The 72,089-nt window shown below is 42.5% G+C and overlaps 1 protein-coding gene and 1 pseudogene across 1 annotated transcript; one reads left to right on the top strand and one right to left on the bottom strand.

Annotated features, from left to right (window-relative positions):
• Nucleotides 1–40,634: 40,634 nt before the first annotated feature.
• Nucleotides 40,635–40,753, bottom strand: LOC134943086 (5S ribosomal RNA; annotated as a pseudogene).
• Nucleotides 40,754–55,218: 14,465 nt separating this feature from the next.
• Nucleotides 55,219–56,385, top strand: LOC135052892 (vomeronasal type-2 receptor 26-like). The gene is made up of 2 exons (XM_063957452.1): nucleotides 55,219–55,351; nucleotides 55,478–56,385. Exons 1-2 carry the CDS (start codon nucleotides 55,219–55,221, stop codon nucleotides 56,383–56,385), a joined length of 1,041 nt encoding a protein of 346 aa, XP_063813522.1.
• Nucleotides 56,386–72,089: the final 15,704 nt, after the last annotated feature.

The raw sequence follows: 72,089 nt of genomic DNA, 5'->3' as shown, positions 1-72,089 counted from the left end.
TCGACATGAGTTTTTTTAACTTTTTTCTTTTGGGGAACTTTTCCATACTTTACGAACCACGTGGACTACGATTGGAATGGTAATCTGTGCAGAGCGAAGCGGTAGCGGAGCGAAGGCACCATGCCCGAAGCATGGCGAGCAAAGCGAGCCATGCGAGGGGACGCGGTGCACTAATTGGGGTTCCCAGTCACTTTACGCAAAAAATTACACCAAAAAAGTAAAAAAACTCATGTCGACCTTTTCATGTGTCGACCTTTAATGTGTCAACCATTTCCTTTGTCGACCATGTGTACATGTCGACCGTGTCAATGTCGACCAATAGTGGTCGACCTAATGATTGTCGACCATAACATGGTCGACCATTCATACCGGTACCCTCCTGGTTATAGAGGAATCCACCTGTGAGGTCAATGTGACTAGAGAGAAGCTACGTAATTTTGAGGAACAGCACTTGCAAACGCTCACTGATGATATAATGACCAACTGGTTGGATAAACTTAAAAACCAGGTGGAGACTTATAGGCTTGAGCTGCTGAAATGCAAAAAGGACAAATTATATAAAGTTCAAGCAGCACCGAGTGTACACCTGGCTCTCCAAACCGGCGGGGGCACCAGCCAGAGGGAATACCATGAGGTCCTTTAAACGGAGGACACAGCGACAACAATACAGCACGTCTGCTAGTGAAATGGAGGAAACAGCATTTTCTGATTCTGCAGTCTCTACTCAGGGTGTTCCTTTAGGGGCAGTGACCCGAGCCCCGGCATCTGGAAAAAGAAGAAACCTTCCAGACGGGGGGGGGGGCCAGTCCAGGCAGCAGGCGGGGAGGAAGACCTCCCAGGGCGCCACGGACTTGATCTTTAATTTATCACGGACTACCCTGACAGAGGCTGAACTGGCCGTCCTCAGTAGAGGTTTGTCTTATGTCCCTACTAAAACCCCGGACACTTTTCAATGGAAGGTTGAAGCGTTTAAATTAAATAGGACTTTGAAACTCAAGGAACACTTTGGGTAAAACACAGATCATACACAGAGGGGGGTCTCCATTCCTCAAGTAAAACGGTTAACCTCTGGTTCCAAGTTTGATCCTGTCTCGCACAACGCCTCGATCAAGACATTTACACGGATGCTGGAACACTTGCAAGATCATCAGCCCCCCCCCAGGTTCACAGAAATATGTTCCGTGAGGAATACAGCGCCCTGAAGGATCTAAGTGTCAGACAAAACATCAATATAAGGGGCGCGGACAAAGGGGGAGCGATTGTTATTCTAGATACCAGTGATTATATCGCGGATTGTGATCGGTTGTTAGCAGATTGTCTTACTTATAGAGTATTGGATGGGGATCCAACTGCCAAATGTAAGATGGAATTAGATCATATGTTAACACAGGCTAGGACAGGGGGCTTAATTACAAATTAAATTTAGAACAGATTGGTGTGCCCATACCCGGTAGTCCCTGTCTTCTATTCAATCCCCAAGATTCACAAAGATCCGCAGCACCCCCCTGGCCGGCCTATCATCTCGGCCAGGGGGTCGCTGTGTGAATCTATTGCAGTTTATTTGGATTTTTTCCTACAACCATGCATCCAAGCCACCTTCTCTCATTTAAAAGATTCCAGTATGCTGTTGAGACAATTCGCACAGTTGGGGCCACTACAGGTAGGCACGGTGCTAGCCACACTCGATGTAACAAGCCTTTACACTTGTATACTGCACCGAGCTGGGCTGGCAGCCGTGAGACATCTCATAATGAATAATCCTTTATATGAGGGCCCCGACGTTGATTTGTTTATCAGCCTTTTGGAATATACGTTAACTCACAATTATTTTCTTTTTAACGGCAAGTTCTACATACAGAACAGCGGCTGTGCAATGGGGTCGGCGGTGGCCCCATCGCTGGCCAATGCCTATATGTGGGAAGTGGAGCGACAGGTGTTTTTTGAAGACAAAGAGATAGCTGGTCAGATTAAGCTATACAATCGGTACATAGATGACCTCCTGCTTTTCTGGATTGGCAAAGAGGAGGTTTTGTCTAGGTTGGTTGAAACACATAACCGGTCCATATGTTCAGTCAAATTTACCCTTAACAATCATTTGTCTGAAATCTGCTTTTGGACATTAAAATCATGTTGCGAGAGGGACAGATTCAGACGACAGTGTATACCAAGCCGACTGACCGCAATACGCTGCTTAGACATGATAGTTTCCATCCGCCCATATTAATTCAAGGTTTACCTTATTCCCAGTACCTCCGGGTGTACAGAATCACCAGTGCCCCTGAGGATCTGGAAGTGCAACTCGAAGCCATGACTGAAAAGTTTCTACAAAGGGGGTATCCCCCTGGGTTATTGAAAAAGGCATGTGCAAGAGCTAGATAGAAGAACAGACAGGAGCTACTCCAGGTGAAGATACGCACAGACCAGTCTACTAAGGTGGCTTGGGTCAATCAATTTAATACTGCCAGTAAGACAACTTGTAAAAAAGTTAAACAAATGTAGCCCATTATAACCTCTGATCCCAATTTACAAGTGTTAAAAAATAGCAGAATCATGCCGTGCGCAAATATAAAAGATCTAACATCCATCCATGACCTCTTCATATCTAACAACTTCATTCTGCTGGCTATAACAGAAACCTGGCTCACACAATCTGACACAGCCTCCCCTGCAGAACTGGCACATAGTGGTCTCCACTTTACACACACCTCCAGGTCTGGTAACCATAAAGGAGGAGGAGTTGAACTTTAACTTTCCCAATCTTTTGCATACACTGTTCTACCACAGGTTCCATCACTCACATTTACATCATTTGAAGTACATTCCCTTATGGTTTACTCTCTTTTCTCTCTGCATGTTGCAGCTTTCTATCACCCACCTGGGCATCCCAAACAATTTATGGAAGATTTTTCTGCCTGGCTACCTCACTTCCTATCCTCTGACATCTCCACCATTATCATGGGTGATTTCAATATTGCTATTGATTGTCCAAAATCTGCTGCTCGTGCCTACAAACTACTCTCTCTATCCTCCTCTCTTGGCCTCTCCAATGGACTGACTCCTCTACTTATCAGGAGGGCCACTGCCTTGAACTATTATTCACCAGACTATGCTCTGTCTCTGAACTCACTAAAACTCCTTTTCCCTTCTCAGATCACAACCTTATCACCTGCATACTCTTCTCCGTTAATTCAAACTCTGTGTTGCTGAAGTCCTCCAATCCACCTCAAACCCACAGAAATATTAACACAATTAATCTTCAAGAACTGTCCACTTAACTCCAACAAATGCTTTCACCTATTTATGCTTTCATCTCTCCTGAGATGGCTGTATCACACCTGAACAAGACTCTAGAACTAGCCCTGCCTCTCTACTACCTCTCCTCTTGATCCTTTACCATCACAAATAAGTAAAGCTCTGTCTTTGGTGCTCATCCCTACCTTAAATAACATCTGTAATCTCTATCTCTCTCTACTGGTATTTTTCCTTCACTATTCAAGCATGCAGTGATTGCTCCCATTTTGAATAAACAAAATTCTGACCCTAACGCTCTCTCAAACTACCGCCCTATGTTTTAGCTCCCTTGTCTTTCTAAGCTACTTGAGAAACATACCTACACTCGACTCACACACTTTCTTAACTCACACACTTTATAGGACCCACTTCAGTCAGGCTTCCTTTAATAACACTCCACAGAGACAGCACTGACTAAAGTGTTTAATGATTTGGTCACTACGAAGTCTAAAGGCCATTACTCACTACTTATTCTTCTAGAGCTATCTGCTGCATTTGACATTGTTGACCACTCTCTTCTCATACAAACACTAGAATTCCTAGGTCTTCAGGACACAGCCCTTTCTTGGTTCCTAACCTACCTATCTAATCACTCCTTCAGTGTTTGCTTCTCTGAATCTACCTCAACTTTGCTACCTCTTTCAGTTGGAGTATCGCAAGGCTCAGTCTTGGGTCCTCTGCTTTTATCTATCTATACCTCATCTCTTGGTAAACTAATCAGCTCTTTTGGATTTCAGTATCATCTGTAGTCAGATGATTCTCAAATCTACCTATTGTCCCCTGATTTGTCCCTATCTGTACTGGACCGTGTAACTGAATGCCTTTCTGCCATTTCATCTTGGATGACATCTCACCACCATAAAATTAATATTTCAAAGACAGCGTTAATTATATTTCCACCGGCCAATAGTAGGTACCAACCTGATATCTCTAACACGGTTGAAAACTCGACAATCTACCCTACCCCACAAGCTCACTACCTAGGTGTCATCCTTGACTCTGATCTGTCCTTTGTTCCCCACATGCATCTAAAAAACATATCCAAATTACGACCATAGCTTACACAAGACACTGCTAAAACTCTAATCCACGCTCTCATTATCTCCCCCATTGATTATTGCAATAATCTCCTAACTGGTCTTCCCAAAAAGAGACTCTCACCACTACAATCCATTCTGAATGCAGCGGCGAGGCTTATCTTCCTCTCTTGATGTCCATCGTCTGCATATCCACTCTGTCAGTCCTTCCATTGGTTACCTGGATTCTACCGTATTCAATATAAAATACTTTTACTCACACACAAGGTCATTAACCAAACTACAAAAACGTTTATCTCAAAATATCTCCCAAACCGACCTCTTTGCTCTTCACAAGACCTGCATCTCTCATCTACACTAATTACTCGCTCCCACTTGCAGGACTTTCATCGGGTTGCACCCACTCTGTGGAATGCCCTACCATGCACAATAAGACTCTCCTCTAGTCTCCAAACCTTCAAGCGTTCCACACATATCCTCACATGTCTTCTCATTCTTCACTTTCCCTTCCTCTCGACCAAGGTTCATTATTGCTGTATGACCATATCATACTGCCCACCAAGAACCTTTGCAATCTGGCAGACAACTATGCACCTATCCTTGTGTATACATGCCTATTTCCTTAAAAAGTTGTAAGCTTGCTAGCAGGGCCTTCCTACCTCTACGAATGTTTGTTATTACTAGAGATGAGCGGGTTCGGTTCACCTATTTTACATGGTTCCGAGGCAGACTCGGATCTTCCCGCCTTGCTCGGTTAACCCGAGCGTGCCCGAACGTCATCATCCCGCTGTCGTATTCTCGCGAGATTCGTATTCTATATAAGGAGCCTCGCGTCGCTGCCATTTTCATTCGTGCATTGGAGATGATAGGAAAAGGATGTGCAGCGTTCTCTCAGTTGTGTTCAGTGTGCTGCAAATATCTGTGCTCAGTGTGCTGCAAATATCTGTGCTCAGTGTGCTGAAAATATCTATGTTCTCTGCCTGAAATACGCTCCATATCTGTGCTCTGTGTGCTGCAAATATCTGTGCTCAGTGTGCTTAATTGTGGGGACTGGGGACCACCAGTATTATATAGTAGGAGGACAGTGCAGAGTTTTGCTGACCAGTGACCACCAGTTTTATACGTTCTCTGTATGAAAAATGCTCCATATCTGTGCTGCATTGTAGTATAAAGTAGGAGTACAGTGCAGAAATTTTCTGACCAGTGACCACCAGTATTATATCAGTACGGTACAGTAGTCCACTGCTTTACCTACCACTGTGTCGTCAAGTATACTATCCATCCATACCTGTGGTGCATTTTAGTTGTGCACAGTATATAAAGTAGGAGTACAGTGCATAATTTTGCTGACCACCAGTATATAATATATAGCAGTACGGTAAAGTAGTCCACTGTTCTACCTACCTCTGGGTTATCAAGTATACTATACATCCATACCTGTGGTGCATTTTAGTTGTGCGCAGTATATATAGTAGGAGCACAGTGCATAATTTTGCTGACCATCAGTATATAATATATAGCAGTACGGTACAGTAGTCCACTGCTCTACCTACCTCTGTGTCGTCAAGTATACTATCCATCCATACCTGTGGTGCATTTTAGTTGTGCGCAGTATATATAATAGGAGTACAGTGCATAATTTTGCTGACCACCAGTATATAAAAAATAGCAGTACGGTACAGTAGTCCACTGCTCTACCTACCTCTGTGTCATCAAGTATACTATCTATCCATACCTGTGGTGCATTTTAGTTGTGCGCAGTATATATAGTAGTAGTACAGTGCATAATTTTACTGACCACCAGTATATAATATATAGCAGCACGGTACAGTAGGCCACTGCTTTACCTACCTCTGTGTCATCAAGTGTACTATCCATCCATACCTGTGGTGCATTTTAGTTGTGGGCAGTATATATAGTAGGAGTACAGGGCATAATTTTGCTGAATACCAGTATATAATATATAGCAGTATGGTACAGTAGGCCACTGCTCTACCGACCTCTGTGTCGTCAAGTATACTATCCATCCATACCTGTGGTGCATTTTAGTTGTGCACAGTTTATATAGTAGGAGAACAGTGCATAATTTTTCTGACCACCAGTATATAATATATAGCAGTACGGTACAGTAGGCCACTGCTCTACCTACCTCTGTGTCGTCAAGTATACTATCCATCCATACCTGTGGTGCATTATAGTTGTGCACGGTATATATAGTAGGAGGACAGTGCAGAATTTTGCTGACCACCAGTATATAATATATAGCAGTACGGTACAGTAGGCCACTGCTCTACCTACCTCTGTGTCGTCAAGTACACTATCCATCCATACCTGTGGTGCATTTTAGTTGTGCGCAGTATATATAGTAGGAGTACAGTGCATGATTTTGCTGACCACCAGTATATAATATATAGCAGTACGGTACAGTAGGCTACTGCTCTACCTACCTCTGTGTCGTCAAGTATACATCCATACCTGTGGTGCATTTTAGTTGTGCGCAGTATTTATAGTAGGAGGACAGTGCATAGGCTGACCACCAGTATATAATATATAGCAGTATGGTACAGTAGGCCATTGCTATTGATATATTACTGGCATATAATTCCACACATTAAAAAATGGAGAACAAAAATGTGGAGGGTAAAATAGGGAAAGATCAAGATCCACTTCCACCTCGTGCTGAAGCTGCTGCCACTAGTCATGGCCGAGACGATGAAATGCCATCAACATAGTCTGCCAAGGCCGATGCCCAATGTCACAGTAGAGAGCATGTAAAGTCCAAAAAACAAAAGTTCAGTAAAATGACCCAAAAATCAAAATTAAAAGCGTCTGATGAGAAGCGTAAACTTGCCAATATGCCATTTACGACACGGAGTGGCAAGGAACGGCTGAGGCCCTGTTCTATGTTCATGGCTAGTGGTTCAGCTTCACATGAGGATGGAAGCACTCATCCTCTCGCTAGAAAAATGAAAAGACTTAAGCTGGCAAAAGCACAGCAAAGAACTGTGCGTTCTTCTAAATCACAAATCCCCAAGGAGAGTCCAATTGTGTCGGTTGCGATGCCTGACCTTCCCAACACTGGACGGGAAGAGGTGGCACGTTCCACCATTTGCACGCCCCCTGCAGGTGCTGGAAGGAGCACCCGCAGTCCAGTTCCTGATAGTCAAATTGAAGATGTCACTGTTGAAGTACACCAGGATGAGGATATGGGTGTTGCTGGCGCTGAGGAAATTGACAAGGAGGATTCTGATGGTGAGGTGGTTTGTTTAAGTCATCCGGGGAGACACCTGTTGTCCGTGGGACGAATATGGTAATTGACATGCCTGGTCAAATGACAAAAAAAATCACCTCTTCGGTGTGGAATTATTTTAACAGAAATGCGGACAACAGGTGTCAAGCGTGTGTTGCCTTTGTCAAGCTGTAATAAGTAGGGGTAAGGTCGTTAACCACCTAGGAACATCCTCCCTTATACGTCACCTGGAGCGCATTCATCAGAAGTCATTGACAAGTTCAAAAACTTTGGGTGACAGCGCAAGCAGTCCACTGACAACTAAATCCCTTCCTCTTGTAACCAAGCTCCTGCAAACCACACCACCAACTCCCTCAGTGTCAATTTCCTCCTTACACTGGAAAGCCAATAGTCATGCAGGCCATGTCACTGGCAAGTCTGACGAGTCCTCTCCTGCCTGGGATTCCTCCGATGCATCCTTGAGTGTAACGCCTACTACTGCTGGTGATGCTGTTGTTGCTGCTGGCAGGAAGATGAAATATCACAGCAGTCATCCTGCTGCAAAGCAGATAACTCATGTCTTGGCAGCTTCGGTGGTGTTAAACGTGTGTCCGGTATCCAGCGTTAATTCACAGGGAACTAGAGAATTGCTTGAGGTAGTGTGTCCCCGGTACCAAATACCATCTAGGTTCCATTTCTCTAGGCAGGCGATACCGAAAATGTACACAGATGTCAGAAAAAGAGTCACCAGTGTCCTAAAAAATGCAGTTGTACCCAATGTCCACTTAACCACGGACATGTGGACAAGTGGAGCAGGGCAGACTCAGGACTATATGACTGTGACAGCCCACTGGGTAGATGTATTGCCTCCCGCAGCAAGAACAGCAGCGGCGGCACCAGTAGCAGCATCTTGTAAACGCCAACTCGTTCCTAGGCAGGCTACGCTTTGTATCACCGCTTTCCATAAGAGGCACACAGCTGACAACCTCTTACGGAAACTGAGGAACATCATCGCAGAATGGCTTACCCCTATTGGACCCTCCTGGGGATTTGTGACATCGGACAAATCCACCAATATTGTGCGTGCATTACATGTGGGCAAATTACAGCACGTCCCATGTTTTGCACATACATTGAATTTGGTGGTGCAGAATTATTTAAAAAACGACAAGGGCGTGCAAGAGATGCTGTCGGTGTCCCGAAGAATTGCGGGACACTTTCGGCATGCAGCCACCGCGTGCCGAAGACTGGAGCACCAGTAAACACTCTTGAACCTGCCCCGCCATCATCTGAAGCAAGAGGTGGTAGCGAGGTGGAATTCAACCCTCTATATGCTGCAGAGGATGGAGGAGCAGCAAAAGGCCATTCAAGCCTATACAGCTACCTACAATATAGGCAAAGGAGGGGGAGTGCACCTGACTCAAGTGCAGTGGAGAATGATTTCAACGTTGTGCAAGGTTCTGCAACCCTTTGAACTTGCCACACCTGAAGTCAGTTCAGACACTGCCAGCCTGAGTCAGGTCATTCCCCTCATCAGGCTTTTGCAGAAGAAGCTGGAGAGATTGAAGGAGGAGCTAAAACGGAGCGATTCCGCTAGGCATGTGGGACTTGTGGATGGAGCCCTTAATTCGCTTAACAAGGATTCACGGGTGGTCAATGTGTTGAAATCCGAGCACTACATTTTGGCCACCGTGCTCGATCCTAGATTTAAAACCTACGTTGTATCTCTCTTTCTGGCAGACACAAGTCTGCAGAGGTTCAAAGACCTGCTGGTGAGAAAATTGTCTAGTCAAGCGGAACGTGACCCGTCAACAGCTCCTCCTTCACATTCTCCCGCAACTGGGGCTGCGAGGAAAAGGCTAAGAATTCCGAGCCCACCCGCTGGCGGTGATGCAGGGCAGTCTGGAGCGAGTGTTGACATTTGGTCCGGACTGAAGGACCTGCCAACGATTACTGACATGTCGTCTACTGTCACTGCATATGATTCTGTCACCATTGAAAGAATGGTGGAGGATTATATGAGTGACCGCATCTCAGTAGGCACGTCAGACAGTCCGTACGTATACTGGCAGGAAAAAGAGGCAATTTGGAGGCCCTTGCACAAACTAGCTTTATTTTACCTAAATTGCCCCCCTCCAGTGTGTACTCCGAAAGAGTGTTTAGTGCAGCCGCTCACCTTGTCAGCAATCGGCGTACAAGATTACTTCCACAAAATGTGGAGAAGATGATGTTCATCAGAATGAATTATAATCAATTCCTCCGTGGAGACATTCACCAGCAGCAATTGCCTCCAGAAAGTACAGAGGGACCTGAGATGGTGGATTCCAGTGGGGACGAATTAATAATCTTTGAGGAGGAGGATGTACACAGTAAAAGGGGTGAGGAATTGAACGATGAGGGGGAGGTGGACATCTTGCCTCTGTAGAGCCAGTTTGGGCAAGGAGAGATTGATTGCTTCTTTTTTTGTGGGGGCCCAAACCAACCAGTCATTTCAGTCACAGTCATGTGGCAGACCCTGTCCCTGAAATGATGGGTTTGTTAAAGTGTGCATTTCCTGTTTATACAACATAAGAGTGGGTGGGAGGGCCCAAGGACAATTCCATCTTGCGCCTCTTTTTTATTTCATTTATCTTTGCATCATGTGCTGTTTGGGGCCTATTTTTTAAATCTGCCATCCTGTCTTGACAGCTATGTTAGTGTTTGATGTGCTTCCAGTATCCGCCATTAGTGAAGTGGGACTGCGGTGCCACTCCTAGATGGACCAGGTGTTTGTGTCGGCCACTTGGGTCGCTTAGCTTAGTCACAGAGCTACCTCATTGTGCCTCTTTTTTTCTTTGCATCATGTGCTGTTTGGGGACTATTTATTAAATCTGCCATCCTGTCTGACACTTCAGTGCCACTCCTAGATGGGCCAGGTGTTTGTGTCGGCCACTTGTGTTGCTTAGCTTAGTCACACAGCTACCTCATTGCGTCTCTTTTTTTCTTTGCATCATGTGCTGTTTGGGGACTATTTTTTAAATCTGCCATCCTGTCCGACACTGCAATGCCACTCCTAGATGGGCCAGGCATTTGTGTCGGCCACTTGGGTCGCTTAGCTTAGTCACACAGCTACCTCATTGCGTCTCTTTTTTTCTTTGCATCATGTGCTGTTTGGGGACTATTTTTAAATCTGCCATCCTGTTTGACACAGCAGTGCCACTCCTAGATGGGCCAGGTGTTTGTGTCGCCCACTTGGGTCGCTTAGCTTAGTCACACAGCTACCTCATTGCACCTCTTTTTTTCTTTGCATCATGTGCTGTTTGGGTACTATTTTTTTTATCTGCCATCCTGTCTGACACTGCAGTGACACTCCTAGATAGGCCAGGTGTTTGTGTCGGCCACTTGGGTCGCTTAGCTTAGTCACACAGCGACCTTGGTGCACCTCTTTTTTTCTTTGCATCATGTGCTGTTTGGGGACTATTTTTTAAATCTGCCATCATGTCTGACACTGCAGTGCCACTCCTACATGGGCCAGGTGTTTGTGTCGGCCACTTGGGTTGCTTAGCTTAGTCACACAGCTACCTCATTACACCTATTTTTTTCTTTGCATCATGTGCTGTTTGGGGACTATTTTTTTATCTGCCATCCTGTCTGACACTGCAGTGCCACTCCTAGATGGGCCAGGTGTTTGAGTAGGCCACTTGGGTCGCTTAGCTTAGCCATCCAGCAACCTCGGTGCAAATTTTAGGACTAAAAATAATATTGTGACGTGTGAGGTGTTCAGAATAGACTGAAAATTAGTGGAAATTATGGTTATTGAGGTTAATAAAAATATGGGATCAAAATGACCCCCAAATTCTATGATTTAAGCTGTTTTTGAGGGGTTTTTGTTTAAAAAAAACCACCCGAATCCAAAACACACCCGAATCCGACAAAAAGTTTTCAGGGAGGTTTTGCCAAAACGCGTCCGAATCCGAAACACGGCCATGGAACTGAATCCAAAACCAAAACACAAAACCCGTAAAATGTCCAGTGCACATCTCTAGTTATTACCCAGTTTTGTTATATCATTGTTATTTCCAATTGTAAAGCGCAACAGAATTTGCTGCACTATATAAGAAACTGTTAATAAATAAATAATAAATAAATAAAAAATAAAAAATACATAGCACCTCATGAAATGTGCAGGGTCTTTATGACTTATGCGGTAATTGCCATTTTTTAACAGTTGTGTCTTATTAGCACTTCTAAAAAGTGCAAGGTGCCACAAAACTATATTAATAATGCACACTTACCTACATATCTTGTGGAATGTGTACATCTATGTGTGGCTTAGTAGAAATCTATGTAAGATAGGGGTGTCTGTGGATATTCATTAATCATTGTTGCATTATGGTGAATCTGTGACTTTGTACATGAGTCATACTAATTATTTTGCAACAAAATGTGCAACATATCATATCTGCTACACAGTTACCAGCTTTACAGATGTATCCACGCTCATTGTGTCTGCTAATAGGCATGGGAGCAACTCGTTTGCCATGACGCGTGTGCCTGCTGACGTGCATGTGCATCTGAGATTCTCCTGAGCACAATAACATCTTATTATATGGCAAAATCTGAAGCCCTGTGTTTGACTAGGCATGCTAGGAATGCCTGTGCTGTGACTTTATAGCCACAATGAGCATGACTAGATCTGTACAGTATATGCAGGGAATGTATGATATGACTAATACACAGTAGTAGTAAAATGTTATTTACCCATCTTGGATTGTCTTAGACACATAAGGTGTCTTGAGCCATATTATATGCTTTAAAGACTCTAGGTGTATTACGACAAATCTGTATGTCTTATGAGGCAAATATAATGTTTATTCCAATCCCCCATTCATTTACAATTTTGTCTGTGTCGTTAGTTATACTAAACATCCCTCGCAGATTAACACTTCTACCCTGGCACACCAAATACACCAGATATCTGCAAAAATGCTCACAAACTGCAGAGTGACGGGGAGGAAATCACACTCTAAGGCAGACTTCCTCCATTTCAAACTTATGTTCTCATCCTTCAGTGATGCCGTTTCCCTTACTAAACAGTCATAGTTCAAGAATTTCATCTTCCAACACCTCGTGCCTCTTTGTCACTGTACGCTACCTCCGCTTCCACCCAAAACTAATCTCTGCTCCTCATTCTAAGCTCTTGATTTTGCCACTTACTTCACATCCAAAATATTCTCCACTTGTCTAACTTCCTTAATATCTTCCTCTCATGAGGCACTGTAACCTCTGCCTTCCAGAATACACTCATATCCCCTATTCTTAAAAACCTACCTTTTATCCAAACACCCTCTCCATCTACTTACAGATTTCTTTCCTCCTTTTTCCTCCAAACTTCTTGAGCATATTGTCTACAACTGCTTTACTTCCTTTCTTTCCTCCCACTCAATGCTTGACCCATTGCAGTCTGATTATTGTCCTTGCTACTCCACTGAAACTGTCCTCACAAAAGTTTGCAATGACCTCCATGCTGCCAAATTTAAGGGCCACTACTCTCTGCTAATTCTTCTTAAACTCTGCATTTGACACTGTGGACCATCCTCTTCTTCAAATCCTTCACTCTCTTGGTCTGATCTCTGACTATTCCTTCTCTTACTCCTCTCATGATGTCATTTCACCCCCACTTCCACTAACTGTTGTTGTCTTCCAAGGTTCTGTTCTTGGTCCTTTCCTTTTCTCTATCTATATGTCCTCTTTAGGTAAACTCATCAGCTATTTTGACTTCCATTGTTATCTCTATGCTGACAATACTCAATTCTAACTTTCTTCCCCTGAACTCTCCCCTGCTCTTCTTGCTCAAACTATATCTCCATCTGCCTTTCAGCTATCTCTTCTTAGATATCCCAGCACTTTCTTAAACTTATCACGACAAAGACTAAGCTAATCATCTTCCCACCCTTCCACAGATCATCAACCACCACAATTTCTTTATCTATTAATGACACCATTATCTGCTCTAGCCTCCAAGTGCGATGTATTGGAGTAATCCTTAACTCCTCCCTCTCCTTTAAAGCACACATTTAGCACCTCTCACAAACCGGCCATTTTTATCTCAAAATATTCCCAGGATCAGACCCTTTCTCAACCAGGATGCTTCTAAGACCTGTATCCACTCACTGGTCATTTCCAGAATGGACTACTGTAATCTCCTCCTATCTGGAATCCCTGAAAAATGCCTCTCTATTCTCCATTCTATCCTCAGTGCAGCAGCCAGTTTATCTTCCTCATTAAACATAGCAAGGATTAAGTCATTAAAGCAGGGGATTAAGTCCAAAAGAACTTTCTCAGTTAATGCTATTAAATGGATAGATGAGCAGGGCTCCATCTGTATAAAGTCATTTATGCTTACATATTTTGACTTACAGTATAGGTCATTATTTAACAGTTTATTCATTTTTTATTTTCAAATAACTTTGGCCCCTCTTTATTATTTGATTATTTTACTCTGAACAGGTGTCCTGACAAAGTGGAAGCCTGCAGAATTTTTTGCTGTTATATTAAAAATAATGTCCTACAGTGCATGTTCCATTTTACTGAAGTTACATTTAAGAAAATGTACATATATACAATGTACATATCTTTGGTAAAATTAAGATGCATACTAAAGTTAGCATTTATTTTCAATATTTTTTTTCTAGTTCTGTAACTCCATATTCTTTTTTTCTCTACACAATGTTCTAGGTTTCTGCTTCCCATTCACACAGGCTAATACATGAAGCCCCACCACCTGCTGTCATGAGTTATACAGGTCATGACTGGATGGGGTGGTCTGCCTGTATTGTCTGGCATCAATAGTCCTGTTCATGTCAGTCAACTGGAAATGTGAATTCTTAACCAAGTAAAAGAAAAAGATTTGAGAAGTATCACCTGTCCAGAGACAGCCTTCTGCATTATGTCTAATACTAGAACACATTGGGGTAGATGTATGAAGCAGTGAAGAGAATGGAGTAGTGGTCCAGTGGAGAAGTAGTCCTTCATAACCAATCAGCTTAGAGATAACATTTATTTAGTGAATTCTATACAATTATACAAACAGATTGAGCCACGTTCGTCTGAGGTGGCTCCATGAAACGTGCACTCCCATCGCGACTAGGTGATCTGTTCACCTAGTCACTCCGGGAGTGCACAGGGATGCTCCCATTGAGAGCATCTCTGTCCAGGTGCATGGACGGAGACACTCTCCATTCAAGTGATGCTCTCGGTGATAGGCGTGCCTGGGCGGGCATGCCTAGACACAGACAGAGTCACGACTAGCGTGGCTCCATCTTTAGCAAATAATTGATTGCCAATGGTAACTACCCCAGTGGCTCCACTATTTTTCCTGCATCATACATCTCCCACATTGTCAGTCTAATTTTTACCTTGTATTTCAAAAACATAACTTTTTTTGTAACATATCTTTGACTGCTATGATTAACTATTAATGCTATATTTAAAGAATCACCTTACATGTAATTCAGTGAGAATTTTGTAAGAGAATGGAAAATAATTTGTCAATGTTAAGGAGTTTTTTTAATAACCAATGAGGATATATGATTCATTTCTGGGTGGTTCAAACTAAATTTAATTTAGCAAGATTGTCTTAAAATGTTAATTTAAAATATAACTATATCTATATTTTGGAAAAATACAAGTTTTGGTTGACGTTCCAGAAGTTATATATTACACAGTATCAGTAAATGTCTTACATGGGATTTTACACAACACCTGATGTAGTGGGATTTCTGGTGTCTGACATGATCTACTAATGCTGTACTGATCTGTAAAAGGAGTTGGACAACACACTGCTGAATGATAAATCACTGCCTTAGCAGGAAGGAGGAGATCAGTCCCAGACTGTGGGAGACCTCAGTGACCTCTATGGAATATATTTACAGTACTAAGGTATAGAGATGAGCGGGTTCGGTTCTCAGAGAACTGAACCCCCCCAAACTTTGCCTTCCAAGTCCGGATCCGAGCCAGGCTCAGATTTTTCCTCTTGACTCTGAAATCCGAACACGGCAAAACGTCATCACCCCGCTGTCGGATTTTCGCGGGATTTGGATTCCATATAAGGAGATGCACGTTGCGGCCATTTTCACTCCAGTCTCAGAGAGTGAGAGGACATGTATTCAGTGTGCTCAGTGTCTGTTTATTGGGGCGGGAAAGTGGGGTGACAAGTGTTGTGCTGCTCCGTCCAGTCTAGATATCCAGTGCAGCTGTAAAGTGGTGCTGTGTTGTGCAGACCAGTCCAGTGTAGTCACTCAGTGTATTGTGCTACATCAGTCCAGCCATTCACGGTGTTAGTGTTCTCTGCTGCACCAATAATTCCAGTGACGATATACGCTGCTGCTATATATATCAACTACTGCAGTATAACAATTATAACAACCTGTTGGGCTGCATCAGAGCATTGGTAGTGTCCTGTGTCATCAGTAATTCCAGTGATGATATACGCTGCTGCTATATATATCCACTGCTGCAGTATAACAATTATAACAACCTGTTGGGCTGCATCAGAGCATTGGTAGTGTCCTGTGTCATCAGTAATTCCAGTGATGATATACGCTGCTGCTATATATATCCACTGCTGCAGTATAACAATTATAACAACCTGTTGGGCTGCATCAGAGCATTGGTAGTGTCCTTTGTCATCAGTAATTCCAGTGGCGATATACGCTGCTGCTATATATATCTACTGCTGCAGTATAACAATTATAACAACCTGTTGGGCTGCATCAGAGCATTGGTAGTGTCCTGTGTCATCAGTAATTCCAATGATAATATACGCTGCTGCTATATATATCCACTGCTGCAGTATAACAATTATAACAACCTGTTGGGCTGCATCAGAGCATTGGTAGTGTCCTTTGTCATCAGTAATTCCAGTGGCGATATACGCTGCTGCTATATATATCTACTGCTGCAGTATAACAATTATAACAACCTGTTAGGCTACATCAGACCATTGATAGTGTCATATGTCATCAGTACTTCCAGTCACTCCTGTGACGCATATTGTCTATTATAACTCCCAAAAAATAATGGAGAACCAAAATTGAGGAGAAAATAGGGAAAGATCAAGAAGAACCACTTCCTCCTAGTGCTGAAGCTTCTGCCACTAGCCATGACATAGACAATGAAATACCATCAACGTCGTCTGCCAAGGCCGATGACCAATGTGATAGTAGAGGGTGTGTAAAATCCAAAAAGCCAAATTTCAGTAAAAAGAACCAAAAAAACTAATTTAAAACATCTGAGGAGAAACATAACATTGCCAATATGCCATTTACGACGCAGAGTGGCAAGGAACAGCTGAGGCCCTGGCCTATGTTCATGGCTAGCGGTTCAGCTTCACATGACGATGGAAGCCCTCATCCTCCCACTAGAAAATTTTAAAGAGTTAAGCTGGAAAGAGCATAGAAAAAAACTGTGCGCTCTGAGATGGTATCACAAATCCCCAAGGAGAGTTCAATTGTGTTGGCGGTTGCAATGCCTGACCTTCCCAACACTGGACGGGAAGAGGTGGCTCCTTCCACCATTTTCATGCCCCCTGCAAGTGCTGGAAGGAGCACCCACAGTCCAGTTCCTGATATTAAAATTGAAGATGTCACTGTTGAAATACACCAGGATGAAGATATGGGTGTTGCTGGTGTTGAGGAGGAAGTTGACGATGAGTATTCTGATGGTGATGTGGTTTGTTTAAGTCAGGCACCAGGGGAGACACCTGTTGTCCTTGGGATGAAGAAGCCCATTGTGATGACTGGGCAAACTACCAAAAAAGCTACCTCTTTGGTGTGGAATTATTTCTCCTCAAATCCGGACAACAGGTGTCAAGCCATCTGTTGCCTCTGTCAATCTGTAATAAGTAGGGGTAAGGATGTTAACCGCCTAGAAACATCCTCCCTTATACATCACCTGCTGCGCATTCATCAGATGTCACTGTCAAGTTGCAAAACTTTGGGTAAGAGTGTAAGCTGTCCACTGATATCTAAATCCCTTCTTCCTCCTGTACCCAAGCTCCTGCAAGCTACACCACCAACTGCCTTAACGTCAACTTCCTCCTTAGCCAGGAACGTCCGTAGTCCTGCAGGCCATGTCACTGCCAAGACTGAGGAGTCTTCTCCTAACCGGGATTCCTCCGTAGGATCCTTGAGTTGTACGCCTGCTGTTGCTGCCGCTGTTGTTGTTGCTGCTGGGAGTCGATCATCATCCCAGAGAGGAAGTCGGAAGACCACTTGTACTAATTCCAGTAAGCAATTGACTGTGCAACAGTCCTTTGTGAGGAAGATGAAATATGACAGCAGTCATCCTTTTGCAAAGTAGATAACTGAGGTCTTGACAACTATGTTGGTGTTAGAGGTGTGTCCAGTATCCACCATTAGTTCAGAGTCAGATTTGTTTGAGGTACTGTGTCCCCGGTATCAAATCCCATCTAGGTTCCACTTCTCTAGACAGGCGATACCGAGAATGTACACAGACGTCAGAAAAAGAGTCACCAGTGTCCTAAAAATGCGGTTGTATCCAGTGTCCACTTAATTACGGACATGTGGACAAGTGGAACAGGGCAGACTAAGGACTATATGACTGTAACAGCCCACTGGGTAGATGTATGGCCTCCCGCTGCGGCACCAGTAGCAGCATCTCGCAAACGCCAACTCGTTCCTAGGCAGGCTATGCTATGTATCTCCGCTTTCCATAAGAGGCACACAGCTGAAAACCTCTTTCGTAAACTGAGAAACATCATCGCAGAATGGCTTACCCGAATTGAACTCTACTGGGGATTTGTGATATCGGACAATGCCACCAATATTGTGCGTGCATTACAACTGGGCAAATTCCAGCACATCCCATGTTTTGCACATACAATTAATTTGGTATTGCAGAATTTTTTGAAAAATTAGAGGGGTGTGCAGGAGATGCTGTCAGTGACCCGGAAAATTGCGGGCCTCTTTCAGTATTCAGCCACTGCGTGCCGAAGACTGGAGCGCCAGCAAACACAACTGAACCTGCCCCACCATCAACTGAAGCAAGAGGTGGTAACGAGGTGAAATTAAACACTCTACATGCTTCAGAGGATGGACGAGCAGCAAAAGGCCATTCAAGCTTATACATCTACCTATGATATAGGCAAAGGAGGGGTAATGCACCTGACTCAAGTGCAGTGGAGAATGATTTCCGTCTTATGCAAGGTTCTCCAACCCTTCGAACTTGCCACACGTGAAGTCAGTTCAGACACTGTCAGCTTGAGTCAGGTCATTCCCCTCATCAGGCTTTTGCAGAAGCAGCTCGATAAATTGAAGAAGGAGCTAAGACGGAACGATTCCGCAAAGTATGTGGAACTTTTGGATGTAGCCCTTCATTCGCTTTGCCAGGATTCAAGGGTGGTCAATCTGTTGAAATCAGAGCACTACATTTTGGCCACCGTGATCGATCCTAGGTTTAAAGCCTACGTTGTATCTCTCTTTCCAGCAGACACAAGTGTGCAGAGGGGCAAATACCTGCTGGTTAGTAAATTGTCAACTCAAGCGGAATGTGACCCGTCAGCAGCTCCTCCTTCAATTTCTCCCGCCACTGAGGCTGCAAGGAAAAGGATAAGATTTCCTAGCCCACCCGCTGGCGGTGATGCAGGGCAGTCAGGAGCGAAAGCTGACATCTGGTCCGGACTGAAGGACCTGTCAATGATTTCTGACATGTCTACTGTCACTGCATATGATTCTGTCACCATTAAAAGAATGATGGAGGGTTATATGAGTGACAGCATCCAAGTAGGCATGTCAGACAGTCCGTACGTATACTGGCAGGAAAAAAAAGCAATTTGGAGGCCCTTGCACAAACTGGCTTTATTTTACCTATGTTATCCCCCCTCCAGTGTGTACTCCGAAGGAGTGTTTAGTGCAGCCGGTAACCTTGTCAGCGATCGGCGTAGGAGGTTACTTCCACAAAATGTGGAGAAGATGATGTTCATCAAAATGAATTATAAAGTAATCCGGGAAGAATAATCTGTGAGGAGGGGGATGTACATGGTTAAATGGGTGAGGAATTGGAGGATGATGAGGTGGACATATTGCCTCTGTAGAGCCAGTTTGTGCAAGGAGAGATTGATTGCTTCTTTTTTGGTGGTGGCCCAAACAAACCAGTAATTTCAGCCACAGTCATGTGTCAGACCCTGTCGCTGAAATGATTGGTTTGTTAAAGTGTGCATGTCCTGTTTATACAACATAAAGGTGGGTGGGAGGGCCCAAGGACAATACCATCTTGCACCTCTTTTTCTTCTTTGCATCATGTGCTGTTTGGGGACTAGTTTTTTAAGTGCCATCCTGTCTGTAACTGCAGTGCCACTCCTAGATAGGCCAGGTGTTTGTGCCGCCCACATGTGTCATTTAGCTTGGCCATACAGCTACCTCATTGCGCCTCTTTTTCTTCTTTTCATCATGTGCTGTTTGGGGCCTATTTTATAAATCTGACATTATGTCTGCCACTGCAATTCCCCTCCTAGATGGGCCAGGTGTTTGTGCCGCACACTTATGTCGCTTAGATTAGACATACAGCCACCTCGTTGCAACTTTTAGGCTTAAAAACAATTTTGTGAGGTTTGAGGTGTTCAGAATAAACTGGAAATGAGTCGAAATGATTGTTGTTGAGGTTAATAATACTGTAGGAGCAAATTACCTACAAATTCTGTGATTTTAGCTGTTTTTATGTTTTTCCCCAAAAAAATCATCCAGATCCAAAACCAAAACCAAAACACGAAAGGGTAATTTTGGTAAAACCAAGCCAAAACCAAAACATGAAAATGGAATTAGAACCAAAACCAAAACACAAAACACGAAAAGTGCCTGCCGCACATCTCTACTAAGGTTTGGGTTTTTAATTGGTGATGTTGCCGATAGCAACCAACCAGATTCTAGCATTTTTCTACTAGTACGTGCTAGATAAAGATAGGTAGATTCTGGTTGGTTACTATTGGCAACATTGAAACTACTAAAAGTCAGCACTTTAGTAAATATACTGTATTCCTTTAGATCTGGGTAAACATTAGAGATGTGCACTTGAAATTTTTCGGGTTTTGTGTTTTGGTTTTGGGTTCGGTTCCGCGGCCGTGTTTTGGGTTCGACCGCGTTTTGGCAAAACCTCACCGAATTTTTTTTGTCGGATTCGGGTGTGTTTTGGATTCGGGTGTTTTTTTTCAAAAAACACTAAAAAACAGCTTAAATCATAGAATTTGGGGGTCATTTTGATCCCAAAGTATTATTAACCTCAAAAACCATAATTTCCACTCATTTTCAGTCTATTCTGAACACCTCACACCTCACAATATTATTTTTAGTCCTAAAATTTGCACCGACGTCGCTGGATGACTAAGCTAAGCGACCCTAGTGGCCGACACAAACACCTGGCCCATCTATGAGTGGCACTGCAGTGTCACGCAGGATGGCCCTTCCAAAAAACACTCCCCAAACAGCACATGACGCAAAGAAAAAAAGAGGCGCAATGAGGTAGCTGTGTGAGTAAGCTAAGCGACCCTAGTGGCCGACACAAACACCTGGCCCATCTAGGAGTGGCACTGCAGTGTCACGCAGGATGGCCCTTCCAAAAAACACTCCCCAAACAGCACATGACGCAAAAAAAAAAAGAGGCGCAATGAGGTAGCTGTGTGAGTAAGCTAAGCGACCCTAGTGGCCGACACAAACACCTGGCCCATTTAGGAGTGGCACTGCAGTGTCACACAGGATGGCCCTTCCAAAAAACACTCCCCAAACAGCACATGACGCAAAGAAAATAAGAGGCGCAATGAGGTAGCTGTGTGAGTAAGATAAGCGACCCTAGTGGCCGACACAGACACCTGGCCCATCTAGGAGTGGCACTGCAGTGTCACGCAGGATGGCCCTTCAAAAAAATACTCCCCAAACAGCACATGACGCAAAGAAAAATTAAAGAAAAAAGAGGTGCAAGATGGAATTGTCCTTGGGCCCTCCCACCCACCCTTATGTTGTATAAACAGGACATGCACACTTTAACCAACCCATCATTTCAGTGACAGGGTCTGCCACACGACTGTGACTGAAATGACGGGTTGGTTTGGACCCCACCAAAAAAGAAGCAATTAATCTCTCCTTGCACAAACTGGCTCTACAGAGGCAAGATGTCCACCTCATCATCATCCTCCGATATATCACCGTGTACATCCCGCTCCTCACAGATTATCAATTCGTCCCCACTGGAATCCACCATCTCAGCTCCCTGTGTACTTTGTGGAGGCAATTGCTGCTGGTCAATGTATCCACGGAGGAATTGATTATAATTCATTTTAATGAACATCATCTTCTCCACATTTTCTGGAAGTAACCTCGTACGCCGATTGCTGACAAGGTGAGCGGCGGCACTAAACACTCTTTCGGAGTACACACTTGTGGGAGGGCAACTTAGGTAGAATAAAGCCAGTTTGTGCAAGGGCCTCCAAATTGCCTCTTTTTCCTGCCAGCATAAGTACGGACTGTCTGACGTGCCTACTTGGATGCGGTCACTCATATAATCCTCCACCATTCTTTCAATGGGGAGAGAATCATATGCAGTGCCAGTAGACGACATGTCCGTAATCGTTGGCAGGTCCTTAAATCCGGACCAGATGTCAGCATCAGCAGTCGCTCCAGACTGCCCTGCATCACCGCCAGCGGGTGGGCTCAGAATTCTTAGCCTTTTCCTCGCACCCCCAGTTGCGGGAGAATGTGAAGGAGGAGATGTTGACAGGTCGCGTTCCGCTTGACTTGACAATTTTCTCACCAGCAGGTCTTTGAACCCCAGCAGACTTGTGTCTGCCGGAAAGAGAGATCCAAGGTAGGTTTTAAATCTAGGATCGAGCACGGTGGCCAAAATGTAGTGCTCTGATTTCAACAGATTGACCACCCGTGAATCCTTGTTAAGCGAATTAAGGGCTCCATCCACAAGTCCCACATGCCTAGCGGAATCGCTCTGTGTTAGCTCCTCCTTCAATGTCTCCAGCTTCTTCTGCAAAAGCCTGATGAGGGGAATGACCTGACTCAGGCTGGCAGTGTCTGAACTGACTTCACGTGTGGCAAGTTCAAAGGGCAGCAGAACCTTGCACAACGTTGAAATCATTCTCCACTGCGCTTGAGACAGGTGCATTCCACCTCCTATATCGTGCTCAATTGTATAGGCTTGAATGGCCTTTTGCTGCTCCTCCAACCTCTAAAGCATATATAGGGTTGAATTCCACCTCGTTACCACTTCTTGCTTCAGATGATGGCAGGGCAGGTTCAGGCGTTTTTGGTGGTGCTCCAGTCTTCTGTACGTGGTGCCTGTACGCCGAAAGTGTCCCGCAATTCTTCTGGCCACCGACAGCATCTCTTGCACGCCCCTCTCGTTTTTTAAATAATTCTGCACCACCAAATTCAAGGTATGTGCAAAACATGGGGCGTGCTGGAATTTGCCCATATTTAATGCACACACAATATTGCTGGCGTTGTCCGATGCCACAAATCCACAGGAGAGTCCAATTGGGGTAAGCCATTCCGCGATGATCTTCCTCAGTTGCCGTAAGAGGTTTTCAGCTGTGTGCGTATTCTGGAAACCGGTGATACAAAGCGTAGCCTGCCTAGGATAGAGTTGGCTTTTGCGAGATGCTGCTACTGGTGCCGCCGCTGCTGTTCTTGCGGCGGGAGTCCATACATCTACCCAGTGGGCTGTCACAGTCATATAGTCCTGACCCTGCCCTGCTCCACTTGTCCACATGTCCGTGGTTAAGTGGACATTGGGTACAGCTGTATTTTTTAGGACACTGGTGACTCTTTTTCTGAGGTCTGTGTACATTTTCGGTATCGCCTGCCTAGAGAAATGGAACCTAGATGGTATTTGGTACCGGGGACACAGTAACTCCAACAAGTCTCTAGTTGGCTCTGCAGTAATGATGGATACCGGAACCACGTTTCTCACCACCCAGGATGCCAAGGCCTCAGTTATCCGCTTTGCAGCAGGATGACTGCTGTGATATTTCATCTTCCTCGCAAAGGACTGTTGGACAGTCAATTGCTTGGTGGAAGTAGTAAAAGTGGTCTTACGACTTCCCCTCTGGGATGACCATCGACTCCCAGCAGCAACAACAGCAACGCCAGCAGCAGTAGGCGTTACACGCAAGGATGCATCGGAGGAATCCCAGGCAGGAGAGGACTCGTCAGAATTGCCAGTGACATGGCCTGCAGGACTATTGGCATTCCTGGGGAAGGAGGAAATTGACACTGAGGGAGTTGGTGGGGTGGTTTGCGTGAGCTTGGTTACAAGAGGAAGGGATTTACTGGTCAGTGGACTGCTTCCGCTGTCGCCAAAAGTTTTTGAAATTGTCACTGACTTATTATGAATGCGCTGCAGGTGACGTATAAGGAAGGATGTTCCGAGGTGGTTAACGTCCTTACCCCTACTTATTACAGCTTGACAAAGGCAACACACGGCTTGACAAATGTTGTCCGCATTTCTGTTGAAATAGTTCCACACCGAAGAGCTGATTTTTTTGGTATTTTCACCAGGCATGTCAATGGCCATATTCCTCCCACGGACAACAGGTGTCTCCCCGGGTGCCTGACTTAAACAAACCACCTCACCATCAGAATCCTCCTTGTCAATTTCCTCCCCAGTGCCAGCAACACCCATATCCTCCTCATCCTGGTGTACTTCAACACTGACATCTTCAATCTGACTATCAGGAACTGGACTGCTTGTGCTCCTTCCAGCACTTGCAGGGGGCGTGCAAATGGTGGAAGGCGCATGCTCTTCACGTCCAGTGTTGGGAAGGTCAGGCATCGCAACCGACACAATTGGACTCTCCTTGTGGATTTGGGATTTCGAAGAACGCACAGTTCTTTGCTGTGCTTTTGCCAGCTTGAGTCTTTTCATTTTTCTAGCGAGAGGCTGAGTGCTTCCATCCTCATGTGAAGCTGAACCACTAGCCATGAACATAGGCCAGGGCCTCAGCCGTTCCTTGCCACTCCGTGTGGTAAATGGCATATTGGCAAGTTTACGCTTCTCCTCCGACAATTTTATTTTAGATTTTGAGTCCTTTTTTACTGATATTTGGTGTTTTGGATTTTACATGCTCTGTACTATGACATTGGGCATCAGCCTTGGCAGACAACGTTGCTGGCATTTCATCTTCTCGGCAATGACTAGTGGCAGCAGCTTCAGCACGAGGTGTAAGTCGATCTTGATCTTTCCCTATTTTTGGAACCTCAACATTTTTGTTCTCCATATTTTAATAGGCACAACTAAAAGGCACCTCAGGTAAACAATGGAGATGGATGGATACTAGTATACTTATGGATGACGAGCGACTGCCGACACAGAGGTAGCTACAGCCGTGGACTACCGTACTGTGTCTGCTGCTAATATAGACTGGATGATAATGAGATAAAATTAAAATATATATATATATATATATATATATGTATATATATATCACACTAGTACTGCAGCCGGACAGGTATATATTATGTAATGACGGACCTGCTGGACACTGTCTGTCAGCACTGCAGACTCCTAAAGTAAGCTACTAGTATCAAGAAGATAGAAGAAAAAAAAAACCACGGGTAGGTGGTATACAATTATGGATGGACGAGCGACTGCCGACACAGAGGTAGCTACAGCCGTGGACTACCGTACTGTGTCTGCTGCTAATATAGACTGGATGATAATGAGATAAAATTAAAATATATATATATATCACACTAGCACTGCAGCCGGACAGGTATATATTATGTAATGACGGACCTGCTGGACACTGTCTGTCAGACTCAGCACTGCAGACTCCTAAAGTAAGCTACTAGTATCAAGAAGATAGAAAAAAAAAACCACGGGTAGGTGGTATACAATTATGGATGGACGAGCGACTGCCGACACAGAGGTAGCTACAGCCGTGGACTACCGTACTGTGTCTGCTGCTAATATAGACTGGATGATAATGAGATAAAATTAAAATATATATATATATCACACTAGTACTGCAGCCGGACAGGTATATATTATGTAATGATGGACCTGCTGGACACTGTCTCTCAGACTCAGCACTGCAGACTCCTAAAGTAAGCTACTAGTATCAAGAAGATAGAAGAAAAAAAAAAAACCACAGGTAGGTGGTATACAATTATGGATGGACAAGCGACTGCCGACACAGAGGTAGCTACAGCCGTGGACTACCGTACTGTGTCTGCTGCTAATATAGACTGGATGATAATGAGATAAAATTAAAATATATATATATATATCACACTAGTACTGCAGCCGGACAGGTATATATTATGTAATGACGGACCTGCTGGACACTGTCTGTCAGACTCAGCACTGCAGACTCCTAAAGTAAGCTACTAGTATCAAGAAGATAGAAAAAAAAAAAACCACGGGTAGGTGGTATACAATTATGGATGAACGAGCGACTGCCGACACAGAGGTAGCTACAGCCGTGGACTACCGTACTGTGTCTGCTGCTATTATAGACTGGATGATAATGAGATAAAATTAAAATATATATATATATATCACACTAGTACTGCAGCCGGACAGGTATATATTATGTAATGACGGACCTGCTGGACACTGTCTGTCAGACTTAGCACTGCAGACTCCTAAAGTAAGCTACTAGTATCAAGAAGATAGAAAAAAAAAAACCACGGGTAGGTGGTATACAATTATGGATGGACGAGCGACTGCCGACACAGAGGTAGCTACAGCCGTGGACTACCGTACTGTGTCTGCTGCTAATATAGACTGGATGATAATGAGATAAAATTAAAATATATATATATCACAGTGCACTAGTACTGCAGCCGGACAGGTATATATTATGTAATGACGGACCTGCTGGACACTGTCTGCAGAATGCGTTTATAAAAACACCACACGACGAGTGTTTAACTTTTTCAGGCAGACAATCACAATATACTGGTGGTCAGCAGACAATCACAATACTGGTGGTCAGTGGTCACTGGTCAGTCACACTGGCAGTGGCACTCTGGCAGCAAAAGTGTGCACTGTACTTAAAATATGTACTCCTGCTATAACTGCTCCCCAGTCTCCCCCACAATTAAGCTGTGTGAGCAGTGAGCACTCAGCACAGTCAGATAATGATATACAGTATTACATATGATGCAGCACACTGGGCTGAGCACAGATATGGTATGTGACTGTGTCACACTGTGTATCGTTTTTTTTTTCAGGCAGAGAACGGATTAATTAAACACTGGTGGTCACTGGTCACACTATCAGCAGCAAGTTGTACTCCTAATAATGTGCTCCCCAAAATTTGTGTCTCTCTCTAGTACTCTAGTCTAAACGGAGAGGACGCCAGCCACGTCCTCTCCCTATCAATCTCAATGCACGTGTGAAAATGGCGGCGACGCGCGGCTCCTTATATAGAATCCGAGTCTCGCGATAGAATCCGAGCCTCGCGAGAATCCGACAGCGGGATGATGACGTTCGGGCGCGCTCGGGTTAACCGAGCAAGGCGGGAAGATCCGAGTCGCTCGGCCCCGTGTAAAAAAACCTGAAGTTCGGGCGGGTTCGGATTCCGAGGAACCGAACCCGCTCATCACTAGTAAACATACGACCTCAGCTAAATATAGAACTAAAAGAATTCAGTCAAATTAACAACCAATAATATTGTTACTGTTATGTCTTCTGATATCTGTTCACACTATTTATTAGATATATCAGTCTGTTGCAGTAAAGCAGATTAATTTTTTTTATAAAGAGGAATTTTGTATTTTTTTAACTTAATTATTACTTTATCTTTGTACCCTATTTTCTTCTCTATTTAAATCTATTTGACCTTAAAAATGTGACTTGCTATGTAATAACACTATTTAGACATAGATAGGCTGCTACAGTATGTAAAACAGGCACATATTGTAGATTATGATTTTCTCTTGATATCTTCCTGAAGCATGCACTAATGTTCTCTCCTGAGAATAAATTTACAAAAAATAGTTTTGGCCAAGTTTTCCCAAGTATAAACAGGGTGGTGATCACTCATGCACAGTAGATTGTTTATTTACTCAAACATAAAAATTTACAATGTAATACAGTATCGTGTTTTCTCATGACATATGGATTCATGATTTTTAAGCCGTGTTTAAGCCCGGATCTTGCAGACTTGACCTCTTTGCTGGTGAATGAGTTCTTGGTAGGTGAAACAGAACTCTCAGAAGATCCAGAATGAACTGAATCTGTTCCACCAAACCGCTTGACCACAGCTTTGCTGAAAGTCCCCAAGTCCTGTAGAATCAGATATCTAGATGCTATTAACTGGTCAGCCCACTTCCTAGCCTCCCCTCTGAAGGACATAAGAAGGAGAATCACCAACTCTGCCTGAGAACAGAGTGGAGCTGCAGCTAGAGACTGCAATATTAGCTCATGAAACTGTCCCAGTTCACAGTTAAGGATGACTGGATCTGGATCATGGTCTTTAGGAGGAATTTGTGAATTTGGCTGGGATGTCTCCTCAGATATAGAGTGTCAATTGCCCCATCATTTTCTGCAGAAACAGAAATCTCTTCAAAAGGCATGACATGAACCACCCCTTCTTGCATCACAGCTAGTATCTTCCCTTCTTAGGTCTCAGCTGGAATCTTCCTTTCTGGGAATTCTGATCTACCTATCCAGAGGTCTCAGATAGAATTTCCCATCTAGGGATCTTGACTAGAAATACCACTCCAGAGGTCTCAAAAGTAAAACCGTGGGGTATATTTACTAAGCTCCCGATTTTGACCGATTTGGTGTTTTTTCTTCAAAGTGTCATCCTGGAAATTTACTAAACACAAATCTCGGCAGTGATGAGGGCATTCGTATTTTTTTTTAAGTCAAAGAAAAAAAATACGAATGAATACACCATCGGTCAAATACGCCTGTTATTTGATAGAACTCGGTCATTTACTAAAGTTTGTATTTCACAAACACTGCCGGCAATAGCCAAACACTGCCGTGAATAAATACAAATCGTAAAAAAATAGCAGTTTTAAAATAGACATGCTTTTTTTTACCGTGTTCTGATAGGCATGCACAGATCCATGAGATCCGTGCATGTTTATCAGTGGTAAGGGGTGGGAAAGTGTTAACATTTTTTACAAAAAATGCGTGGGGTCCCCCCTCCTAAGCAAAACCAGCCTTGGGCTCTTTGAGCCGGTCCTGGTTGACAAAATATGGGGGGAAAAATGACAGCGGTTCCCCCATATTTCATCAACCAGCACTGGAATCTGCGCCTGGTCCTGGTTAAAAAAATATGGGGGACAAAAAACCCGCACCGGGCTCCACTAGCCAGGTACATAATGCCACAGCCGGTGGACACTTTTATTGTGGTCCCGGCGGCCCAGGCATACCTACATACCTACATACCTAACTAGTCACCCCTGGCCGGGGTACCCTGGAGGAGTGGGAACCCCTTAAATGAAGGGGTCCCCCTCCAGCCACCCAAGGGCCAGGGGTGAAGCCCGAGGCTGTCCCCCCATCCAAGGGCGGCGGATGGGGGTCTGATAGCCTTGTGTAAAAAATGAGAATATTGTTTTAGTAGCAGTACTACAAGTCCCAGCAAGCATCCCCCGCAAGCTGGTACTTGGAGAACCACACGTCGTGGCACTCTCCTGATTGGCTGTGTGCTCCTGTAGTGTCTGTGAGGCTGCACACGGCAGAGATACAATGTAGCGCCTATGCGCTCCATTGTATCCAATGGTGGGAACTTTGCTGACCGCAAAGTTCCCACCATTGGATACAATGGAGCGCATAGGCGCTACATTGTATCTCTACCGTGTGCAGCCTCACAGACACTACAGGAGCACACAGCCAATCAGGAGAGTGCCACGACGTGGCGCTCCCTGATTGGCTGAAGGGATGCTCTTTGACAGGAGTCAGGGGGGGTCCTGGCAGTTGGGGAAAGGGGTCCCATGTGTAAACATAGGACACCTTTCAGTGCGTGGTCGGGTTTCCGTTTTTTTGTTTTGCCAAGCACGTGGCTTATACAAAGAACACAAGCAACACTGGATTATGTGAGTATAATTTTTTCACAGGTACCCCGAGGATTATACATGGAGAAGAGGACCGAGCCTCGTGTGAACATAGGTAAGTATGTATGTTTGGAGGTGTGCATGTATGTAATAAACTTATACTGTCACGGTGTGTGTGTGTCCTGTTTTTTGTTGGGTATTTTTTTAGTAGTGGTACTACAGGTACCAGCGGGCCTGGTTTTCCACTGCATGCTGGTACTTGTGGTTCTCCAATTTATTGACTACTCCAGGGTACCCCGGCCAGGGGTGACTAGTTCGGTATGTAATGCCAGGGCCGCCGGGACCACAATAAAAGTGTCCCCCGGCTGTGGCATTATGTACCTGGCTAGTGGGGCCCGGTGCTGGTTCAAAAAATACGGGGGACCCATGCGCTTTTTGTCCCCCGTATTTTTTGGACCAGGCGCAGAGCCCGGTGCTGGTTGATGAAATATGGGGGAACCGCTGTAATTTTTCCCCCCATATTTTGTCAACCAGGAGCGGATCAAAGAGCCCGAGGCTGGTTTTGCTTAGGAGGGGGGACCCCACGCATTTTTTTGGGTGATTTTTAACAATTTTTTTTTTACGAAAGGTGCACAATGAAGTCCTGCGCGGATCTCACAGATCCGCACGAGATTCATTGTGTTAATGTCGGCAGTGTTTTACTATTCACTCCCGAAAAAAAAAAACAAAAAATACGAATGACATCGACATCGGAAAACACGAAACTGCAGAATAAGACAGCATAGTAAATTAGTCGTAATAAATTCAAAAAGTTGCAATTTTACACATTCGATGTCATTTGTGTTTGAACTTTAACCTCATTCTGAAAATTACGAATTTTAGTAAATATACCCCCAGGTCTCAGCTGGACCAGTCACCTCCTCTGGAGTCATTACATCAGATAACTCTACTGAGGTCAAGGCATCGGATACCCCTCATGGGATCTGGTCATTGGCTGAGACATTGGCCTGCCCTCTTTGGGACAGACCATCGGCTCAGGCATAAGCCTCCCCTCTTGGGTTTTCAGGACTAGATATGGAAGCAGAAGATTCTCCTAAGGTTACAGGACTTGACACAGAGACAGATTTCCCTTCTACAGTGTATGAACTTGATATAGGAACAGATGCCCCTCCAGGGGCTTCAAGACTTGACACGGAAACAGGTACATCTTCTGGGGCTACAGCACTGGATGAAACTCCAGGGAATGTAGTGTTTGACGAATCTCCTATTGTTGTATGACTAGGGATCACCCTGGGTTTGAGTGATTTGGATACCCTCATTTGGATTGCAAATCTTCATCTGGGGTTTCGGGTCATAGGACCCAAGTTTTAGACCTTACCCTCTTTTTGGGAACATTTGGTACTCTCATTGGAATTGAGGGAGTCTGGGATGACTACTTGAGGTGACTTGTCTGCCTGAAACTTGAGATGTTGAACATCACTTTTTCCTGACCTGCAGAGGGAGCAGTCCTTTATAAAGTGTCTTGTGCTTTTACAACACATGCACAGCAGATTGTCCTTCTATTGCTGGTGCTCAGATTCAGAAATCTTTGGATGCAAAAAACTCTGGATTCTCCTTTCAGTCAGTACAGAAGGAGTCACCCCTGAACTAGGGGAACCTGAGCCCTACTGAGGTAATTTCTGCCTTAATAAATAGGGTGTTAACATTGATGGCATCCAAGGGACGTTTAGTCATTTCAGAAATTGGTTGACTTTTTTCTGAAAATGGTTTTAAAAACTGCTCTATAAGAGAATGCAGAATAAGTCAATTTTTGTTAACTTCAATTTAGCAGAATGGTATTACATCAGCAGGCAGCCACTTCTAAACACCTACACCTACAAAACACCAGCCCTATAAACAGCCCACACCAGAGGTATGTCTCAGCAGGCCCTGGGTGCTGGTAGCCTCAAGCAGTGACCTGTTCAATCTGTTGAAAAAACCCCATCATAGTTATTTTGGTCACTTATATATTTTATTAAATCATTTATTGTGATTGTAATATTTTTGTACACCATTGTGTACTTTGTTACTAAAGTGTAATGACATACTGTACTGTAAATTATTTTTTTCTTATGTGCAACCTTTTCATGAAGGTTTGATCTTTGCAAAAGTAAGGATCCATTTAAAATATATTTTTTCAAATATTTATGTGCTTTTTGAGTAGAAAATCAATTTATTTAATTATACTTCACAGTGTTCATGGACTAAGTATATGTGTTTACTTGATATATTTTTTATATTTGTAACATATAAAAAAAATTCACAAAACATTTTTTTATTTCTCTAATCCTGATTAAAAACAATGGCCTGTGTATACTGTATACATTTAAGAAAATTATATTTCAATTTTACATTTATAGTTGTTTTATAATAAACATACAAATACACACACACACACACACACACACACACACACACACACACATATATATATTTACACACACACACATATACTGAGAACCATGCACTCTCCTTAACACAAATGGGACAATTAAAAATAAACCCTATCATACACATCATCATCATATCTCTCTCATACACTAGAGATGTGCACTTGAAATTTTTCGGGTTTTGTGTTTTGGTTTTGGGTTCGGTTCCGCGGCCGTGTTTTGGGTTCGACCGCGTTTTGGCAAAACCTCACCAAATTTTTTTTGTCGGATTCGGGTGTGTTTTGGATTCGGGTATTTTTTTCAAAAAACACTAAAAAACAACTTAAATCATAGAATGTGGGGGTCATTTTGATCCCAAAGTATTATTAACCTCAAAAACCATAATTTCCATTCATTTTCAGTCTATTCTGAACACCTCACAATATTATTTTTAGTCCTAAAATTTGCACCGAGGTCGCAGGATGACTAAGCTAAGCGACCCTAGTGGCCGACACAAACACCTGGCCCATCTAGGAGTGGCACTGCAGTGTCACGCAGGATGGCCCTTCCAAAAAACACTCCCCAAACAGCACATGACGCAAAGAAGAAAAAAAGAGGCGCAATGAGGTAGCTGTGTGAGTAAGCTAAGTGACCCTAGTGGCCGACACAAACACCTGGCCCATCTAGGAGTGGCACTGCAGTGTCACGCAGGATGGCCCTTCCAAAAAACACTCCCCAAACAGCACATGACGCAAAGAAAAAAAGAGGCGCAATGAGGTAGCTGTGTGAGTAAGATAAGCGACCCTAGTGGCCGACACAAACACCTGGCCCATCTAGGAGTGGCACTGCAGTGTCACGCAGGATGGCCCTTCCAAAAAACACTCCCCAAACAGCACATGACGCAAAGAAGAAAAAAAGAGGCGCAATGAGGTAGCTGTGTGAGTAAGCTAAGCGACCCTAGTGGCCGACACAAACACCTGGCCCATCTAGGAGTGGCACTGCAGTGTCACGCAGGATGGCCCTTCCAAAAAACACTCCCCAAACAGCACATGACGCAAAGAAGAAAAAAAGAGGCGCAATGAGGTAGCTGTGTGAGTAAGATAAGCGACCCTAGTGGCCGACACAAACACCTGGCCCATCTAGGAGTGGCACTGCAGTGTCACGCAGGATGGCCCTTCCAAAAAACACTCCCCAAACAGCACATGACGCAAAGAAGAAAAAAAAGAGGCGCAATGAGGTAGCTGTGTGAGTAAGCTAAGCGACCCTAGTGGCCGACACAAACACCTGGCCCATCTAGGAGTGGCACTGCAGTGTCACGCAGGATGGCCCTTCCAAAAAACACTCCCCAAACAGCACATGACGCAAAGAAAAATGAAAGAAAAAAGAGGTGCAAGATGGAATTGTCCTTGGGCCCTCCCACCAACCCTTATGTTGTATAAATAGGACATGCACACTTTAACCAACCCATCATTTCAGTGACACGGTCTGCCACACGACTGTGACTGAAATGACGGGTTGGTTTGGACCCCCACCGAAAAAGAAGCAATTAATCTCTCCTTGCACAAACTGGCTCTACAGAGGCAAGATGTCCACCTCATCATCATCCTCCGATATATCACCGTCTACATCCCGCTCCTCACAGATTATCAATTCGTCCCCACTGGAATCCACCATCTCAGCTCCCTGTGTACTTTCTGGAGGCAATTGCTGCTGGTCAATGTCTCCACGGAGGAATTGATTATAATTCATTTTAATGAACATCATCTTCTCCACATTTTCTGGAAGTAACCTCATACGCCGATTGCTGACATGGTGAGCGGCGGCACTAAACACTCTTTCGGAGTACACACTTGTGGGAGGGCAACTTAGGTAGAATAAAGCCAGTTTGTGCAAGGGCCTCCAAATTGCCTCTTTTTCCTGCCAGTATAAGTACGGACTGTCTGACGTGCCTACTTGGATGCGGTCACTCATATAATCCTCCACCATTCTTTCAATGGTGACAGAATCATATGCAGTGACAGTAGACGACATGTCCGTAATCGTTGTCAGGTCCTTCAGTCCGGACCAGATGTCAGCATCAGCAGTCGCTCCAGACTGCCCTGCATCACCGCCAGCGGGTGGGCTCGGAATTCTGAGCCTTTCCCTCGCACCCCCAGTTGCGGGAGAATGTGAAGGAGGAGATGTTGACAGGTCGCGTTCCGCTTGACTTGACAATTTTGTCACCAGCAGGTCTTTGAACCCCAGCAGACTTGTGTCTGCTGGAAAGAGAGATCCAAGGTAGGTTTTAAATCTAGGATCGAGCACGGTGGCCAAAATGTAGTGCTCTGATTTCAACAGATTGACCACCCGTGAATCCTTGTTAAGCGAATGAAGGGCTCCATCCACAAGTCCCACATGCCTAGCGGAATCGCTCCCTTTTAGTTCCTCCTTCAATGCCTCCAGCTTCTTCTGCAAAAGCCTGATGAGGGGAATGAACTGACTCAGGCTGGCAGTGTCTGAACTGACTTCACGTGTGGCAAGTTCAAAAGGTTGCAGAACCTTGCGCAACGTTGAAATCATTCTCCACTGCGCTTGAGACAGGTACATTCCACCTCCTATATCGTGCTCAATTGTATAGGCTTGAATGGCCTTTTGCTGCTCCTCCAACCTCTGAAGCATATAGAGGGTTGAATTCCACCTCGTTACCACTTCTTGCTTCAGATGATGGCAGGGCAGGTTCAGGCGTTTTTGGTGGTGCTCCAGTCTTCTGTACGTGGTGCCTGTACGCCGAAAGTGTCCCGCAATTCTTCTGGCCACCGACAGCATCTCTTGCACGCCCCTCTCGTTTTTTAAATAATTCTGCACCACCAAATTCAAGGTATGTGCAAAACATGGGACGAGCTGGAATTTGCCCATATTTAATGCACACACAATATTGCTGGCGTTGTCCGATGCCACAAATCCACAGGAGAGTCCAATTGGGGTAAGCCATTCCGCGATGATCTTCCTCAGTTGCCGTAAGAGGTTTGCAGCTGTGTGCGTATTCTGGAAACCGGTGATACAAAGCGTAGCCTGCCTAGGAAAGAGTTGGCATTTGCGAGATGCTGCTACTGGTGCCGCCGCTGCTGTTCTTGCGGCGGGAGTCCATACATCTACCCAGTGGGCTGTCACAGTCATATAGTCCTGACCCTGCCCTGCTCCACTTGTCCACATGTCCGTGGTTAAGTGGACATTGGGTACAACTGCATTTTTTAGGACACTGGTGAGTCTTTTTCTGACGTCCGTGTACATTCTCGGTATCGCCTGCCTAGAGAAGTAGAACCTAGATGGTATTTGGTAATGGGGGCACACTACCTCAAGAAATTGTCTAGTTCCCTGTGAACTAACGGCGGATACCGGACGTACGTCTAACACCAACATAGTTGTCAAGGCCTCAGTTATCCGCTTTGCAACAGGATGACTGCTGTGATATTTCATCTTCCTCGCAAAGGACTGTTGGACAGTCAATTGCTTGGTGGAAGTAGTAAAAGTGGGCTTACGACTTCCCCTCTGGGATGACCATCGACTCCCAGCAGCAACAACAGCAGCGCCAGCAGCAGTAGGCGTTACACGCAAGGATGCATCGGAGGAATCCCAGGCAGGAGAGGACTCGTCAGAATTGCCAGTGACATGGCCTGCAGGACTATTGGCATTCCTGGGGAAGGAGGAAATTGACACTGAGGGAGTTGGTGGGGTGGTTTGCGTGAGCTTGGTTACAAGAGGAAGGGATTTACTGGTCAGTGGACTGCTTCCACTGTCGCCCAAAGTTTTTGAACTTGTCACTGACTTATTATGAATGCGCTGCAGGTGACGTATAAGGGAGGATGTTCTGAGGTGGTTAACGTCCTTACCCCTACTTATTACAGCTTGACAAAGGCAACACACGGCTTGACAAATGTTGTCCGCATTTCTGTTGAAATACTTCCACACCGAAGAGCTGATTTTTTTGGTATTTTCACCAGGCATGTCAACGGCCCTATTCCTCCCACGGACAACAGGTGTCTCCCCGGGTGCCTGACTTAAACAAACCACCTCACCATCAGAATCCTCCTTGTCAATTTCCTCCCCAGTGCCAGCAACACCCATATCCTCCTCATCCTGGTGTACTTCAACACTGACATCTTCAATCTGACTATCAGGAACTGGACTGCGGGTGCTCCTTCCAGCACTTGCAGGGGGCGTGCAAATGGTGGAAGGCGCATGCTCTTCACATCCAGTGTTGGGAAGGTCAGGCATCGCAACCGACACAATTGGACTCTCCTTGTGGATTTGGGATTTCGAAGAACGCACAGTTCTTTGCGGTGCTTTTGCCATCTTGAGTCTTTTCATTTTTCTAGCGAGAGGCTGAGTGCTTCCATCCTCATGTGAAGCTAAACCACTAGCCATGAACATAGGCCAGGGCCTCAGCCGTTCCTTGCCACTCCGTGTGGTAAATGGCATATTGGCAAGTTTACGCTTCTCCTCCGACAATTTTATTTTAGATTTTGGAGTCCTTTTTTTACTGATATTTGGTGTTTTGGATTTTACATGCTCTGTACTATGACATTGGGCATCGGCCTTGGCAGACGACGTTGCTGGCATTTCATCGTCTCGGCCATGACTAGTGGCAGCAGCTTCAGCACGAGGTGGTAGTGGATCTTGATCTTTCCCTAATTTTGGAACCTCAAAATTTTTGTTCTCCATATTTTAATAGGCACAACTAAAAGGCACCTCAGGTAAACAATGGAGATGGATGGATACTAGTATACTTATGGATGGACGAGCGACTGCCGACACAGAGGTAGCTACAGCCGTGGACTACCGTACTGTGTCTGCTGCTAATATAGACTGGATGATAATGAGATGAAATTAATATATATATATATATATATATATATATATATAATATCACTAGTACTGCAGCCGGACAGGTATATATATTTATTATGTAATGACTGATGACGGACCTGCTGGACACTCTCAGCTCAGCAGCACCGCAGACTGCTACAGTAAGCTACTATAGTAGTATGTATCAAGAAGAAAGAGAAAAAAAAAACCACGGGTAGGTGGTATACAATTATGGATGGACCAGCGACTGCCGACACAGAGGTAGCTACAGCCGTGGACTACCGTACTGTGTCTGCTGCTAATATAGACTGGATGATAATGAGATGAAATTAATATATATATATATATAATATCACTAGTACTGCAGCCGGACAGGTATATATATTTATTATGTAATGACTGATGACGGACCTGCTGGACACTGTCAGCTCAGCAGCACCGCAGACTGCTACAGTAAGCTACTATAGTAGTATGTATCAAGAAGAAAGAGAAAAAAAAAACCACGGGTAGGTGGTATACAATTATGGATGGACCAGCGACTGCCGACACAGAGGTAGCTACAGCCGTGGACTACCGTACTGTGTCTGCTGCTAATATAGACTGGATGATAATGAGATGAAATTAATATATATATATATATATATAATATCACTAGTACTGCAGCCGGACAGGTATATATATTTATTATGTAATGACTGATGACGGACCTGCTGGACACTGTCAGCTCAGCAGCACCGCAGACTGCTACAGTAAGCTACTATAGTAGTATGTATCAAGAAGAAAGAAAAAAAAAACACGGGTAGGTGGTATACAATTATGGATGGACCAGCGACTGCCGACACAGAGGTAGCTACAGCCGTGGACTACCGTACTGTGTCTGCTGCTAATATAGACTGGATGATAATGAGATGAAATTAATATATATATATATATATAATATCACTAGTACTGCAGCCGGACAGGTATATATATTTATTATGTAATGACTGATGACGGACCTGCTGGACACTGTCAGCTCAGCAGCACCGCAGACTGCTACAGTAAGCTACTATAGTAGTATGTATCAAGAAGAAAGAGAAAAAAAAAAAAACACGGGTAGGTGGTATACAATTATGGATGGACCAGCGACTGCCGACACAGAGGTAGCTACAGCCGTGGACTACCGTACTGTGTCTGCTGCTAATATAGACTGGATGATAATGAGATGAAATTAATATATATATATATATATATATAATATCACTAGTACTGCAGCCGGACAGGTATATATATTTATTATGTAATGACTGATGACGGACCTGCTGGACACTGTCAGCTCAGCAGCACCGCAGACTGCTACAGTAAGCTACTATAGTAGTATGTATCAAGAAGAAAGAGAAAAAAAAAAACCACGAGTAGGTGGTATACAATTATGGATGGACCAGCGACTGCCGACACAGAGGTAGCTACAGCCGTGGACTACCGTACTGTGTCTGCTGCTAATATAGACTGGATGATAATGAGATGAAATTAATATATATATATATATATATATATATATAATATCACTAGTACTGCAGTCGGACAGGTATATATATTTATTATGTAATGACTGATGACGGACCTGCTGGACACTGTCAGCTCAGCAGCACCGCAGACTGCTACAGTAAGCTACTATAGTAGTATGTATCAAGAAGAAAGAAAAAAAAATCCACGGGTAGGTGGTATACAATTATGGATGGACCAGCGACTGCCGACACAGAGGTAGCTACAGCCGTGGACTACCGTACTGTGTCTGCTGCTAATATAGACTGGATGATAATGAGATGAAATTAATATATATATATATATATATATATATATAGATAATATCACTAGTACTGCAGCCGGACAGGTATATATATTTATTATGTAATGACTGATGACGGACCTGCTGGACACTGTCAGCTCAGCAGCACCGCAGACTGCTACAGTAAGCTACTATAGTAGTATGTATCAAGAAGAAAGAGAAAAAAAAAACCACGGGTAGGTGGTATACAATTATGGATGGACCAGCGACTGCCGACACAGAGGTAGCTACAGCCGTGGACTACCGTACTGTGTCTGCTGCTAATATAGACTGGATGATAATGAGATGAAATTAATATATATATATATATATATATATATATATATATAATATCACTAGTACTGCAGCCTGACAGGTATATATATTTATTATGTAATGACTGATGACGGACCTGCTGGACACTGTCAGCTCAGCAGCACCGCAGACTGCTACAGTAAGCTACTATAGTAGTATGTATCAAGAAGAAAAAAAAAAAAAAAAAAACACGGGTAGGTGGTATACATATACAATTATATATATATTATATACAATTATATATATATATATGGGTACGGAAGGATGAGGTACTTACAAGCGACCAAAGGTGTCGAAATAATAATGTAAAAGCCAGGTGTTCAATAAAAAATAAAAATTAAATTTATTCTCAGAATACAATGCACTAAAAAAAGGGGGGGGGTGTTATATATAGGGTATATAGTTATTTTAAAACTTGTAAACAATTTTAAAAAATGCAACCTAATCAATAAAATCTGGTATAAAAGCAGCAGAGTTGAGGCTAAAAAGTTGTAACACATATACCAAAAATCAATGAAAGGTCCATAGAAACAAGAGCAATAAGTATAAAAACAAGTACAAAAAATGCAGGATGGGCATGAAAAAGGAATAAAAAATAGGTAAAAATGAAAGAGAGGTAGCTTAACTTCAATAGTGGAGGTATGTTCAGAGTGGTACCCAACGCGTTTCGTCCCTCATGGACTTCATCAAGGGGTAATGAGAGGCTAGAGACAGAGCATATTTATACCTCCTAGCTGTGGGAGGTGTTAGCAACATCACTTCCTGTTTGTTAATTGGTGAGTTGCTGTGGAGGTATTAAAGTACATGAATAAACACCTAGACATGTAGTGAATGGAGTAAGGGGGCCAAATAGTATATTCAATTGTGAAAACGATATTGCATGTAGTCATAATAACGTTTGTAACATAAAGGACAACAAAGTCCGTCAACTTCCGGTCCGGGCTGGGTGGAACGTCATCTCCGCCCCACTTCCGCCCCTCTTCCGGTTTGGATTGTGTCCGTTGTGCGCATGCGTCGGCTCGGCGCCGTGCGATGCGGATAGCTGGTGTGCTTTCACTTCTGTAGACGGCGGCCATCTTTTTGGTTATCCAAGCTTGGTTGTAGTCGGCGGCCATCTTTTTGGTTATCCGAGCTTGGTTGTAGTGCTGCTGCGGGGACCATCTTCAGTGTACTGTCCCTTTGATGGGCGGCGGCCATTTTTTGGGTTGTCAGAGGACGGAATGAAGAGCTGATGTCAGCGATATTAATCTGCTGCAGTTTGCATATGTCAATGTTCGTCAATTATGTTTGGCTGTGGGTACATCTTTGAGGTGGTTTTGCATAGGTGATGCATCTCCCCGGGGGGTACATAAAAACGAAAATGATAAAAGGCATGTAAATAAATAAATAAATAAGGCGTCTGAATAGCTGAAAATGGCATTTAAGAAGGATCATACTCAGAATAGATGGGCTATGAATTAACTAGAAGAGATACAGATACATAAAATGTGTAATGTAGTTTAAATAAGAGCGATAGAGGAGCGAGTAGAAATTACGCAGAAGGCGGGTAGAAATTGCGCAGGAGGCTGAAGTAATGTAGATAACAACTAGGTCGACATCACGGAGGAAGTGCCCATGGTGATGTGAGCAGAGCATTATCCATGATTTTAAGAGATATCCCAAAAGGCGAAAACTACCTCAGCGCCTCCGGATTTACAACACCCGGTCTCCCAAGGGGGTCTCCCATCCTTGTACTGACCGGGCCCAACCTTGCTTAGCTTCCAAGATCGGACGGTGTTGGGCGTCCCCAAGGAGGTATGGTTGTAATGTATAGGGCTGAGTAGCCCAACACCGTCCGATCTTGGAAGCTAAGCAAGGTTGGGCCCGGTCAGTACAAGGATGGGAGACCCCCTTGGGAGACCGGGTGTTGTAAATCCGGAGGCGCTGAGGTAGTTTTCGCCTTTTGGGATATCTCTTAAAATCATGGATAATGCTCTGCTCACATCACCATGGGCACTTCCTCCGTGATGTCGACCTAGTTGTTATCTACATTACTTCAGCCTCCTGCGCAATTTCTACCCGCCTTCTGCGTAATTTCTACTCGCTCCTCTATCGCTCTTATTTAAACTACATTACACATTTTATGTATCTGTATCTCTTCTAGTTAATTCATAGCCCATCTATTCTGAGTATGATCCTTCTTAAATGCCATTTTCAGCTATTCAGACGCCTTATTTATTTATTTATTTACATGCCTTTTATCATTTTCGTTTTTATGTACCCCCCGGGGAGATGCATCACCTATGCAAAACCACCTCAAAGATGTACCCACAGCCAAACATAATTGACGAACATTGACATATGCAAACTGCAGCAGATTAATATCGCTGACATCAGCTCTTCATTCCGTCCTCTGACAACCCAAAAAATGGCCGCCGCCCATCAAAGGGACAGTACACTGAAGATGGTCCCCGCAGCAGCACTACAACCAAGCTTGGATAACCAAAAAGATGGCCGCCGACTACAACCAAGCTTGGATAACCAAAAAGATGGCCGCCGTCTACAGAAGTGAAAGCACACCAGCTATCCGCATCGCACGGCGCCGAGCCGACGCATGCGCACAACGGACACAATCCAAACCGGAAGAGGGGCGGAAGTGGGGCGGAGATGACGTTCCACCCAGCCCGGACCGGAAGTTGACGGACTTTGTTGTCCTTTATGTTACAAACGTTATTATGACTACATGCAATATCGTTTTCACAATTGAATATACTATTTGGCCCCCTTACTCCATTCACTACATGTCTAGGTGTTTATTCATGTACTTTAATACCTCCACAGCAACTCACCAATTAACAAACAGGAAGTGATGTTGCTAACACCTCCCACAGCTAGGAGGTATAAATATGCTCTGTCTCTAGCCTCTCATTACCCCTTGATGAAGTCCATGAGGGACGAAACGCGTTGGGTACCACTCTGAACATACCTCCACTATTGAAGTTAAGCTACCTCTCTTTCATTTTTACCTATTTTTTATTCCTTTTTCATGCCCATCCTGCATTTTTTGTACTTGTTTTTATACTTATTGCTCTTGTTTCTATGGACCTTTCATTGATTTTTGGTATATGTGTTACAACTTTTTAGCCTCAACTCTGCTGCTTTTATACCAGATTTTATTGATTAGGTTGCATTTTTTAAAATTGTTTACAAGTTTTAAAATAACTATATACCCTATATATAACACCCCCCCCCTTTTTTTAGTGCATTGTATTCTGAGAATAAATTTAATTTTTATTTTTTATTGAACACCTGGCTTTTACATTATTATTTCGACACCTTTGGTCGCTTGTAAGTACCTCATCCTTCCGTACCCATTTCTAACCCTCTAGGCATATGTACCAGTGCCTATATATTTTTTGAGGTCCATAAGCTGACGCCCTAATAGCCTATAGGGAGTGTCCTCCAGGTAACATATATATATATCCCTTGACAATTAACTCAGAATACTCTCCTTCCTAATACTGTTGTTTACAAACTTTGACACTACTTCTGTGGCGCTACCAGCTTCCTTTGTACACATATATATATATATATATATATATATATATTAAACTGGTGGTGATTAATTAAACTGGTGGTCAGGTCACTGGTCACACTATCAGCAACTTGCAAGTAGTACTCCTAAGCAGACAATCACAATATATACTGGTGGTCAGTGTGGTCACAATGGCATATATACTGGTGGTCAGTGTGGTCACAATGGCAGTGTGGCACTCTGGCAGCAGAGTGCCAGCAAAAGTGTGCACTGTACGTTAAAATATGTACTCCTGCTCTCAGACTCTAACTGCTCCCCACTGTCTCCCCCACAAGTCAGATATACACTCACACTATCACTTCAGCAAGTAGTAGTACTCCTCCTAATGCTCCCCAAAATTACTAAAGTAAATAATACTGTGTCTCTCTCTACTCTAGTCTCACTCTCTATAAACAGAGAGGACGCCAGCCATGTCCTCTCCCTATCAATCTCAATGCACGTGTGAAAATGGCGGCGACGCGCGGCTCCTTATATAGAATCCGAGTCTCGCGATAGAATCCGATCCTCGCGAGAATCCGACAGCGGGATGATGACGTTCGGGCGCGCTCGGGTTAACCGAGCAAGGCGGGAAGATCCGAGTCGCTCGGACCCGTGTAAAAAAACCTGAAGTTCGGGCGGGTTCGGTTTCCGAGGAACCGAACCCGCTCATCTCTATCATACACCCCTAAGCTCATTTACTGTTAACCTGGGTCAGCTGCTGTTTAGGTGTGTTGGTGACTGTCTCACTTTGAAAGCCAGAAGTCAGTTGGCAGGTGAGCTTTAAACCAGGTAAGCACACTTGTGTAGTTGTGTTGATGACTTTCTTGCCCTTTAAAAGCCATAAGTGTGGTAGGTAAGCTGTAAACCAGGTACAGTAAGTACATTTTCCCTATGAGACAGCAGTAGCCAGTTTATGTGATAGAGTAGGACTTGTGGTGAAATGGGGTCCTGTGGATTGGGATGCAAACAAATATCCAGTGTAGAAATCATAAATCAAAACCCCAATATTTATTCAGATGAATACTAAAGCATTAAGGTGACTGAAGCTGATGAGGAGTGTGCAGGGTCCACTGTATATGTAGATTTGAGTACGGTGATAACAGCCCACTGCACCCCAGTGAGTGGGGATTATGTGAGTGCACCCCTCTCCTGGGAATGGCGAGTGCAGTGGATTCTTGTGTTTGTATATATATATATATATATATATTTATTTATTATAGATGTGCGGCGGGCAATTTTCGTGTATTGAATTTTGGTTTTGGTTCTGGTTCCATGCTCGTGTTTTGGATCTGGCTGATCCCTTTCATGTTTTGGTTTTGATTTTGGATCTGGCTGATTTAAAAAAAAACATAAAAACAGCTAAAATCACAGAATGTGTGGGGTACTTTTGATGCTATTGTATTATTAACCTCAAAAACATTCATTTCCACTCATTTCCAGTCTATTCTGAACACCTCACACCTCACAATACTGTTTTTAAGCCAAAATGTTGCACCAAGGTGGCTGTATGACTAATCTAAGCGACATAAGTGTGCGGCACAAACACCTGTCCCATCTAGGAGTGGCACTGCATTGGCAGACATAATAGCACTAACCAAAACTAGTCCCCAAACAGCACATCATACAAAGAAGTAAAAGAGGTACAATGAGGTAGCTGTATGACTAAGCTAAGCGACATAAGTGTGCGGCACAAACACCTGGCCCATCTAGGAGTGGCACTGCATTGGCAGACATGATGGCACTTAAAAAGATTAGTCCCCAAACAGCACATCATGCAAAGAAGTAAAAGAGGTACAATGAGGTAGCTGTATGACTAAGGTAAGCGACACAATTGTGCAGAACAAACACCTGTCCCATCTAGGAGTGGCACTGCAGTCCCACTGCACTAACGGCGGATACTGGAGGCACATCAAACACTAACTTAGCTGTCAAGGCCTCAGTTATCCACTTTGCAACAGGATGATTGCTGTCATATTTCATCTTCCTCACAAAGGACTGTTGGACAGTCATTTGTTTAGTTGAAGTAGTACAAGTGGCCTTCTAACTTCCCCTCAGGGATGACGATCGACTCCCAGCAGCAACAATAGCAGCAGCAGCAGTAGGAGGAAGCGGTATTTGATCTTTTCCTATTTTATCCTCCAAATTTTTTTTCTCCATTATTTTCCTGGAGTTATATGACCAAATGCAGCACAGTAGAGAGTACCTCTACACTACACAGGGCAAACCCTGTAAGAAATATTTAGATTAAATATTAATAACACCTTTATTTGGAGTAAATAATATACAGCACAGGACAGCATCACTGAACTTATATGGCAGCACCACTGGACTGGACTTATACAGTAGTACCACTAGACTTATACGGCAGTACCACTGGACATATATGCCAGTATCACTGGAATTATATGGCAGTACCAGTGGACTGAATTTATACGGCAGTAAGACTGGATTTATATGGAAGTACCACTGGATATTTATGGCATTATCACTGGAATTATATGGCAGTACCACTGGACTGGATTTATACGACAGTACCACTGGACTTATACGGCAGTACCACTGGACATATATGGCAGTATCACTGGACTGGATTAATACGGTAGTACCACTGTACATATACAACAGTATCACTGGATTTATTCGGCAGTACCACTGGACATATACGGCGGTATCACTGGAATTATATGGCAGTACCAGTGGACTGAATTTATACGGCAGTAAGAATGGATTTATATGGAAGTACCACTGGATATTTATGGCATTATCACTGGAATTATCTGGCAGTACCACTGGACTGGATTTATATTACAGTACCACTGGACTTATACGGCAGTACCACTGGACATATACGGCAGTATCACTGGACTGGATTAATACGGTAGTACCACTGTACATATACAACAGTATCACTGGATTTATTTGGCAGTACCACTGGACATATACGGCGGTATCACTGGAATTATATTTCAGTACCACTCGATTTATACGGTAGTACCACTGTACATATACAACAGTATCACTTGATTTATATGACAGTACCACTGGACATATACGGCAGTATCACTAGAATTATATGGCAGTACTACTGGACTGGACATATAGAGCAGTACCACCTAACATATACGGCAGTTTCACTAGATTTATTCGGCATTACTGCTGGACATATACGGCAGAATCACTGGACATTTATGGCAGTACCACTGGACTGGATTTATACGGCAATATCACTGGACTTATACGTCAGTATCACTGGATATATATATATGGCAGTATCACTGGACTTATATGGCAGTACCACAGGACTTATACAGCAGCACAGGGACACCACCACTGGACTGATGCAGGACAACACAGCACCACTGCAATGGACTGGACTTATACAGCAGCACTGGACATATGGCAGCAGAGGACACCACCACTGTGACTGATGCAGCACAAGACGCTAACACTGTACTGATGCAGGACAACACAGCACCACTGCAATGGACTTATACAGCTACACTAGACATATGGCAGCAGAGGACACCACCACTGTGACTGGACTGATGCAGCACAAGACACTAACACTGTACTGATGCAGGACATCACAGCACCACTGCTCTGGACTTATACAGCTACACTAGACATATGGCTGCAGAGGACACCACCACTGTGACTGGACTGATGCAGCATAAGACACTACACTGGACTGAGCAGCACAAGACAGCACTGGAATCGCCACCCCACTTTTCCGCACAGACACTGAGGATGAAGACACGTCCTCTGACTACACTCTCCAATTCCAGAGTGAAAATGGCAGTGACGCATGGCTCCTTATATTCAATCCAAAACCCGTGAGAATCTGACTGCGGGATTATGACGTTTTGCCTCGTTCTTGTTTCCGAGTCAGGCGGGAAGTCCCGAGCCGGACTCGGATCTGGGCTTGGGACGTGATGTTCGGTAGGGTTTGGTTCTCTGAGAACCGAACCCGCTCATCTCTAATAAAAATGCACCTTAGTTCCGTTCACAGCATGGCAGTCACAATGGATCGCATTAGCAGACATCTGTCCAAGATAACTGCATGGATATGTGTAGAGGAATGAAGAAAAAGAGCAGAAGAAAGAAGATCAGCAGAGAGACAGGCTGCACTTGCACAAAAGATCCAAGGACCTGGCCGTGCAGATGATGGACATGCCACAAAAGCTCCAGGACCAGGCCATGTAGTTGAATATGTACCAGGGCCCAGTACCCAATAACAACAATCCACAGAGGAACCAGGGCTAAGTATCCAGTCACAACAATCCACAGAGAAACCAGGGCCTAGTACACATTCACAATAATCCACAGAGGAACAAGGACTCAGTACCCAGTCACAATCACAGGAAAAGCCTACAAAAAATTGCAATCCCCATTTGGCAGGAGGGAGTTAGATATTCTGGTCCATCAGGCAATGGAGAATATCCACCATTGGCTCAAGAACATGGGGGCTGCATGTGGCGTAAAATTACTGATGTGGTGAATGTGAAGACGCCCATCATCCGCACTTCATGAGTGGTGAAAAGAAGGAATGCATGAAGGGTTCTAATGGGCTTTTCTTGCTTCCCCTATGTGATTATTTGCTAAGTGACAAGTTTTTGTGTGCATATGCATACTGCAAATCTCTTGAGGACAGTGTGTATGGGTAAAAGGACAAGTAGGCGTAACTCATCTACTCTAAGGGTTGTGCTTTGGTTTGGATAGAAATAGTTTAAAAATTGGTAGATATATTGGATATAATTTTTTTTCAAATGTAAAAGAAAGTTTGACATAACATTAGAGAATGCACCAGGGACTTGTAAATAGTGTTTTGATAATACTTTACAAACATATGTTGAATATGTGTCCTCAATATTATAACTTATTTTAGATGGGCTGACTTTAATTGCCAGCTGAAGGTGAAGATGGCTGCACGGCATGCGAGGGGGACATGTGGTGGGTGTTTTCCTGAGAGTTTGTAGCAGGTGCATTTCTAGAGAGGAGGAGGCCCATGTGCAGGTTCCAGCTGGCCTCCTCCTCTCTAGCCAGCAGTGCTGTGTAGACTCTTGGCACTAGGGTCCATAGGGGACTCAAGCGCTGTTCCAGAGTCTACAGCACATGCGCAGATCTCTGGGAAAATGGCACAGCGGCCATTAATTTACCTACTGCGCATGTGCAAAACACGGAAAATGGAGCCACGCCATTTTCCTAGTGATTTCGACAGCAGAGCTGCTGCACTGTGTGACTCCGGAGGGTAAGTATTTCTATTAATGGGTGCAGGGTGTGCGGTGTGGGCCCCCTGTTCCCCGTGGGCCCATGTGCACTGCACACACTGCACCCATTATAAATACGCCAGTGGTTTGTAGCACACCACCATGGAGTAGCAGGCCCTTGAGGTGCATGGCCGAAGAGGTGGTGGCAAGCATGTCCGAGTTGGACACAGACATGCCTGCCCTTGAGGCTGTGTATGCTGAGCCAGGTAATTATGATAGTAAGATTAAACACAATTTTAGGGACATGCAAATGCTACTTTCTGTTTATTTTTCTATACATTTTCAGAACAGGAGGTGCAGCTCACACAGCCTGGGAAGGGGAACTCAGATTTGCTGTCTGAGGGTGGGCCTGACTCACCACCACACATTGAACAAACTGCTTCCCCCCACCAACCATACTGGAGCTTCTGTTGGCCATACAAGAGCAAGGCCAAAGAAGAGATGAATTCCAAAACAGATGTTCCTGGAGCTCACCTCAACTATCAGGCCACGCATGCGTGAAGTAGCCACCTTTCTGGCTCTCATTGCCTAAGGCATGCAGAAGATCGCATCCCTCCAGACCCAAATTCTCAAGGCCCATCAGCTTGTCTGCACCATCCCTTAGCCCTGGCCAAGATCAAAACACCTCTGGCCAAAGCACTGGGAGATCTACTTGCTGAACCCGTTCACCTGAAGTCCCCCTTCATCCAGAATACAAAAAGGTGTTGTTAAAATGAGTTGCCACATTGCCACAAGTTGTTTGCCCCATTGCTTGAGGGATTAGAATGTGCAGATCGGATTGTGTGCAGTGAGAGGTAATTTCTATGTAGACATGTGAAAATTCCGCCTGCAGCCCAAGCCATACACACCACTGCACACCCAACTTCACGTCCCTCTTATCAGGTCTGCAAAGCCACAACCCCCACACTGCCCCTGGCATGCCTCTATATTGTTGCCTGCGTGCGTCCACATTTTCTTTGTATGTCTGCACATTTTTCGCACATTGCGTCCTGGCACATGCGCAATGATCGGAAGCTAAAAGTTGCCTCTTGCATTTTTATTTGCAGCAGTGATCAGGTCTGAATTAGGCCCTATATGTGATATATGAAAGCTAGATAAGCTTGTACGCTATTAACCCATTATCTATATACATATACGCATGCATGTTCATAACAAGGAAGCCATATTAGCTAGCATGCTATCCAAGGACATACTTCAGCTAATAATTGGCCCTGACATGTGTAAGTGTTTGCACACGTCACATGGAGAGCGAATGGACACAGTGCATGGGGGCTTGTGAGTCAGGGGGCATGTACTCATGACTTGAAACAGACACTTCAGGGTGCGTGGGGGCAGGAGCGTGCAGCAGAGCTCACAGGGGTGTGCTGTGAGTCAGGGGTGTATGGACTCATTGTACACCTCAATTTTCTTGGAGACGCACACTTCGGGCAAGGGGCAGCCAAACCAAACAGCCAGAGGTTAAATGGGTAGTTCGGCCCTGATGCTATCAACCCTTTATATGCTTGCAAGGAAAATCCTAGTGCATATTAAGTATCCAAGATTATTGTTGAAAATAATATAGCAGCTAATTAAATAAATTCACCTTGAATTTTTGTTGGTTTTTAATTGTTTTTCTGTTTATTAGGAGACCACAATACAGCATAATGATACAAAGCCAAATTCTGAAGAGACAATGGACCTAATTCAGACCTGGTTGCAGGCAGGCTATTCTATGCACTGCTGCGACCAGGTAATCGCTGCCTACAGGGGAGGGGGTAAACGCAGTGCAGGGGTGCAATGGGCTGTGCAGCGAGCTGGTCATACAATAGTTTGTGCAGTCTCTGCACCGCTCAGGACTTACTCAACCACTGCGATGATCCTGGATGGAGCTGATGTCAGGAACCCTCCCTGGAGATGGCCAGGCACGCCTGTGTTTTCCTGGGCACTCCCTGAAAATGGTGAGTTGCCGCCCATGAACGCCTTCTTCCTGTTAATCTTCTTGCATTCGCCGCTGCAAATGCTTTTTTCATTCCATCCGCTACTGCCTGGCGACGGTGGCTGACGTGCCTGCACATTGCGGACCATTCGCTTGCGCTGTTCATACCCGATCGGGTACGGCAAGCAACTGTTTAGAATTGAATGAAACAATTCTGACAAAATATGAAAAGCAATCTATTTTAACAATTTTATGTAGAAATAAAAAAAAGGAAGAATAAGAATAGAGGTGATTTTTAATTGTTTTTATAAATATTTTATTATTATGTGAAAAGATGTACCAACCAGTGTGAACTAATTCATAATATTGCATGTTTTTCTATTTTTTTTTAGCAATAAACAGTTTTCTAGCACTTATTGTTTTCTCTTTGATTCTTTCACTGTTCTCTCCTTTCAAATCAACTTCACAAAATAGTATGCCGCTCTCCCACTTCTTCCAATCCAGTTTACTGATTATCTCCCTCCCCTTCTGATTTTTGACTCATTTCCCTCTTCTCTTTATATCAACCTCTTTGATAAAAACATTGCCCACCTTGCAATCCAGAAATATCACCCAACCCTTTTTTTCTCTCGCCCTCTTTCTTGTGTACTCAGTAATGCCAGAGTGATGTGCAACAGACATACCGTAGCTTAAGTTCATGATTAATGATATCTCTAATTTTCTTAACTTTGCTATCCTCATCTGACACAACCGGCATACTGCTCTCTCTTTGTAATTTTGTCCATTTTCTATAATCCCTGACCTGACAAGCAACAAACTGATGATTCTTTATTCCCATCTACATCTTCCAGATTATTTGCCCTGAATCTTCCCTCTCATCCTCCTTTGATGCCCTCCCTATCTGCCTCTTCCATCCAGTCAACATTTGCATAACTAAACCAGTCTATGAATTCCTTGATCATTTTGCCACTTGGATACCTTTCTTTTTCTCTTCTTACCTTCCCTCTCTCATCTTGGGGACTTTAACATCTCAACTGACAATCATTTCTGAACCTACTGGCCTCCAAACGTCCCTCTTTTTTTTATTCTGAATGGGTCTATAGTAAGTCGGGGAATCTCCTCTCTCATCCATGTTGATGTGCTGTCTCTAGCTATAAAAATTAGCTTTCCCTCTGTCCGTCCTCATTCTCCTCTCCTGTACCATCTTTCCACCCTCTCCCTTCCACCCTTCTCTAAAAAAGCCCTGACTAGGAGTAGCTTCAACACTATTGAACTAACCACATTGATATTCTTTCTGCCCCAACGAGGCCGTATTATTCTTTAATTATGCATTTACCTTTGATCTAGATATAACTGTCGTGGTTGCTGCTATTAATCATTGTTGGTTACCACATAAACTATGACAAACTTTACTTACCTGCTACCAGGAACAAACTGTCCCACAGGGACAACCCTACTGCAAGAGGTCCTACTCCCTCCTCTGTTGATCAGGTTCTAGACTGTGCAATTGTTATACATTGTGCATATGCTACATTATCCTGCACAGGACTACAGTGCATTGCTGTTATTAATCTGGTGTATTATGCATACACTAGCAGTATTTACTGTATATATTTATTAATGGGACCATGCCATGCAATTGCTAATGGTTAGCCAAGCCTCTATGGGGATTGGAAACGCCCTCTTTGGAGGCTGGCCACACCCCTAAGCATGGGTCACTACCACTGCATTCCCCGAGTGGGCCTGTCATGCCCCAGTCCAACATTGCTTACTATCTTTGCAATGTTCCTCTGCCACTAAATTACAGTCAGTGATGTCACAGTGTTTTCTGCCACTTCAAACTCTTGCTCTCATCGAATAGTTCTGCCATGTCAACCTTAACTTCCCTGTCAGATTTTCTGTCTCTCCTCACCCTCCCTTGTTCTGTTCTTGACTTTCAACACACTTTACCTCCAAAATCCACGTGCTACTTCAGAGGTGAACGCTATTGTTGCAACCTCTACATCTTTGTATGCAGCTGCTACGTGACAACATGTTAACTCCTTAGGAGGCGTCTTGTGTAAAACGATGCCTCCTGTTGTCAGTTGAAAATGTAAGCGATCTAGGTTCTGGGATACAATGTGTTAACTATGGATACTGAATAATTTAAAAAAGGATAAGCATTCATTTAAGTTACAACAATGAAAGCATCTAAGTAAGTAACAAGTTACGCAAAGTTACAATAATTGCAAGAAAAATTAGAATACGTAGCTCTTATCTCTGATGTTTCAAGATTTGTCCCAGATGATGGTAATCAATTAAGTAGTTTAAATAATGAAGATCAGTTGATTCTCCAGGGTACTTCATAATTGCTTTGTCGTAAGTTAAAAGCTGAATGGGATTTGTAGAAGGCTATGGCGGTCATTCAGACCTGTTCTCACGCAGCAATTCATTGCTGCGGTGTGAATGGGTCGGGATTGTGCTTGTGTGGAGCCCGCAATGCGCACATGCGTTGTTGCCCGGCGACAGCCATCACCGCGCAGTAACACAACCAGCGGAAAAAGTGATCTCAGCGGCGATCGCAAGAAGAATTACAGGTGGGAGGCGTTCTGGGGCGTCAATTTACCATTTTCTTGGCATGGTGAGGTGAATGCAGGTGTGTCCATGCATTTGGAGGGCAGATGGCTGACGTCAATTCCGGGACCTTCGTCGCTGGATCCGTCGCACAGGGTAAGTAAGTATGACCCTGGTCTTCTTTTGCACTAAAAAATGTATTGCATAGCAGGGCTGCACAAGCGTTTGCAGCCTAGCTATGCAAAAAAAATCCCTCCCCATAGGCGGTGTCTAGTTGATCGCATGGGATTCAAAAAGTAGCTTTGTGCAATCAACTTGGATTCAGGGCTTATATCCACTGCAGACAAAACTAAGTTCGAACAGAACTGATCTGCTATGTGTACTGTAAGTGTATAGGCTTTATAGCCCTTCTGTAAGATTACTATCAGTCTCTTAACAGATATTACTTTCAGGGTTTCAGACCATTTTAACCTCATCCTCTTCCACCTGTATTTCTACAGTGGGAGTGTGGTTTTATTACTGCACTCTACACTACAAGCCTCACTGTCTTGCAAACACAACCTTTCAACAAACTGCTAAGTCTGAGGGTCACACCTCTCTACTTAGCATTCACAAAAGCTTTGCTTTCTTTGTTGGTGTTGCCCAACTTCTTTTTGTTAAGACACTCTATTCCATTTGCCTTTGTGAAAAATGTCTTCTGTTAAAGCTCCTCCCTAACCAACTGCTTCTTTTCTGTTTTACCCATGAATCTACTTTACCCCTTTATCACTTTACAATATAGGTTACCCAAGTATCTGTTTATGGCCCTCTACTCTTCTCCATCTACACCTCTTCAATTGATGATCTCTTCAGCTTTTTTGGCTTCCAATATGACCTGTTCAATGATGACATCTAACTGAATCTCTCATCCTTTCAACTCTGCCCTTTCTCATGTTTAATGTTTTCAATTGTCTTTTGGGCAACCTGAAACTCAATAAGTCCTTCCCCTCATCTCCCAGTCCTTTAAAGGTGGTACAGTCTCCTCTGTCTCTCAATGTACTGTGTGTGAATAATCCTTAATGCCTCCATTTCCTTTACTCCCAACACTGAGACCTTCCTTGTTCCTGTAGAATTCACTTCTGCCAATGCACCAGAATTTTGTCCATTATCTCTATAACTAATAACTAAAGCTTTTATTCTCTCACTCACCATATCTGGTCTCAATTACCATAACTGCTTTCTTTCTAGCCATACTATATCACACTATCAATCTATTTTACATGCCCAAATAATTGTTCTTTCTTGCCACTCTGATTCAGTCTACCCTCTCTGCCAATCACTACACTGGTTCTCTGTCACCTACAGTACATTGCAAGTTCCATCTCCTTATTCTGATCTACAAAACACTAAGCCACTCCTTTGTCCTCAAACACCCACTATGACCAGAGATTGGGTGGATTCCCAGTTTTATTTTTCCATAAAAATATTTATCTAAAGTAGCAAATGACAGTAGCCTATCTTAATACAAATCACAAGGCATGGTATATATCCTAATTTAGTCATACGGCTCATACGTGGTGGACACATCTGTAACTTATTGCCACCTACACTAGTCTCCAAGGCTTCAAGCTATCAGAATAAATCTCTACTGTCATTCCTGTTATCCTCCAGTCTTTGATACCTATTCAACTCCCCACTTAGTTCTACACTAAGTTTGTCTGCCTCTTCCCTATAGGATGTAAGCTCTCATGAGCAGGTACCTACCTAACACTTCATCTCTGCCTGACTATTTCTCAAATGAATGCTCTGGCATACAGATGTAACCATGTTCATCTTTGCTTTTTGCATGGTGCGCTGGTCTGTGATTATTTGTATCTGGCGATCGCTCCTTTAATTCCTAATGGAATTAAAGGAGCTAATGGAGCAATTGCTGGCTATCAATAGTCAAAGCCCAGTGTGCCATGCAGAAAGACATCTTGCAGCATTCTACATCTCAGCAATGATGAGCATGGCTACATCTGTACCTCAAGTGAGTACTACTTATCCCTTTTGCTCACATTCTTGTCAATATTTGGTTCTGCAATCTTATATTTTATTTATACTACTGTAGATATCCTGATTAAGGGAGGCGTGATGGGTGCAGTGGTCCAGGGTCCCCCACACATAGCTGTTTGCAGCTGAGTAGTTGTCACGCAGCTGCTCAGGGAGCAGTTTCCACCATAGCTATGTGTACCAGATGCAGTACCCAGATGTGGAAGAATAAGCAGGAGGAGTGGGGTGTCAGGTGCCACCGCCAGCTGCTGTGTGTGTTTTGCAGCCTCTTCCTCCTCTGGTGCTCCACTTTCCGCTCTCACATTGCCGCTCCTTACAGCAGTGTGCTGCATCCTCTCCATTCTCTGGTTCTCTGGTGCTGCTCCCACATCACCACTATCTGCAACAAAGGTCAGACCTAGGGCCCCCACACACAGCAGATGCATGCTGTCCTGTTCAAGCAGAGAGGGGGCTTTCAGTGTGTGTGTGCGTTTCAAGGTGGAATAGGGGGGTGCTCAGGGGTGGTTTTCAGCTATTTTAATAGCATGGACCCTCACAACCTTGTTGCCCCTCAGCCCCCACCAACCTTAATTTGACTCTGATACTGTACATCAATTTATTTTTGTCTGGTTATTGTACAATTTTATGTTTTCGAATTACATATAATATTGGATGTCTGCATATTGTCTGCTCATTGTATTCTGTGCTCACCCCTTAACTGGCATCAGTATTAACATATAGCCTTAATGTTGGGAGTGAAGGAAAGAGTGAATTTTAGGATGTCAAAGAGGCAACAGACTTGAGGGACAGAAGATATGGTCATGTTATCACTGGAGGATGAGGGCATATCAGCATATTATAATATACCTAAGATAAATGTAAAAAAATAGCAAACGTTCTTGCAATTAAAAATAAACAATATTCAAATTATATTATTTACATAAAAAAACTGAATCTTATTTTATATCTTAATGCATGTACAAGATCCCAACATCTCGGTGCAATGACAAATGTCCTCCTGGGTACAGAAAAGCTTTTAATGGAGGATTCCATGTCTGCTGCTATGACTGTGTCCCGTGTTCTGAGGGAGAATTTTGTAATACAACAGGTAGGAATGTGTTACAGTATATACATAAGATAGATCAACATATGAGAGTAAAGATTTTAAATATACATACTGTCTAATTGTTTTATATTGAAAAGATCATGTGTATGGTTTTATGTTACATTTTAGATTGTGAGATCTGCTATAGATGTCCTGATGAAGAGTGGCCGGATGAGAGAAGAGTGAGATGTGGACCCAAAATATATGACTTTCTGTCCTATGATAAGGACATTGTGGTGCAAATATCTGCAGTAACAGCTTCATTGTTCTCTGCCATAACATTATTTATATTAGGGAACTTTATTTATTACTGGAACACCCCAATTGTGAAAGCCAATAACCGGGCTGTAAGCTTCATTCTCCTGATTTCCATCTTGATGAGCTTCCTCTGTGTGTTCTTGTTCCTTGGCCGGCCAGTGGATATAACCTGCAGACTCAGACAAATGTCTTTTGGGATCTTCTTCTCCACAGCTGTCTCTTCTGTATTAGCCAAGACTGTCACTGTCTTTATTGCTTTCAAAGCCACCAAACCCGGCAGTTCCTGGAGGAAGTGGGTAACACTCAAAGTATCTAATTATGTGGTCATTGTGTGCTCCTCTGTCCAAGCTCTCATCTGTGGTATCTGGCTGACTGTTTCTTCTCCCTATCAAGAGTATGACCATCACTCCTATAAGGGAATGATCATCATTCAGTGTAATGAGGGGTCAGTGATTGGGTTATACTCTATGTTGAGTTACATAGGGATACTGGCATCTGTGAACTTTGTTCTGGCTTTCATGGTGAGGACCTTACCGGACAGCTTCAATGAGGCCAAGTACATCACCTTCAGCATGCTGGTGTGCTGCAGTGTCTGGATTGCAATGATCCCGGCCTATCTGAGCACCAAAGGGAAATACATGGTGGCTGTGGAGATATTTGCCATACTGACCTCATGTGCTGGAGTTCTGGGCTGTATATTTTTCCCAAAGCTTTATATTCTGCTTATAAAACCTGAATTTAACTCTAGAAAAACAATACTGGTGAAAAACACTTTATAAACTATCAGATACTGTACTTTACCATTATACCATACAAAACCTGTTGTTTTCCTTAAACTTTGCTTAATTATAAGGCTTTGCATTGAAAATGGTTTATGTAAATAAGTATAGGAAGATCTGGATTTAGTGACATGGACAAAGGAAAAGGGTGTATACTGTATGTATATATATATATACTGTGTATATATATATATATATATATATATATACACAAAAAGTATCCCAGTGTGCTAGTGTGTACAATACTGTGAATTCAGCACATAAACAATTCTGGGTGATTAACACCATGACGGCCAGTCAAATCATTCAGTAGAGTACGGATCTTACTTATGGAGGGATCAATACAGAATATCCTGAAAAGAACCCCCTCACAAAAGAAATATTACCCAAAAATAGACAGCCATTAGTACTCAATTTTTGTTATTCAGAATATCATTTATTCACTTCATATAAAAATAGTATGCAATTCATACATGTACAATATAAAATATGTATAATACAACACCAATCTTTACATGTTCATGTCAGTATTGAGGAGTTGGAATACAGTACACCCTCACCTTGATAGGTGTGAACTTAGGATGAAATTCTCATATACACATACATGATCAATGCAGATTGGTGAACCCTACGCGTTTCGTATCAATGACTTCATCAGGGGCAAAAGTCTTTAAAGAGTGAAAAAATAATACATAATTTACAGTTGGAAATTTGAGAAGTGGATATAAAAAGGAACTCAGCAATGTTTAGATTACATACCAAGTTCGAACACAAATACTTGTGATAAGGAATTTATGAGGAAGTTAATTCTTCAGATAGGAAAGGGAATTCAAAATCTACTACAGGTAAATACAAATTAGTCAGATGGAGCTAAACTCTAAATTCTAATGAATAAATATATAGCGTACATACCAATACTAAACTTGCATGTTTCTTTAGATTCTGTGACAGAAATTTTTTAAAACGAAGATAAAAAGCGACATCATAATATGTCCTAAAATGGTCAATTCATGTTCAAATAAATACTGGGGCCAAAGTCTCATATGGTACACTTTTTGAATTGTTATTGGGAACTAAAAATTCAATATCATATTATAGTCCAACTTTAGACAAAACTAAAATTTATCCAATAGTCCAAATATACATACATAAAACATTAAGGTACATTTAATACCTATTACATCATTAACATTAATGGCAGAAAAGATGGACAGATCCATTAAATAAATGTTACTTACAATCTCACAGGATTATGTGTGCATCAGTCACCAGTCAAAAGAGAATGACTGGGATCCAATCTAGGGTTATTTATACCTCCATAGCTATGACATCACTTCCCTTTCAGGTAATATATTAGAGATAATGTGACTTTTCCCATTCTGATCCATTTAAAAAAAAAATATTATTTCTCTGCGCTATTTCAGCAGTATGTATAACCAAAATAGAACCTGAAAACTGTGATTCTGAGCTTTAACGGAACATTAATGAGACAAAATCCCATGATGCATAGCATTCCCCTGGAGTGCAAGGCACTCCCCTTATGCGTTCCAATGAACCGATGGAACGCAAGAGGAATATGCCACTTTAAACAATGTTTTATAATTTAACCACATAATCATTCATCCGATGTGCTCTAATTGATAGTGGAGCTAACTGCCGCTTTCTCTAGTGAGAAAACTTCCTGTTTGCACTCCATTCATCCCGGTGCTGGAGCGCAACCTGGAAGTGCCACATATAATGATAATAAACTTATCTCCTTAGTATTTGAGCTACCAGCAACATAATTCAATGTATTTTCCACTATGTGATAATAGTGTGTATTCTGTTATATGATAATAAGCTTACCTCTTTAGGATTCATGCTACCAGCAACATAATTCAATGTATTTTCCGTTATATCATGAGCGCTACTAAACAAATGTAGTTTACACACAACATAAGTGTTAATTACTGTGAGGTAAGTGATGGTGAACTTTACATTTAATATTATTTCTTAAATTCAAGTGTATAATGATTGCATTTAATTAAATAAAAATGTTGGTGTCAGAATATCAGTTATATGACACTAAAATAGCGACAGTAAAAAATATTTCATAAAGTATAACCCATATTGAAAATGAACTGCAATCTTCTATGCCCTCTTTAAACGTGGTGGAGAGTGCGGTGGCAGCTTTTAAAGAGTACCTGATTGCTGGATCTGCACCAGGGACATTGACCTTGAGGGGGACAGTCCGGACCTTTGTTCCGCCACAAGTTACGTATTTTCCTGATTCATTACAACTGTGCTAATTCATGCGTCAGAGTACATGTAGTTTTATGTGTTGTTTATACGGTAAATTGTGTTGTGTCCTTTGGAAATAAATATTTGAAGGAAATTCCTGGGTTATTGAGACATTCCTTCCCTTTGTTTCTTTCTCCCGATATCCCCATTGCATGAATTTGGAGGATCATTAAGTGATAAGGGAGGAGGAGGAGAATACAAAGAGGAAGAGAAGCGATAAAAAGATACCTTTATGTGAAATACAACACATGGAAAATAGTAAGTTGGGTACGCCCAATATCGGTTCACCTTCCTAAATTTCGGTGTAAAGATACCTTTATAGGATTTATACAGCCTTATCTGTAGTAAGTAAGGTACGGTTCTGTACCACCACTTTATATACCTATCATGGTGGTGACCCCTTAAAGGAAACGTACACCCCTTCGGAGTGAATTTCAAGAACAAAATAACTTTTTTGGTCTTTCATCCTAAGAAGATTACGGTGATGGACCCACCTTGTTTGGTTTATTACGGGGGTGGATAAGGAAGAATTTCCATCTTCAGACTTTATTACAATTTTGTCCCCCATCTCTCCTTTTGTTATTTCCTCCTACTCTGAACGATCGAATCACGGGGGATCGGAAATTCAAGTCATCACGAAGAAGTCGACAACACCAGGCCGGCTTGAGCAGTGAACACACCTAAGGACTGTTTTCCTAAATATAGGAATATTGGCCCCCATGTATGGTGACTTTTTTCATTTGATTTAAGTAAGCACTTTCTGTGGTTGTTTCCATTTTCATTTGTGAACTTTCTTCTTATGGTGAATGTATGTATGGTGCGTCCATCTTATCTGCCATTTTCCATTTCATACACATCATAACATAAAAAAGGAACATTTTGACAACATCGACCATTCTTAGCTAACCTAGCTTTAAATATCCCTAAGTTAGTGGCAATAAGCCCTATATTACAAAAAGGAGACAATGTCAATGTTTTCATTGAGACCTCTGGAAAAAGAAAATGTAATGCCATGGAGATGGGAATTATGGATATTTTCCCATTATTAGCAGCATTTAGCCATTCCTTAACATCTAATTTTGATTTCAATACTTATAGGTGCTGTTAAAGTGACATTTTCATGTACAGGGTAAATTATGGAACCCTACATGTACTGTAACTGTGTCAGACTAATGATATTAACTACATACCCAGAGTAAGTGATGTCATCCTTGGGATCACTTAAATACCCATACGTGCAAAAGGATAGACCTGCGCTAACCATAGAACCATGTGAACAGATAATTTCACCAATGTAGGAGCAAACATCCAAGGTGAATCATAAACCAATAATAATGGGAATTAAAGTACTGAGCTTTATAAATATACGAGGTCATCTAACTTCAGCATAAACTTTTTCCTCATAAATGGTGTAAGTGGGTGTTTCCTTAATGCACCTGTAACAACATAAGTGCTCCCCTCCTGGAAGCTTATTCAGCAATGGAGATATAAGCACAAGGAAGAACGTAATAGTGCAGCCAGTCATCACAAAAGGCATATAAATTTTATAAACTCTTCCCTAACCGCTGCTCTCGACTCTGTGGCCCCCTTCTTCTCTGTCCCCCTGCGCCGCTCCAAACCCCAACCCTGGCACACCAAACTAACACGTTTCTTACAAAAATGCTCACGCTCCGCTGAACGCTCCTGAAGGAAATCTCACTCTCTGCCGGACTTCCTCCATTTCAAGTTTATTCTCTCCTCCTACAGCTCTGCTCTTCCCCTTGCCAAGGAATCCTTTTTCCAAGCACTCATCTCTTCTCAGTCCTCCTGTCCACTCCGTCTCTTTGAAACTTTCAACACTCTCCTTCGCCCCCCTCCTCCTCCCCTCCCATCCTCCCTCACTGCCACTGACTTTGCCTCCTTCTTCATCTCCAAAATTGAGGACATCCAACACGACAACTCCTGCCGACACCCCTCTGCTACCCCCCTTCCCCCTGTATCCCTCCCCTCCATCAATCCCACCTTGCTCACCTCTTTAACCTGTCCCTCTCTACCAGCATCTTCCCCTCGCCATTCAAACATGCTCTGGTTTCACCTATTCTCAAAAAAACCCAACCTCGACCCCTCATCACCCACTAACTACCGCCCCATCTCTCTTCTCCCTTTCGCCTCCAAATTACTTGAATGACTAGTCTACAGCCATCTCACAAGCTACCTCTCTGACAACTCCATCCTCGATCCACTCCAATCTGGCTTTCGCCCACTCCACTCAACTGAGACTGCCCTGGTGAAAGTCACCAATGACCTGCTTTCGGCCAAATCCAGGGGCCACTTCTCTCTGCTCATCCTTCTGGACCTCTCTGCTGGCTTTGACAGCATAGATCACCCTCTCCTCCTCCGCACACTCCAAAGCGCTGGCCTCTCTAGCACTGTCCTTGAATGGTTTTCTTCTTACCTAACTAACCGCTCCTTCTCTGTGTCTGCCTCTAGCACCACCTCACACCCTTCCATCCTTCCTGTTGTTGTCCCTCAGGGTTCTGTCCTTGGACCCCTTCTGTTCTCCCTGTACACCTCTTCCCTGGGAGCGCTCATTAACTCATTTGGCCTTCAATACCACCTCTATGCCGATGACACACAACTCTACCTCTCATCTCCTGATCTGTCCTCCTCTGTAATCTGTCAGGTTTCCAGCTGCCTCTCCGCAATCTCCTCCTGGATGTCTGAACGCTCTCTAAAGCTCAACATGGACAAACTGAACTCATAATCTTCCCCCCATCCAGAGCAACACCCCCGACCAATATCTCCATCATTGTTGACAACACCACCATCTGCCCCGTTCCCCAACTCCGCTGCTTGGGCATCACTCTTGACTCCTCCCTCTCCTTTGCACCCCACATCCAAGCTCTGGCACAATCCTGTCGTTTCCAGCTACGCAACATTGCTCGTATCAGGCCATATCTCTCCCAGAGTGCAACTAAACTCATCATCCACTTACTGGTCATCTTACGACTTGACTACTGCAATGTTCTCCTCACTGGCCTTGCTTGCTCCCATCTTGCTCCCCTCCAATCTGTCCTGAACTCCGCAGCTAGGCTTATCTTCCTCTCCCGCCGCACCACATCTGCCACTCCCCTTCGACAAAATCTACACTGTCTCCCATTCCCCTACAGAATCCTCTTCAAACTCCTCACCCTCACATACAAGGCCATCTCTAATTCCACTGCTCCCTACATCTCCAACCTCCTTTCCCTTCAAACTCCCTCCCGACCCCTACGGTCGACTAATGACCATCGCCCCTTCAGTGGAATGCACTCCCCCGCGCCATTAGACTCTCCCCGACCTTGCAAAGCTTCAAACGGGCACTAAAAACCCACCTATTCATCAAAGCATACCCTCCCGATGCATAACCCAGTGCTGAAGCCGCACCTCCACCCCCCTGCCTCATGCCATGAACACCTCAGCTTTGCTTGCATACTGCCATCTGGTTACCTCCCACTTGCCTGCACCTCTTGTCATCTGCCTGTCGCCCCTACCCACTAGATTGTTAGCTCTTCAGAGCAGGGCCCTCTTTCCTCTTGTTATCTAAGCCCTCATCTCGACACATTTCACTCGCAGCTCTCCCCTACTCAATGACCGTCTTTATCCTGCTAGTAAAGGCTAATCTCCATCTATGGCCACCAGCCTCTAGTAGTACGATGATCACTCCATCAATACTTACATCTTAGCTGTATTATGTCTTGAGAACGTGTGGTGCTCTGTTACCTGTACTCTTTTTCTGTTATTTATTTACTGTAATGCTATGTTTTGTCTCCCTGTACTGTCCTTTGTACGGCGCTGCGAAACACATGTGGCGCCTTATAAATAAAATGTAATAATAATAATAATAATAATAATAATAAAATACACTCACAAACATATAATTAAAAAAGCATGTAAACATCCAAAAATCAAAACAGCAACACTCAGGATCTCACGGAATCCACAGATGTCAGCAAATTAGTCGTGGGTATAGGTAGGTCTGGAATCTACCAAAGCCCCTCTGTGTCGATCACCAGTGTTCAGCAGCTGTTCTGAAGGAATGTTCAAAGGTAACACATGAACACATTTTTGGATCACTGCGGATGCTTCATCATATGTGTGCTCCAGTGTCCTTTTGCCGTCCTTATAAAATCCCTTAATTGAGCTATCATCGGGTACACCGGTGAGTTCCGATCACGTGGTACGGAAGTCGTCACTTGCGTTCCATGCATGCGTTCCACCGAGTTCCTGTTCCGCTTTCACTATCAATGCGGAACTTGTCAACTGCGGAAGTCAGAGCTCAGCCTTGCGCTTCTTACATATAAAATATGTGTTCCACAGAGTCCCGAACTGCTGTCCATTTAAAAGGAATATAACACTAAAAAAGCAGATATTAAGAAAGAGGTGAAGTGGCACATAACAATAAAAATAGCCATCACCCATTTCTATACAAAAAATAGAACAATAAATAAATAAAAAAAAACCTAAGTTGAAAAGCACTTTAATTCAAATTCACTGTTTAGACCTTTAGGCATTAAAGTTTTTAACTGATAAATCCACCTCGTTTTGGCTTTTGATAGCCTTTGGTCCAAATCTCTAGTTCTATTTTTCGGTAATATTTGTTCAATACCATAAAAACTAACAATGTAGCATTACTTTTTATGGTGGACTTTTTTAAAATGGGCTGACACAGTATGTGTTTCGAGTCCCTTTCTAATATTATAGATATGTTCGGCAAGATGCACTTTAAGGGCTCTCGTTGTCTTCCCGACACATCTCTGTCCACAGTTACATTCCAAAACATAAATTATATTTCTAGAGTTACACGTAATAAACTGATCAATAATAAAAGTTTTTTTATTCACAGAGAATTCTTTGAATTTAGTAGTGCTACTTTTAACCGTATGGCACATAAGACAATCCCCACACCTGTGAAAGCCTTTAGTACGAATACTCTGACATGGTTCTGTATCAAGGTTACTATGTACAAGTTTGTCTCTAAGCGCCGGAGCACGTCTATAAATAAATGTAGGACTTGGAGGTATTTTCTCAACCAAAACTGGATCTTGGAGTTATAATTTCCAATTGGCTTTAAATATTTTCTCTATATCCCTAAACCTGTTGCTATATTGACTAACAAAGTCCAAAGACCCATTGGAATCTGTCATCAGTGGCATTGCTCTTATTTTTGATCTTTAAGAGATCTCTCTTTTTGCTGTCAATTCTCAGTCCTGCTTTCTCTATGGTAGACTTAGAATATCCTCTTTCAGAAAAATGATCAGACATCTCATCTAATTGTTGTTTACACACTTCCTCATCTGTGCAATTTAGTTTAATACATGAGAACTGACTGTATGATAATCCTTCAATCCAGTTCTCATGATGTAAGCTTGTTCTTTCGATAAAGCTATTACTGTCTGTCGCTTTCCTGAACGTCCTAGTTTTCAAACTGCCGTTTTCATTATAAATGGACAAGTCGAGAAAGTGGACAACAGATTGACTGTGGGTAAAGGTAAGTCTAATATTTAGAGAATTAATATTCAAACAATCCTCAAATTCCACTAGAGAGGCTTCATCACCTCTCCAAATAAACAGGATGTCATCAATATAGCGATGCCAGGATACCAGGCCCGCCACCAGACCACTATTTTGCCACACATGGTGGTCTTTCCAGTACGCCATAAATAAATTGGCATAACTGGGGGCGAACCTGTTACCCATGGCAGTACTGACAACCTGTATATAGAAGTTATTGTCAAAACTGAAGTAGTTATTAATAAGGATAAACTCAGTTCCCCTCAAAATGAGTTCTTTAACTGGTTAGCTGAGATCACTCCTGTCCAAAAAATAAGATATGGCCATTAGGCCACTCTCCATCTCAATTATAGTATACAGTGTACTGACATCAGCACTACACAAAAACAAGTTGGGTTTCCACTCAAGATCACTTAATTTCCTTAACACATCACCAGTGTCTTTTAGGTATGCTTTTGTGGAACATACAAGGGGCTGAAGGAAAAAATTGATATAGGCAGAAAGGTTGGAGGTTAAGCTATTACAGCCCGATATTATGAGCCTCCCCGGAGGGTTGTTACAGTCTTTGTGGACTTGGGGGAGGCTATAGATGGTGGGGATAGTTGGATTTATGATAATAATAAATTCGAATTCCCTTTGAGTTATTACTCTATTATCCAAAGCAGATTTAGTAAGATCCAATAGAGCATGGGTCTTCATCCTGTGGCCCTCCAGCTGCTGTGAAACTACACATCCCAGCATGCCCTGCCACAGTTTTGCTATTAAGGTATGCTAAAACTGAGGAAGGGCATGCTGGGATGTGTAGTTCCACAGCAGCTGGAAGGTCGCAGGTTGAAGACCCATGCAATAGAGCTTTTTGAATTCTAATGGTGGGTTCCGTTTTAAGTTTTTTTTATATGTAATGCCATCATTTAATTGGCTAAGGGTCTCTTCAATATATTTGTCTTTGTCCATCAGGACAACCCCACCCCCCTTATCTGCTGGTTTTATTACCAGCTCTGAATCCTCTTTCAGGGATTTAATAGCTTTAAACTCTTTATTTGTGAGGTTAAGATGTTTGTTTATTGTTTTTTTAGCCAAAATATTTTCAATGTCACTACATACTACTTTGTAAAAACAATCTGCATAACTGCCTCTGCATTAAGTAGGATAGAAAGTGGATGGTGCTCTAAATTTAGAAGCTGTTTCAGGGAAATTCTCCCCAGTACCATTATTTTCTTTATTCAGAAAAAAAAAAAAACGTTTTACCGTAACTTTTCTGATAAATTTCTGAACATCCAAAAACATATCAAATGGATTCAGCTGATGTGAAAGGGCTAATTTTAATCCCTTCTTAAGTACTTTCTCCTCATCTATATTAAGGGTCCTCTTACTCAAATTCAAGATTTTTACTTCCGCTACTTTTGTTTTTGTTTCAGTCCCAGCAAGTGGGGTTTTTTTTATATTTTTTTGTTGTCTCAATAATCTACTTTTCACTCCCGCTCTATTACCTCTTACTGTTTTTTATGAGGTTTTAAAACCAATGTCGTCTGGGTGTTCTTGGATCCCAGTTTAAACGTGTTGAGTGGTAAGTGGAAGGATTCCCATTATCCCCATCACTAATTTGATAAAGTGGTGAGAATCTATTTGAAACAGGGAGCCTACCAGGTGTTCTAGCAGAAGGGTCCTGCCATCTATCCTGCCTGGGATTGCTCTCATAAACTGAAGTACGGTTATATCTGTTATCAATATTTCTCCATCTTGTGGGCCATCTATTAGGTACTTTAAAAGACTCTTCATACCTATAATTATGATTATCAACCCTATTAAAGTTCTTCATATGCTTGGAATTATTTTTCCTCCAAGTGGGAGTTTTGTTCGATACCTGGTCAAATTTCTGAATGGTGTTTCCAAAGAATTTATTTTTGTCTCTACAGTCGTTATACCTGTATCTCTCAGATATTTTTTATGTTTCTTATCCCTCATTTCTTTTTTCATTTTCTTCAAAAGTTCCTTTTCGAGAGCTCTAAAATTCTCAAGATCTTTATACGGGTTCACTAAAGTATGTAATACATTAATTTCATCATTTAGTTGTGAGACCAATGTTCTCCTCTCTCTGATGATTAAATCACTCAGATTAAGGGAGCAGACCTTAAGGATAGAATCCCATTCCTTTCTAAAGTTATCATTCTCAGTAGTAAAGGATGGTGGTTTAATAATTGTTAACTCTTTTGGTACAATTTAGTCAGCATGGTATCTTTCTAATGTGACCGATTCCCACCATACCCTATTTTCCTTTAACATTAACACCTCTAATTTCTTAAAAATGGTGTCAAGATCTTTATCACATACATTATTGTTATCATTAGTTCTTAAAAAGTAGATGAAATGGGGTCTTTTCTAGTTTCTCTAAAGGCATACATGTCTGCAGCACAATGTAGCAAAAAACAGATTAAAAAAGACAATAGTGAAATAGATGATGCTACTAACATGCGCAGTAAACAAAGAAATGCAGCTGGTAAACAAATATAAGATGTTCATCCAACATCTAACAGAGATACTGTACGTGCAAAAGGATAGATGTTTAGACCTGCGCTAACCATAGAACCATGTGAACAGATAATTTCACCGATGTGGGAGCAAACAACCAAGGTGAATCATAAACCAATAATAATGGGAATATTTTTTTTTTATTATTGATCAGTTTATTACATGTAACTCTAGAAATATAATTTATGTTTTGGAATGTAGCTGTGGACTGAGATATGTAGGTAAAGACAACGAGAGCACTTAAAGTGCGTCTTGCCGAACATATCTATAATATTAGAAAGGGACTCGAAACACATACTGTGTCAGCCCATTTTAAAAAAGTCCACGATAAAAAGGAATGCTACATTGTTAGTTTTTACGGTATTGAACAAATATTACCGAAAAATAGAACTAGAGATTTGGACCAAAGGCTATCAAAAGCCGAAACGAGATGGATTTATCAGTTAAAAACTTTAATGCCTAAAGATCTTAACAGTGAATTTGAATTAAAGTGATTTTTAACCTAGGGTTTTTATATTTATTTATTCTTCTATTTTTTGTATAGAAATGGGTGATGGCTATTTTTATTATGTGCCGCTTCACCTCTTTCTTAATATCTGCTTTTTTAGTGTTATATTTCTTTTAAATGGACACCAGTTTGGGACTCTGTGGAACGCATATTTTATATGTAAGACGCGCAAGGCTGAGCTCTGACTTCCACATTTGACAAGTTCTGCATTGATAGTGAAAGCGGAACAGGAATTATCATCGGTGGAACGCATGCATGGAACGCAAGTGACGACTTCCATACCACGTGATTGGAGCTCACCGGTGTACCCGATGATAGCTCAATTAAGGGCTTTATAAGGACGGCAAAAGGACACTGGAGCACACATCTGATGAAGGATCCGCAGTGATCCAAAAATGTGTTCATGTGTTACCTTTGAACATTCCTTCAGAACAGCTGCTGAACACTGGTGATCGATGCGGAGGGGCTTTGGTAGATTCCGGACCTACCTATACCCACCACTACTTTGCTGACATCTGTGGATTCTGTGAGATCCTGAGTGTTGCTGTATTCCCTTTTGGATGTTTACATGCTTTTTTAATTATATGTTTGTGAGTGTATTTTATTACATTCCTATGCCTTTTGTGATGACTGTCTGCACTATTACGTTCTTCCTTGTGCTTATCTCTCCATTGCTGAATAAGCTTCCAGGAGGGGAGCACTTATGTTGTTACAGGTGCATTAAGGAAACACCCACTTACACCATTTATGAGGAAAAAGTTTATGCTGAAGTTGGATGACCTCGTATATTTATAAAGCTCAGTATTTTCATTCCCATTATTATTGGACTATGAGTCACCTTGGTTGTTTGCTCCTACATTGGTGAAATTATCTGTTCACATGGTTGTATGGTTAGCGCAGGTCTAAACATCTGTCCTTTTGCACATATCTCTGTTAGATGTTGGATGAACATCTTATATTTGTTTACCAGCTGCATTCAATTGTTTACTGCACATGTTAGTAGCATCATCTTTTTCACTTAAATACCCAGACAGGTAACACATCAGTCATTCTATTCAGACTTGTGACCTGTGTACATGTTTCATCTGCAGCCTGTAAGTACCTGGATCTAATTTGTTCACCTCTTTCACTGTTGTATTATTTAAGTGAACATGTATGTGATTCACACCTTTGTTAGTATATCTATAGGGTCTATTTATTATTATGCAGATTTTCATGAAAACTGCCCCAAATGCCCTTTAATAAATTCAGGTGATACTAAAATAATGTGAAAAATTGTGTTTTTACACCCTTTTCACATTATTTTAGTATCACCTGAATGTATTAAACGGCATTTGGAGCAGTTTTCATGAAAATCTACTCCAAACCCTTTAATTCACTTTTTTTAGTAGGCCGCATTCCATTCCCCTGTTGAATTTCCTAGGGTTAACTAAATTAACCATCTTGTTGCTGTTTGGGTTGTTAGGTAAAAGAATGAATTGAAAATAGATTTATAAAAATAATTATTATTTATTAAAAAGGCCACGCCCGTATACAGGGGAGAGGTAACATCCTCTCAGCCTTGGGTCAAATCCTTTTAACAACCGATACACGTAACAACAATGAGTTTTATATAATACACAGTTACGCCCCATTCATATATCCCTCCCATATGATTACATACATCTGGAATACAGTGTTATGCAATATTGGGACAATTGTCAAGAATACTAAAAAGATACTCGTGATCTTCAGCTCTGTGTCCATATTAGGAATTAAGCTGGACTCTATGGGCTTTTAGGATGTGCGTAGGTGGAATTAATACTTAGCCAACAAAATTGTTTTTCTCGTCTTTCTTAGTCTGTGTATAAAGTTCAAATGAAATACAAATGAATCTGCTAGAAACATCTAGCTAGAACCAAAATGGATTCTGTTATGCTATCATACTATACTAGTGAATATGAGAACCCTTGACATTATAATTATCATATGTGTATACATAATATACGTACTATCCCATAGTACATATATATAACTGTTAGGCCTTCGGCAGGTTGCCTCTGTCACAGTATTCGACAGCTCCACCCTTTGATCAGGGACATTATCCATGTTCCCTGTCATCTCAGGAGAATTTCTGGGAACGTATAGTTCACTAATAATCATTTCATGTAATATTGCTATTCTGCGTCTGGCAGTAGGTTTCCAAATACGGCATAGGCCGCACCTGTAGGCGGTGAACATCAGATGAATGGCTATAATCACATCGGGGTCACCAAAGAATAAACCTCGTCACAGAATACATCAACACATACAATCACATACAATATACTTAAAAAAACATTTTCCTAATCCTTAAAATTGAATACTAGGATTTAAACATTTATCTTTTCCAGTCCATATCATAAAGCCTTGGTTAAAGTTCTTCTCTTATATCATTGACCTCCTTTATATACTTGGCAATACACGTATCAGGATCCGTAATGTCTTTGGTCAAATAAGCACAGCAGTGAGCTCAAAGTGCTGTTTCCGGAAATCAACAATATCCTCCAATTTGTGGTATTAAAGAATGTAGAACAATATGGTATCGTAATAGTTCATGTCCAATGTCCTGGAATCATCACAAATGTCCACAGTTCTGGAATATCCTATCATAAAGTTCAATCATGTTATCAATAATTTAAATGAAATAAACGTCAACTCCCAGTTGATTAATCATACGACTTCATTAGCCATAGGAGAACTTTATTAGCCACCTTTACCACTTCGAGGTTTTATTGATACTCTGATGGCAGGAACATGTTTCCTGATTACTGAGTCAATTACTCTTTTTAGGAATAGTTCATCCTGCAAGAAAACTTTTCTCAAGTTAATATATGTTTTTGTATAAAATTGCTAAATCAAATAACAAACATCTTTAGAATTAATAGGTAACCAATTATATATCATATCCTAAGGACATGGTGACGACTACCATTCCCCGTTATGTATGATATCTTCTTTTAACCTTTGAATCTACTCCTGGTAAAATACATTTATTAAATCATAAACTTTAACGAACATCATATGTAACCATTACTATTTATATACCTAACTCATTATATCTAGGTTAGTATATTGTAACAATCCTTTCACATTCCCTTAAATCAACCTTTTCTATCTACATAAGATAATTTATTTTTCTGTATTATTGACCTATTTTATTTCCATTAACTGAAATACACCCGATATGTGTAGCTGATATTATCACCAGTGGTTCTTTCTTGAGATACTGTTGTATCTATACACATGTACCGTGTTTCACTATTATCACGACTCTATAAAGTTTTGGTAATCACATCAAATGTAACTTGCATAGAGAACTTTGGCCTGCAATTATACAATGCTAGTGTCTATGTATACATATCTAACAATTATAATAATCTTAAATAATGATTAGTAATACAATTTATATAGCTGCAGTACTTAAAATCTTTCCAACAATTAATGGTATTGCTGGACTGGATACTCCTCAGAATAATATCCTAAATTATTTAAATTATCCATGCATTAATCTATACATCTGTCTTCAAGTGGAGTATAATACTCACAACCACGTTTTTCAAAGGGTGTTCATTACACCGGTCATAAATCTCTCTGGATTTCCTGCTTTGAAAAGAAAAGAAGAAGGAAGGGTCTTATTGAAATAATTCCCATCCACAATAATGGATGAGTACTCATACCTACACCACACGTTTGCTCGCTCTCTCTTCAAAGAAAAATAAATAAATTAAGTCCTAATGCAGTTATAAATAACGTCGCTCCCGTATACTTTCAGAAATGTTAAAAGTTCTGTAGGATATTAGCTTATAAGCACATAGTCTATTATCAATGATCATAATCATCTCTATCTTGATTGAAGGGTTCATTCAAATATAACTCTGTGGTAGTAACAGTAGTAAAAGTCTCTGTATCTCCATACAATTGTTTTTAGTGTTAGGTTCCTTTAAGCTCTGGTCTCTGACCTTTTCATTTCATTGCAAGCTCATGGATCTAGGTGTCCTTCTTCTGCAGCCTTTGCAACGGCTGTATCAGTAGTCAGCGGTACTTGCCAAGGACCATCCTATGCGATCTGTAATGGAACCAAAACATAAGCAACTTCTCACCATAACACCGTCTTCACTCTCTTAGTGATTGTCCTGTGCCGGACTGTGTGTTTTCGTGTTGGTTAAATATCTTTCCAAGGTTCTTGCAGCTTTTGATATTCTTGTAACTGTTTAAATATTTGTGTGACACATCTGAATCGTCAAATCATTTTGTAGTTTTGAATCAGTCTCTAGATAATATATCTTTGCTGGATTCCAAAAAGAATAACAAAAAAATTATATAGAAGAGAGACTAAGCAGAGGCTTAGGTGTAATTCTACCACTATTGAACCAACGATTGGACCATGCCATGATTCAAATTCTGCCTTTCCTGTCTCTTTTGTAGATTAATAATGCTTAATTCTTTAAACCTTCCTTGTCACATTATGACTTTTTTTTATTCTCAACATTACACATATTAAACACAAAATATTTTTCAAACTCCTATAAACTCTTTCTATCAGTAAAGAAACTTTACTGTCTTTTAAACAATAGGTCACACCTCTGGCCTTATTATTCATTTCTCAAATAACCCCTTAACACCTGTTACACATACTATAGTTCCTTTTTTGCATTAAACTATGTTGTATTAAAAACAATGTTGTTTTTAATCAACCCAACCATCTGCAGTAAACATGCTATAGCTTTCTTTATCACCATCACGATCCCTCTTATTATCACATAATTTGTTATTTTGGTCCCATGCCAAAACACAATGTACACTTCTCCATTAAACTTCATCCCACTATAGAAAG

The sequence above is a fragment of the Pseudophryne corroboree genome, chromosome 1 (genome assembly GCF_028390025.1).
Source record: "Pseudophryne corroboree isolate aPseCor3 chromosome 1, aPseCor3.hap2, whole genome shotgun sequence".
NCBI classification, from domain to species: Eukaryota; Metazoa; Chordata; class Amphibia; order Anura; family Myobatrachidae; genus Pseudophryne; species Pseudophryne corroboree.
The sequence above is the reverse complement of the archived record's forward strand: the minus strand, read 5'-3'. Positions and strand labels throughout refer to the sequence as shown.

Coding starts and splice junctions, on each gene's coding strand:
- LOC135052892 (XM_063957452.1), top strand. CDS start 55,219: ATGTACAAGATCCCAACATCTCGGTGCAATGACAAATGTCCTCCTGGG. Junction 55,352..55,477: donor AGAATTTTGTAATACAACAG/GTAGGAATGTGT, acceptor GTTACATTTTAG/ATTGTGAGATCTGCTATAGA.